We start from the raw sequence: 72089 nt of genomic DNA on the forward strand, positions 1-72089 counted from the left end.
CTTAGAATATCTGAATGGCTCTGAATGGCCAAGAAACCCTCTCTGGTCTTGGAAGCTGCCAAAAGCTGTTACTGGGCCTTGGAAGAGTCTTTAAAATTTTTCCAGGTACAGCTGAGAATAGGAAACTTTTCCAGGTCTAGCCCAACCAGCTCAGGTCGAGTCCTGAAAAACTGGTGGGTATTGGGGGAGCTCATCTTATGAAAGAGCAATTGGTGGCAAAGCTGGGTCTCCAGGACAGCTGTGTGTGTATATGTCCGCAGAGCATGCCTTGTAGTCATCTTTAGTAACTGAACACCATTTGTGAATGGATAAACTATATTCCTTGCTGTACAATAGTGAAAAATTCATATTAACAATGGTAATAATAAAAATATTGATGAATATTAACAGGAATGACGATCATCATGATACTAGTACCAATGGTTATAATACTGATAATAATACTAACCCTATGGACTTGGGACATACGAGTTTTCCCTAAGTGGATAATAGGCATAAATATTTGGTGGTGTAGGGTTATTTCAAGTCCCAGAAAGCAAGGATGAACATCTAGAACGAGAAGAAAAACAATCTGGAGGTTGGCAAGTGCACACCTGGGGACTCCTGTGTTAACTTCTGGTGTTTCAGCCTAAGAGGGAATGTTAATATAACCCTGGTCCTGTAACACCATGCTGACCAACACCTACCAGCTTTCAGGAGATAAGATAGCTGGCTGATGGAACAGGGATCCAGAGAAGTTACGTGTCCAGACCAGTACATGTTGCCCAGTGGCAGAGTTCATGACAAGCAATAAACCCCAGGATAATGTCATTCCCAGCCAGCTGACTGTCATCTGCTCTTTCATGGCCCCTCTCTACTGGTACCTCTAGGCACTGGCATGTCCTCCAGAGGCTGTAGGAGGGCATCATACTCAGTACTCACCCACCTGCAGGAGGCAAGAAAGATGGAAAGAGCTAAATACCATGGTTTCTGGATTCTTTTTGGTGGGCATGGCATATTTCGCATTTGCTTTACTAATGGTGGAACCCAGTCAATGGTTTGCAATACAGCTCTGGATGACTCTGGACACCTGTAGAGATTTTGACAATTTCCAGAAGGTCACAAGTTCTTGGAGGACTTTTTCATGAGTTCTTTGACTGAAAAGGTGGTTCAAAAAACTACTGTTCTGACTTAGAAAATGTTGCAGAGGCTGGGCGCGGTGGCTCATGCCTGTAATACCAGCACTTTGGGAGGCCGAGGCAGGCAGTTCTCGAGGTCAGGAGTTTGAGACCAGCCTGAAACCCCATCTCTACTAAAAATACAAAAATGAGGGGGGCGTGGTGGCATGCACCTGTAACCCAGCTACTCAGGAGGCTGAGGCGGGAGAATCACTTGAACCTGGGAGTCGGAGGTTGCAGTGAGCCAAGATTGTGCCACTGGACTCCAGCCTGGGCGACAGTGCGAGACTCTATCACAAGAAAAAAAAAAAAAGAAGAAGAAGAAGAAAAAGAAAATATTGCAGAGACTCTGGTGAACAGGTAGTCCCTCTCCTGCCACTCCAGGTAAAAGTTTCTTGGCCACAAACCTGATTTAGCAGTATCCCTTCATCTTAGGTGGGTAACAGAAAGCCATTCATGACCTATCCAAGCATGGAGGGGGAATTTGACTTAGAAAACTTTTAGGTGGACTAGTTGGTGAAAGAAAGTGCATTCTAGGGCTCACAGGCCTACACATAGAGTTGCTAGCACATAAAGCATATGTATGAATTCTTTCTGAGCCCATGGCAAGACCAGGGTGCACTTCATCCATCTACTATGCTGGTATGAATAGGTACTTGCCCGAAAAAGAAAAGAATAACTCAGGAAGCCCATTCTTCTACAGGACACCAGGTGGTACAGTAGGAGTCTTGGGGTTGCTGTGGTATGTATGTTTTAAGGTTGTCTTTTAATCATCTTCAGCAAATTCAACAGTCTTCAGAACATAAAAAAAAAAATTATTCAACATTGCATAATAACTACCACAAATCTATCCATGATAAAGAACTGTACCCACATAATAATAACATTAATAGCAATCACAATGGTGTGATATAAATGTCATTTTAAAGAAGAGAATAATAAAAGAGCAGATATTTAAGAGCATATTCCTGTAAGCCTGTGACATTGTTCCCATTTGAGCCCTCGTGTTATTGATTACAGGGAGAGGCTTGGGGCTGCATCTTGAAATATCTTCTGTGATGGCAAAGAAGAGTGGCAGTAGGGAGAATAATTCTGAGCCACACGAGGGCTTGGGCAAAAGTGGAGATGCCTGTGCCACGTGGAAATACATTACAAATGGACTATGGAAAAGGGTCTGGCCAGAGTCCTGCCTGACACAGGTCATACAAAAGCTTTCAGTAGTTCGCCCCAAGAAATGGCTGGTCCAGGCTGTAGATGAGAAGCACTGGGCAGACAGATCCACACCCGCTTCCTGAGTCTCAGAAGTCTGGTGTGCATCGAACATTAAGCCCCCAAGCCTACTGAGACTTCACCTCCTGGCTGGTCTTCTACCATCTGATTCTTGAGCCCCATCACGTAAGTGCCATCTCCATACTGGAATTGCTGACAATGTCTGATGGAGGGTTTCACCCTGGGTACTCAGTACCAGCAATGGATGAAATACCAGAAGGGAGGCTCCAGGGCTTCCATAGAAGACACATTCTAAAGTTGCTCGGGTGATCAAATGGTCATCTCATAGATTTTCAGCAGAACTGCAGCATTTTGTGAATACCTGAGTGAATGCAGAAAGTATCCAGACGCATGGGCATTCTAGGAAGCTCCCTGTGTAAATCAAATACAAGGAATATCTACTTCTGGGCTCAAAAGCTAACTTAGATTGCAGGGGCCTTTAAAAACAGTATGCTGAGAATAGATAGGGCTCAAGGACAGTATCTCCAATTGAACTTTTAATGAACTCCCGTAGGCGCCAAGAAGGCGGGCAGATAAGGAAGAGCATAGAAACAAGGAACTGAGTAGAAGGTTACATCTGGGAAAAGAAAGTTTGTTTTACATTGCATTCTTTCTGCTGACGTGGGGTTTATGGAGTATAAATAAAGTGAGGCGGAGGCTCTGAGCGCGGCCGCCATGTTCTCTGTGTGTCTTTGTCTTTTGTGTGTTCTTTCATTCTCCACCACCCCCGACACGGACCCCAACATTAGATAATAAAAAAAGTGAGATGCTGGCAGAAGGCAAATAACTCCACTTCAGTTCTTGAGAGAAAAATGGTTCTGTAACCTCTGAGTTTATTTAGAAAATGTTTGGAGCCTCAGGAAGACCAAGTATATCATTCCTGATGTTTCCAGGGCAGATTGGACTGCTTGGGCCTCTGGGACTATTCTAAGTCCTCTCAGATTTCCATGGGAAACCGTAACTCTACTCCTAGAGCTCACACCACCCCTGAGCAAGCTCATTGTTTTCTAAATATTCCAAGGAAGTCCATCCAGGGTATGCCTGTATTGGTGAGTTTCACCTTGGACTGGCAGGAGAACTCTGAGAATGATACATCCTGACTTCACTTGATAAAGGTAGGGGAGCCAAGAAGTCCAGATCTGGAGAGCACCTGAAACACCAGATGGCAGAAGGACAGTAAGGAGGTGAAGTCAGCTATGGAGGTGGAGCTTCATGTTTAATGCATGTAGGATTCTGAGTTCCAGGACTGATGGGCTGGTGGGGATGAGATACATGTCTTCTTTGCAGGGAGCCAGGCCAAACCAGCCATCTGGTTGCACTACTGAAAGCTTTTGTGTGCCCAGTGGTAGGTAAGACACAAGCCAAACTCTCTTCACCTCTGGCTGGTAGTCCTTGACTAGAGAGGTTTGCACACAAGTGGTCCTGTTAGCCCATGCTCTCCTGTGGCTTGCTTTCCTTTCACCTGTTTCTCATGTTTGCCGTCATGGAACACATTTCATAGTGAAATTCTTTGACTCTGACTCCAAATTACACAAGGAGGACCCAATTTGTCAACTTTTCATATATTTAGGAGAATCTCCACATTGATTTTTGTATCCTTATGTTCATATTGTCACCAGTATTAAAATTCTTACTATTTAGGTCATTGCGTTCACTATCATAATTATTAAATATTTTTCATTTATCATTTATTTTTATTGGTTAATTTTTTGTGGCAGCTGTTATATAACAATCACTAGAGTTTCTCTATTCATGAAAGATGTCCACGTTAATGGAGGTAACTAGGAGTGTTACTTTACAGGTATGTAAACACAGATAATCTTGGCTGAACTGTGGCTATATTGTATGGTGTCCCTTTGAAGGTGAAGCCTCTTGTGTTATTCTAAGTGACCTCTGGAGACAGAAACTGTCTCATAATTGCAGGGACGACTTGAGAAGGAATCCTGAGCCTATGCAGAAATGCAGAAGCACTTCCATGATCTAAGCAACCTATGTGAAGGCCTGAAAGCCAAAGCAAAGCTGTCCAACAAAAAGTTTTCCTAGTAACACTGGAGGTCCATCAGTCACTCCTCCTGGTCTGGAAATGCCAGAAATGTCCTCCGTGGTTCTTGTGAGGGTCCAGATCTTTTCAAAATCACCTCAGAAGCCATAGAACCACTCCATCCTACCTGAAATTGCAGAATGACTTTTCTTTTGACCAGAGTCTCAAAAATATATTCATTGATAGTTTTGGTTCCTGGGAGCCGCCATTGCTTGCAAAAGATGTGCCAGAGACTAGACATTTTCTGTTTCCTCACTTGTCCGGAAAAGACTGAAGTTTTTCTGGAACACAGAAATGGGAATCTGACCCTCTGAGCAGCCTCAGAATTTTCTAAGTCTTCCAAGCAGAGTGGAAGTTCTGGTGAGGACCTTTTGTACCCCCGATGGTCTGGAATCACATAGGATGATGCGTTCAAACAACTCTAGGTGGAGATATATTTTCTGAGATATTCCAAGGAGGAGGGACACAACTGGACCAGATGTTAAAAGGGCAGCTGAGCATTAAGTGCCTATGTAGTGTTTGCAGCTTAATGTCCCATGCAGAAGGAGACTCTGGGCTCTTGTGTTAGAATTCAATGTAATTCTGGGGTCCTGCTTTCCTTCCAGGAAATCCCACTTCCATCTGGATGTCTGGATGAACTACTAAAAGCCACTGAGTGTCCTGCAGTAGGTGAACTGTGGCCAGAGCCCAAGGATGAAGGGGGCTCCTTCTGTCTGTGACTGTGAAGAGGAAGCCTGAGGTATAGCAGACTCAGGCCCCAGAAGGATGGAAAAAATGAGGTGGGGAGTGAGGGGACCTCAGAGGAAGACTGAGGTCTGCAGAATCCCAGGGTCAAGGAGACAGTGCGGTGTCCTGGTGGTGTCCTTGATGTTCCAAGAGGGGTGATAATCCATCTCCTGAGTAAAAGCTTCATATGGGGTGAGGAGGGGAGAAGTAAACAGAGAGGAAGCAGGGAAGGCCAAGACAGCGACCAGCCTTAGAGCGATTTTAACCAGAAATGGACACAGACCCTGGACCCCATCGTGGGGTTGCAGGCCAAGGACCGTCTCTAGGCGATGCATAACTCCCTTGTGGGGTTAGTGGGAGTAGGCATTGTGACGTCTGCAGGGGTGTGGAAGGCTGGGCGACGGGAGCAGCTTACAGGGCTGGACCAGAAATACTGAACTTCTTTTCCATCAGTGAAATCCACTTCCGAGTCAGAAAAAACTGCAAGTTCTGGAGGGGCAGGGCCTAGGAGGAGGTCAGGGCCTGAGCCTTCCTGCTTTGACCCCCCCTACCCCCCGTGTTTCTGGGTCTGTCCTCACTTCCACCCAGCGGATCTTGAGTATCCTCCTTTGAGTCCCCACGAGTGTGTTGTGTGCAGTGGGGCCAGGCTTCTTCATCCACAGCACGTTAAATATTTCCAATACTTTCTGGCCAAAGTTTAGAGTTGTCAGACCACTGACTTTGAATGTTGACCTGGTTCCTTTTGAACAGAGTAAAATCTATTGAAGTTTAAGGTCACCTCTTTTCATGGATGGTGAAGAGGCAGGCTGTTCAGGCGCAACTGCCCTCAGGTCTGGAGGGCGGCGGAGGTCACTGTGGGTGGTGGGTGAAGCCGGAACCTCTGTGGCTCTAGACTTTCAAATATTTCATTTTTTCTTTTGTAGTTTGTGTTTGTTGCTTGCTTTTTTTTTACAATGGGAACTGGAATGTAAGATGCCAAACTAGCCTGTGGGGGACATGGATTTTCACAACAGTAACCACAGAGTGTAGTTTCCATTTCTATTCCCTGTTCATGTGGGAGGCAGAAAAGGAAATCAGGTGCTCAGTTCTAGGGACATCACAGGACTAGGACATGTACAGTGAGGGTGGAAGGCAGAGGCATTGCTTTAGGAGGATAAAATTACTGCATGCACACACATATGTATGTATATGGATGTATGTACACAAATATGCATATTTATAGATTCTGTTCTTCCTCTCTCTATATAATTTTCTTTATTTCACACTTGATATGATTTTTTTTATTATACTTTGTGTTCTAGGGTACATGTGCACAATGTATAGGTTTGTTACATATATATACATGTGCCATGTTGGTGTGCTGCACCCATTAACTCATCATTTACATTAGGTATATCTCCTAATGCTATCCCTCCCCCCTCCCCCCACCCTACATCAGGCCCCAGTGTGTGACGTTCCCCTTACTGTGTCCAAGTGATCTCATTGTTCAGTTACCACCTATGAGTGAGGACATGCGGTGTTTGGTTTTCTGTTCTTGCGATAGTTTGCTGAGAATGATGGTTTCCGGCTACATCCATGTCCCTACAAAGGATGCAAACTCATCCTTTTTTATGGCTGCATGGTATTCCATGGTGTATATGTGGCACGTTTTCTTAATCCAGTCTGTCATTATAGGCATTTGGGTTGGTTCCAAGTCTCTGCTATTGTGAATAGTGCTGAAGTAAACATACATGAGCATGTGTCTTTATAGCAGCATGATTTATAATCCTTTGGGGATATACCCAGTAATAGGATGGCTGGGTCAAATGGTATTTCAAGTTCTACATCCTTGAGGAATCGCCACACTGTCTTTCACAGTGGTTGAACTAGTTTACAGTCCCACCAACAGTGTAAAAGTGTTCCTATTTCTCCACATCCTCTCCAGCACCTGTTGTTTCCTGACTTTTTAATAATTGCCATTCTAACTGGTGTGAGATGGCATCTTATTGTGGTTTTGATTTGCATTTCTCTGATGGCTAGTGATGATGAGTATTTTTTCATGTGTCTGTTGGCTGCATAAATGTCTTCTTTTGAGAAGTGTCTGTTCTTATCCTTTGCCCACTTTTGGATGGGGTTGTTTGTTTTTTTCTTGTAAATTTGTTTGAGTTCTTTGTAGGTTCTGGATATTAGCCCTTTGTCAGATGAGTAGATTGCCACAATTTTCTCCCATTCTGTAGGTTGTCTGTTCACTCTGATGGTAGTTTCTTTTGCTGTGCAGAAGCTCTTTAGTTTAATTAGATCCCATTTGTCTATTTTGGCTTTTGTTGCCATTGCTTTTGGTGTTGTAGATATGAAGTCCTTGCCCATGCCTATGTCCTGAATGGTATTGCCTAGGTTTTCTTCTAGGGGTTTTATGGTTTTAGGTCTAATATTTAAGTCTCTAATCCCTCTTGAATTAATTTTTGTGTAAGGAGTAAGGAAGGGATCCAGTTTCAGCTTTTTATTTATGGCTAGCCAGTTTTCCCAGCAGCATTTATTAAATAGGGAATCCTTTCCCCATTTCTTATTTTTGTCAGGTTTGTCAAAGATCAGATGGTTGTAGAAGTGTGGTATTATTTCTGAGGGCTCTATTCTGTTCCATTGGTCTATAGCTCTGTTTTCATAGCAGTATCATGCTGTTTTGGTTACTGTAGCCTTGCTGTATAGTTTGAAGTCAGGTAGCGTGATGCCTCCAGCTTTGTTCTTTTGACTAGGATTGTCTTGACAATGCGGGCTCTTTTTTGGTTCCATATGAACTTTAAAGTAGTTTTTTTCCAATTCTGTAAAGGAAGTCATTGGTAGCTTAATGGGGATGGCATTGAATCTATAAATTACCTTGGACAGTATGACCATTTTCACGATATTGATTCTTCCTGTTCATGAGCATGGAATGTTCTTCCATTTGTTTGTGTCCTCCTTTATTTCATTGAGCAGTGGTTTGTAGTTCTCCCGAAGAGGTCCTTCACATCTGTTGTAAGTTGGATTCCTAGGTATTTTATTCTCTTTGAAGCAATTGTGAATGGGAGTTCATTCATGATTTGGCTCTCTGTTTGTCTGTTATTGGTGTATAAGAATGCTTGTGATTGTTGCACATTAATTTTGTATCCTGAGACTTTGCTAAAGTTGCTTATCAGTTTGAGGAGATTTTGGGCTGAGACGATGGGGTTTTCTAAATAGACAAGCATGTTATCTGCAAACAGGGACAATTTGACTTCTTCTTTTCCTAATGAAATACTCTTTATTTATTTCTCTTGCCTGATTGCCCTAGCCAGAACTTCCAACACTATGTTGAATAGGAGTGGTGTGAGAGGGCATCCCTGTCTTGTGCCAGTTTTTAAGGGGAATGCTTCCAGTTTTTGCCCATTCGGTATGATACTGGCTGTGGGTTTGTCATGAATAGCTCTTATTATTTTGAGATACGTTCCATCAATACTGAATTTATTGAGAGTTTTTAGCATGAAGGGTTGTTGAATTTTGTCAAAGGCCTTTTCTGCATCTATTGAGATAATCATGTGGTTTTTGTCTTTGGTTCTGTTTATATGTTGGATTACGTTTATTGATTTGAGTATGTTGAACCAGCCTTGCATCCCAGGGATGAAGCCCACTTGATCATGGTGGATAAGCTTTTTGATGTGCTTCTGGATTCGGTTAGCCAGTATTTTATTGAGGATTTTTCTGTCAATGTTCATCAGGGATATTGGTCTAAAATTCTCTTGTTTTGGTGTGTCTCTGCCAGGCTTTGGTATCAGGATGATACTGGCTTCATAAAATGAGTTAGAGAGGATTCCCTGTTTTTCTATTGATTGGAATCGTTTCAGAAGGAATAGTACCAGCTCCTCTTTGTACCTCTGGTAGAATTCAGCTGTGAATCTGTCTGGTCCTGGACTTCTTTTGGTTAGTAGGCTATTAATTATTACCTCAATTTCAGAGCCTGCTATTGGTCTCTTCAGGGATTCAACTTCTTCCTGGTTTAGTCTTGGGAGAGTGTATGTGTCCAGGAATGTATCCATTTCTTCTAAGTTTTCTAGTTTATTTGCGTAGAGGTTTTTATAGTATTCTCTGATGGTAGTTTGTATTTCTGTGGGGTCGGTGGTGATATCCCTTTATCATTTTTTATTGCATCTATTTGATTATTCTCTCTTTTCTTCTTTATTGCTCTTGCTAGTGGTCTATCAATTTTGTTGATCTTTTCAAAAAACTAGCTTCTGGATTCAATGATTTTTTGAAGGGTTTTTTGTGTCTCTGTCTCCTTCAGTTCTGCTCTGATCTTAGTTATTTCTTGCCTTCTGCTAGCTTTTGAATGTGTTTGCTCTTGCTTCTCTAGTTCTTTTAATTGTGATGTTAGGGTGTCAATTTTAGATCTTTCCTGCTTTCTCTTGTGAGAATTTAGTGCTATAAATTTCCCTCTACACACTGCTTTAAATGTGTCCCAGAGATTCTGGTATGTTGTATCTTTGTTCTCATTGGTTTCAAAGAACATCTTTATTTCTGCCTTCATTTTGTTATGTACCCAGTAGTCATTCAAGAGCAAGTTGTTCAGTTTCCATGTAGTTGAGTGGTTTTGATTGAGTTTCTTAATCCTGAGTTCTTGTTTGATTGCACTGTGGTCTGAGAGACAGTTTGTTATAATTTCTGTTCTTTTACACTTACTGAGGGGTGCTTTACTTCAAACTATGTGGTCAATTTTGGAATAAGTATGATGTGGTGCTGAGAAGAATGTGTATTCTGTTGATTTGGGGTGGAGAGTTCTGTAGAAGTCTATTAGGTCCGCTTGGTGCAGAGTTGAGTTCAATTCCTGGATATCCTTATTGACTTTCTGTCTCGTTGATCTGTCCAATGTTGACAGTGGGGGGTTAAATTCTCCCACTATTATTGTGTGGGAGTCTAACTCTGTTTGTAAGTCTCTAAGGCCTTGTTTTATGAATCTGGGTGCTCCTGTATTGGGTGCATATATATTTAGGGTAGTTAACTCTTCTTGTTGAATTGATCCCTTTATCATTATGTAATGACCTTGTTTGTCTCTTTTGATCTTTGTGGTTTAATGTCTGTGTTATCAGAGACTAGGATTGTAACCCCTGACATTTTTTTTGTTTTCCATTTGCTTGGTAGATCTTGTTCCATCCCTTTATTTTGAGCCTATGTGTGTCTCTGCACGTGAGATGAGTCTCCTGAATACAGCAAACTGATGGGTCTTGACTCTTTATTCAATTTGCCAGTCTGTGTCTTTTAATTGGAGCATTTAACCCATTTACATTTAAGGTTAATATTTTTATGTGTGAACTTGATCCTGTTGTTATGATGTTAGCTGGTTATTTTGCTCGTTAGTTGATGCAGTTTCTTCCTAGCATCGATGGTCTTTACATGTTGGCATGTTTTTGCAATGGTTAGTACTGTTTGTTCCTTTCCATGTTTAGTACTTCCTTCAGGAACTCTTGTAGGGCAGGCCTGGTGGTGACAGAATCTCTCAGCATTTGCTTGTCTATAGAAGATTTTATTTCTCCTTCACTTATGAAACTTAGTTGACTGGATATGAAATTCTGGTTTGAAAATTCTTTAAGAATGTTGACTATCGGCCCCCACTCTCTTCTGGCTTGTAGAGTTTCTGCCAAGATATCTGCTGTTAGTCTGATGGGCTTCCCTTTGTGGGTAATGTAACCTTTCTCTCTGACTGCCCGTAACATTTTTTCCTTCTTTTCAACTTTGGTGAATCTGACAATTATGTGTTTTGAAGTTGCTCTTCTTGAGGAGTATCTTTGTGGCGTCCTCTGTATTTCCCGAATTTGAATGTTGGCCTGCCTTGCTGGGTTAGGGAAGTTCTCCTGGATGATATCCTGCAGAGTATTTTCCAACTTGGTTCCATTCTCCCCATCACTTTCAGGTACACCAATCAGATGTAGATTTGGTCTTTTCACATAATCCCATATTTCTTGGAGGCTTTGTTCATTTCTTTTTACTCTTTCTTCTCTAAATTTCTCTTCTTGCTTCATTTGATTCATTTGATCTTCAATCTCTGATACTCTTTCTTCCAATTGATCAGGTCGGTTACTGAAGCTTGTGCATTTGTCATGTAGTTCTTGCGTCATGGTTTTCATCTCTATCAGGTCGTTTATGGACTTCTCTGCATTGGTTATTCTAGTTATCCATTCGTCAAATCTTTTTTCAAGGTTTTTAGTTTCTTTGTGCTGGGTTTGTAGTTCCTCCTTTAGCTCTGAGAAGTTTGATCAACTGAAGCCTTCCTCTCTCAACTTGTCAAAGTCATTCTCCATCCATCTTTGTTCTGTTGCTGGTGAGGAGCTGCGTTCCTTTGGAGGGGGAGAGGTGCTCTGATTTTTTGAATTTTGAGCTTTTCTGCACTGCTTTTTCCCCCTGTTTGTGGTTTTATCTACCTTTGGTCTTTGATGATGGTGATGTATGGGTGAGGTTTTGGTGTGGATGTCCTTTCTGCTTGTTAGTTTTCCTTCTAACAGTCGGGACCCTCAGCTTCAGGTCTGTTGGAGTTTGCTTGAGGTTCACTCCAGGTAGGCTCCTCCCAGTTAGGCTCTCCAGTTAGGCTACTCGGGGGTCAGGGACCCACTTGAGCAGGCAGTCTGTCAGTTCTCAGATCCCAACCTCCATGCTGGGAGAATCACTACTCTCTTCAAAGCTGTCACACAGGGACATTTACATCTGCAGAGGTTTCTGCTGCTTTTTGTTTAGCTATGCCCTGTCCCCAGAGGTGGAGTCTACAGAGGCAGGCAGGCCTCCTTGAGCGGCAGTGGGCTCCACCCAGTTCGAGCTTCCTGGCTGCTTTGTTTACCTACTTAAGCCTCAGCAATGGTGGGCACCCCTCCCCCAGCCTCACTGCCGCCTTGCAGTTAGATCTCAGACTGCTGTGCTAGCAATGAGAGAGGCTCTGTGGGCTTAGGACCCTCCGAGCCAGGTGTGGGATATAATCTCCTGGTGTGCTGTTTGCTAAGACCCTTGGTAAAGCACAGTATTGGATGGGAGTGACCCAATTTTCCAGTGTTCTGTGTCACAGTTTCCCTTCGCTAAGAAAAGGAATTCCCTTCCCCCTTGCACTTCCTAGGTGAGGCGATGACTTGCCCTGCTTCGGCTCTCACTCGTTGGGCTGCGCCCACTGTCCTGCACCAACTGTCCAACATGCCCCAGTGAGATGAACCTGGTACCTCAATTGGAAATGCAGAAATCACCCATCTTCGGTGTTGCTCACGCTGGCAGCTGGAGGCTGGAGCTGTTCCTATTTGGCCATTGTGGCACCAACCTCACTTGATATGATTTCTAAATTTAAATGCCTTTGAGACAAACATGAATTGTGAAGGGATTTAAAAATGTCAGTGAAAAATGGAATTAAAAATAAAAATATAAGTATCAACTTTATTTCTCAATATAATCTCTACTGAGGTCAAGACACTGCATTAAGGGATGATCCCAACCATTCAGTCCATTGCTAAAGAACTGAGGGTCATGGGAATTTAACCATGTCAATGCAATCTTCTACTATTAACTGAAGAAAAATGGGTGCCCTTTACAGTTATTTTAAGATTAGGAAAAATAAGGTCAGAAGAAACCAAATCAGGACTGTAATGTTGATGCCTAATAATTTCCCATGAAAACTCTTTCAAAATTAGCGGTGTTTGACGAGAGGAAGGAACAGAAGTGTTGTTGTGGTGCAGAGGGACTCTCTAGTGAAGCTTTACAGGGCACTTTTCTGCAAAAGTATTTGCTAATTTTCTCTAAGAACTCTCCTACTAAGCAAATATTATGGTGCTTTGATCCTACAGAATGTCAACAAGCAAAATGCCTTGAGCATCCCCAAAACCTCTATGGCTTTTGCTTTTGAGAAGTTTGCTTTTGCTTTGACTGGACCACTTCTACTTCTTGGTAGCCATTGTTTTAATTGTGCTTTGCCTTCAGGATCCTATTGATAAAGTCAGTTTCACTCCCTGTTATAATTCTTCAAAATAATGCTTCAGGATCTTGATTCTGCTTGTTCAAAATAGTCACTAATAGCTCTACTTTTGTCCATAGCTGATCTAGGCACAAGGGTATTTGGGACTCATCAAATGTAAAGTTTCTCAACTTTCACGTTATAGTCAGTATTGTGTAAGCTGAACCAATTGAGATGTCTGTGGTGTTGGCTATAATATCTCTCGTTAATTGTCAGTCCTCCTCAATTAGGGCATAGAAACAATTTTTTTTCTCTCAAAAATTGGAATGGATGCCCCTCCTCTGTGGGCTTCATCTTCAACATTGTCTTATCTCTTCTTAGAATCAGGTATCCCTTTGTAAACGACTGATCCTTCAGGTCATTTTTCCCATAGACTTTTCTTAAAGAATAATTTATTTCACCGTTTTTTGTACCCCAGCTTCACCATAAATTTGATGTTTGTTCTTGTTTCAGGTTTGGCAGAATTCAAGTTTGGCAGAATTCATGTGGTTCTTTTCAGACTGATGTTTTAAATCCTATTCACATATGTTAAAACACGGCCGGGCATGGTGGCTCACGCCTGTAATCCCTGCACTTTGGGAGGTTGGGCAACATGGCAAAACCCTGCCTCGACAGAAAATACAAAAATTAGCCTCTACAAAAAATACAAAAATTACCCAGACAAGGTCCCAGCTACTTGGAAGGCTGAGGCAGGAGAATCGCTTCAGCCTGGAAGCAGAGGTTACTTTGAGCCAAGATTGCTCCACTGCACTGCAACCTCGGTGAGAGGAGTGAAACCCTGTCTCAAAAATAAGAAAAAGTTAAAATAAACTAGTATATGTGTGTTTTGATGCAAAAGCTAAAAGTTCACGCATAGTTTTTTCATAATTGTTATTTTGCATGAACTTATTGAAGCCCCCTATTATTTGCCATAATTTTCTCATCTTATTAATTTCTATATACATACAGAATTTCCAATTTGTGTAAACCTTTCTTCCCAGTTACTGAACAATTATTTTAAATTGGAAAAATATGAGCTATTTTAATCTATATTTTTGTTTTCTACTTCTGAATATTTTAGAGAAAAAATGGATAATGAGACTTGTAAGATGGAGATGTTTGGAAGTTTCTATTACCAATGACAAATTAATTTTTAAATAATTTCAGGAAAATTTAGGTGAATGTCTGTACTTTCATATGAACATTCATAGTAAAACAGATTTTTTAATTTCTACCCTTGATAAACTTTAGTATAAAATATGTGAGTAAATGTGTACTTTTCCGTTCCTCATGAACATTCTCAAGTTTATGCTATCTGGATTTTCTCAGGATGAATTACAAGCTGTATATGCTGCTGAAGTGTCTCAAAGATTATGTCCCAAAGAGAGTGCCCTACTGTTTTTCCAATATTAATTTCTAAGTTTTACCAAGTTACAAGTTTTTTTTTTTCATAAAATATAAAACATAACTTTCCTGTGGTAAGGGGTACAAAGGAAGCTTGGATTTGTTCTGAGAAAGGGAGAGGGTACTTCTGCCCATTGCCATGCACATCTGATTTTAGAGCTGAATGCCTTTCTGAGCTTGGCTCACTCCTCTCAAACTTGCTGGTAAATAGACACAAATTAAAGAGAAATAATTGTACACCATTTGGGATCAACGAATCCAGATATCTGAACCATTGTTTATTATTTGCCCCTCCCACCCTCTCACCCTCCCAGATCTCTAGTGTCTATCATTCCACTTCTATGTCCAAGTGTACAATTATTTAACTCACACTTACAAATGAGAACTTCATGTGTTCATTTGTACAGATTCTCTTCCACCTAGCTACCTCTGAGACTGCAAGAACAATCACTCCTCCCCCTCCTCCTTCTCAGCCTACTCAAACAGAAGACCAGGAGCATTATCTATCTATCTATCTATCTATCTATCTATCTATCTATCTATCTATCTATGCACACACACACACGTACACATATATATACACACACAAATATATATACACACATATGTGTACATATACACACACACTCATAAAGAATTTGCATTTTAAAGAATGGCAGAACCATAGTTGTTCAAAAATCAACTATATAATTCTATATATGATAAATGTCTACTAGAAAATTCACGTTTAAAATTGCAAACACGACATAGAAAAAATAAAGTTTTAAAAAAAATTTTTTTATTTCATTTTAAGTTCCAGGATACATGTGCAGGACGTGCAGGTTTGCTACATAGGTAAGTGTGTGCGATGGTGGTTTGCTGTACCTATCAACCCGTAACCTAGGTATTCAGCCACACATGGATTAGCTATTTATTCTGACGCACTCCCTCCTCACTCACCCCCAGACAGGCTCCAGTGTATGTTGTTCCCCTCCCTCTGTCTATGTTTTCTCATTGTTCATCTGCCACTTATAAGTGAGAACATGTGTATTTGGTTTTCTGTTCCTGCATTAGTTTGCTGAGAATAATGGCTCCCAGCTTCATCCATGTCCTTGCAAAGGACATGATCTCATTCCTTTTTATGGCTGTATAGTATTCCATGGTGTATATGTATCACATTTTCTGTATCCAGTCTGTCACTGATGGGCATTTGGGTTGATTCCATGTCTTTGCTATTGTGAAGAGTGTGGCAATGAACATATGCATACAAGTATCTTTATAAAACAAGAATTTATATTCCTTTGGGTATATACCCAGTAATGGCATTGCTGGATCAAATGGTATTTCTGATTCTAGGTCTTTGAAAAATCACCACACTGTCTTCCACAGCGTTTGAATTTACATTCACTCCAACAGTGTAAAAGTGTTCCTGTTTCCCCACAGTCTCACCAGCATCTGTTGTTTCTTGACTTTTTAATAATCACCATTCTGACTGGCATGAGATGACATCTTACTGTGGTTTTGATTTGTATTTCTCTAATGATCAGTAACGTTGGGCTTTTTTTTTTTTCATATGTTTGTTGGCTGCATAAGTGTCTGTTCATATCCTTTGCCCACTTTTTAAAATATTTTTATTTTCACTTTTTAAGACAGAGTCTTGCTGTGTCACCCAGGGTGGAGTTCAGTGGCACAATCTCGGGTCACTGCAACCTCTACCTCCCAGATTCAGGTGGTTCTTCTGTCTCAGCCTCCTGAGTAGTTGGGATTACAGGCACCTGCCACCACATCTGGCTAATTTATTGTATTTTGAGTAGAGACTGAGTTTCACCAGGTTGGCCAGGCTGATCTTGAACTCCTGGCCTCAAGTTATCTGCCCACCTCACCTTCCCAGACTTCTGGGATTACAGGTATGAGCTACTGCACCCAGTTTTTGCCCAATTTTATATGGGGTTGGATTTTTATAGTTTTGGGTTTTACATTTAAATCTTTAATCCATTTTCAGTTCACTTTTGTATAAGGTATAAGGAAGGGGTCCAGTTTCAGTTTTCTGCATATGTCTAGATAGTTTTTCCAGCACCATTTATTATTAAATAGGGAATCCTTTCCCCATTGTTTGTTTTCATCCAAAATAAAATGATTGTAGATGTGCAGTCTTATTTCTGATATCTCTATTCCATTCCATTGGTCTATGTGTCTGTTTTGTACCACTACCATGCTGTTTGGGTTACTGTAGCCTTGTAATATGGTTTGAAGTCAGGTAACAGGATGCCTCCAGCTTTGTTATTTTTACTTAGGATTGTCCCGGGTATATGGACTCTTTTTTCGTTTCATATGAATTCTGAAGTAGTTTTTTCTAATTTTGTAAAGAATGTCCATGGTAGTTTATGGGAATAGCATTGAATCTATGAATTACTTTGGGAAGTATGGCCATTTTCATGATATTGATTCTTCTTACCCATGAGCATGGAATGTTTTTCCATCTGTTTGTGTCCTCTCTTATTTCCTTGAGTAGTGGTTTGTAGTTCTCCTTGAAGAGGTCCTTCACTTGCCTTGTTAGCTGTATTCCTAGGTAGGTATTTTATACTCTTTGTAGCAATTGTAAATGTGAATTAATTTGTGATTTGGCTCTCTTCTTGTCTATTGTTGGTGTATAAGAGTGCTTGAGACTTTTGCACACTGATTTTGTATCTTGAGACTTTGCTGAAGTTGCTTGTAGCTTAAGAATCTTTTGGGCTGAGGTGATGAGATCTTATAGATATAGGATCATGTCATCTGCAAGAAAAGAAAGTCCGACTTCCTCTTTTCCTGTTTGAATATGCTTTATTCTTTCTCTTGCCTGATTGCCTTGGCCAGAACTTCCAACACTATATTGAATAGGAGTGGTGAGAGGGCATCCTTGCCTTGTGCCAAATTTCAAATGGAATACTTCCAGCTTTTGCCTGTTCAATATGATAATGACTGTGGGTTTGTCATAAATGGCTCTTATTATTTTGAGGCAAGCTCCATCAATACCTACTTTCATGAGAGTTTTTAGCATAAAGGAATGTTGAATTTTATCAAAGACCTTTTCTGAGTCAACTGAAATAATCATGGGGTTTTTGTCTTTAGTTCTGTTTATGTGGTGAATTACATTTATTGATTTGCATATGTTGAACCAGCCTTGCACCCAAGGGATGAGGCCGATTTGATCTTGGTGGATAAGCTTTTTGATGTATTGCTGGATTTGGTTTGCCACTATTATATTGAGAATTTTGCAACAAAGTTTATCAGAAATATTAAGCTAAAGTGTAGTAAATACATTGAAAATAATAACAGACTGATTAAAAGACTAAATAATATGAATCCTAAGTGTTTTCACAACTGATTTATAGAGTAAAAGCATTGCCAAACTAAATGAGCTTGGCCAAAGACTGTACAGGGTCTGAGATGTTGTCTCAACTTCCATTACTCATTGTGAGGTGGACCTACAGTAACTATATTTGATGCAAAATTTCATGTTGATGGAAGCTGAGATGTCCTGCAGTCTCAGAGGGACAGTATTCTGGTGTGTCTCCCTTTGCCCTGTCAGGAATAAAGATCTAGACTCTACAGGTTTTGTCAAAATATACAATATGTAGGAAATGGGGCAGGGTTTAGGTTGTGAGGCAAAGCCTAGAGATATAAAGAAACAGCTTCTGACCCAGGGCTCATGAAGTCAGGTTAGTTTCAGAGATGATGGTGGAGTGAGCATAGTACAGTCTTTGGAACCATTCCTTCCCCTTATTCGTTCATAGGCCAGATGTGCTCAACTAGGGGGCATCTCAGGTCTGATGAACAGAGTCCTGGAGAGACAAAGGGGCAATCCTGAGGAAGAGGCTCAACAGGGAGGAAGGAGCCACCATTTTCTCTCCTGAGAAAAATCCTTCTCCCTAGGAAACCATAGGATTTTCTTTGGTCCCAGTGAGACTTTTTCTGAGTGAAGAGAGCAGAGAGAGCAAGGGACTGATGTGTTATCTGTTTCCACCTCCTGCAGTGATTCTGAAACCATGGGGGACAGAATTATCTTCAGAATCATGAGCAATCCAGATGCCATGGTTTCACACAAGACACTGGAAGTTCTTATCTCTGGGGGGTAGGCACTGGTCACTGATACTCTTTAAAGCTCATTCACTGATTACAAAGTGAGCCAAATTAATAATCTACTGCAAGTTTTACTAAACTCACTTTACTCGACACACAATTCACACACATTGTTAATATACACATTTTGATGCTTGGACAGGGTTGGACCCAAGATTCTGTACTTCTATGGAGCCCTGTGTTCTGCCCAGGTGTAATTTACTCTCAGGTAAGTAAACTGATCACATAACTAACAAGAGATTGATCTGTGATGATTAGAAATGAGAAGATCTGTTGGTTATGTTTTATTGGGATGGATTCTATTAACATTTAAATACAGTTTAAAAACACAGCTTTACAATGAAAAGTAAGAAGCAAATATAAAAAGTGAAGGGGCTATTCCCCAAAGTAGTTTCCACTGAAATACCACCAGAGAAAAACAACTCTCAGGACAGGGATACTGCTTCAAAGACACAGATTTCACAGCTGGATGGTTGATCTAGAATTTCCGAAAATTCCATCCTTTACTCATGAAATGCAGTTTATTTAAGAACTTTCTAATTTGACTGTAGTTTCATACTCACACACTTCAGTGTGTTGTGTATTATTCCATTGATGATAAGAATAACTTATTTGGAAATGAATTACATACTGGTGAGGAAATTTTCCCTTTAAATTAAACTTAAACTCACACCATAAAATTAGCAGCATCTGTTTGTCTGTTCCAAGAATTAAATAGGTTCTACCCAGAGCACCTGAGGTCAGTTGAAAACAAAAGCAAAAAAAGTTGGAATAAAAAGTAAGAACACCCTTCCAATGTTACAAATGCATCCCAGTCTCAATTATTCACATTCACGAGAATGATTCACCTATATCCCACTTTAGCAAAATTTCACCTACTCTCGACTACCAATTGACTAATCAAAACAAACCAAGACAGAATAATAAATTCAAATTCATCCAGTACACTGAGGGGAAAACCTACACCTCAAAATGTAGTATACAGATATTCACACAGGATGTCATCTACTGTGAAAACACGTGCACAGAGACAGTCCCTTCACATGATCAGAATACTCACAACTCCACAAGAATATATTAGATATAGGATCATCTTGAAATGCGGCCATCACTAACCAGTTGTCCCTTTTACATAGACAAAAACCTGAGGACCACATTATGTTATGTAGGAATGACTGTACACTTGTGTGCGTGTGTGTGTGTGTAGGGATCCGGGGAATCCAATAGACATTCCAGTGATAACCTTTTCATGTTCAGCCTCTTGATTCTATATCCGAGTGAAATGACTTGCCAGTGGGGAACAAGATAAGTCTTTGCAGGAAGTGCTCTGGTGGGAGCTAGATACCCAAATCATAAAGCATCGAGTGTTGGAAACATGCACTGAAGTTAGACGAAATACTCCACGCACAATTTAGACGGTGAAAGACTTTCGGGTAATCATGCAGTCACCGAGAGGCTGATTGATGACATTCCCCGAATTTATGATTGCAAGAAGAGACAAATATTCATGACATTCTATTTCCGGTGGTTGGGGACATACGATGGCAATTTAAGAAATCATGAAATCAAGAAACTTGAGTAATCGGAAGGTATGCCAACTAAAACCTTCGATTCCTTTAACAAAGGATGAAAACAAAAACCACATATCACACAGCATAGGAGATGACATTTTCATATGTATGTGATAATGGATCAACATTTGAGAGAGATGCAATAAAAAGTTGTAAATTTGACAAAAGCAAACAACCAGAATTAAACACTGGAAAAGCCTGGGTGACGGGAGTGGAGCGCCCTGTCTCAAGAAGAAAGAAACAGAGAGATTTAAAAGCAGGGAGTGAAACAGAGGTTTGTACACCATTGTTACTACTGGCCCGTGTTTCAGTAGGAAAAGGCGAAAAGAAGGCATTTATCTCATGGATTCTTGCATGGATTGCTCAGGATCTGGGATGTTGCCTCCGTTTCCAGTTAGGCATTGTGTGGTGGACTGGCAGTTCCCACATTTGGTGCAAAATTTAAAGCTGATGAACGTAGACATGCTCCCCAAACTAGGAGGGGCAGAATTTGGGTGTGTCTTCAGGTCCTTTGGCTTACCAGGAATGAAGATCCTGGCTCCAGGGATTTTGTCAAAATGTCTTAGAGAGTGAGAAACGGGGCAGAATTTAGGCCCGGCGCCAAGGCCTCGAGGTGTAAAGAAACATGCTGGCCTCAGGGCCCATGAAATCAGGATGATTTTAGGGAGGATGGTGGAATGAGAGGACTGTGACCTTTGGCCCCGTTTCTTTCCATTGTCTTTCATGGGGCAGGTGTGTTCAATCAGAAGGCTTCCCGTGCCCGATGAAAAGAGTCCTGGGGGAGGAAAGAAGCGCTGCTTAGAGAGTTGCTCCACAGGGAGAAAGGAGCCACCATTTTCAGGAGAATGATCCCCAGAAGCATGAGCAGTCCAGATGCCGTGGCTTCACACAAGACGCTGGAGGGTGTTACGTCTGAAGCCGGGACCTGGGCATCGGTGTTCTTTCATGCTCATAACTGATTTTCAGGTGAGCCCAATGGATCACCTGTCTGCCAGTCATGCTCATCACACTGTACTTTACACACACGTCACACAGAGACGTTGTTAATACGCACATTTGTGTGCTTGAGCAGGGTTGCACCCAAGATTCTGTGGTTGTACGGAGCCCTGAGTTATGCCCTGGACATCTTTACTCTCCGGTTGGTCAACTTGGATCACTGTACCGAACGAGAAATGGAGCCTGAAATCCAATCGGCGAATACACAAAAGGAAGGGGCCATTTCCCACAATCATTTCCACTGCAACACCACCTCGGATGAACAAGTCTCATTGCAGGTCAGGGACTATGCTTCAGAGATGCACCTTTCGCAGCTGGACGATTGACCCGGAATCTCCCAAATGCCATTTTGATGCACACCAAATGAGTTTTATTTCAGTGCTTACTGCTTTTATTTTAGTTGAATACACACACGCTCCTGTGTTTGATTTCCTTGATTATCAATACGATTTACTTCCAAATGACTCACATACCAGTGGGATGATTTTCTGCTTCAATTCATTGGAAATGGGCAGCATTCAATAGGCAAGTGTGTCTGTCTGTCTGTCTCCAGCATTCGGTGGGTTCCACCAAGGGCACAAGTCCTAGGGCGCCTGAGGTCCATTGAACAAGCAATGTAAAAACGGCGAGGCAGGTTCAAAAGAAGAACATCCTTCCTCTCTTCAAATGCGTCCCAGTTTCCACTACTCAAGGTAGCAAGAAGGATCCACAGAAGTCCCACGTTCGCCAAATTTCAACTTCTGGTGCTCACCAACAACTGACGAATGAAACACACCCCAAGAGAAAATAGTCAACCCCGTCCCCTGCAATAACCTCACGCGCAACCCTACACTGCAATATGTCCTATTCAGAAATTCACACTGAATATCATCTACCATGAACACAAACACACAGACACTGCCTCCACAGGTTCAGAAGACTGACGACTGCAAAACTCGATGTTTCCCATGTCTGGGCTCATCCTGAAACGCAGCCATCACTATCCAGTTGTCCCTCTTGTGTAGACAGAAACCTGGGCTCCTCATTACTTTATGTCGGATTGACTGTGTATGTGATGTGATGGTGTGTGTGTGTGTGCGCACGAACCCCCTCGTGGGTGTGTGTGTGTACGTGTATGTGTGTGTATGTCAGTGTGTGTGCGCATGCACTCCTGCGTTTGGGTGGAGACTTTTCCTGAGATCACTGGCACACAAACAGAGCCCTCTTGCTGTGTTTGTTCCTCCCTTTGGATCTCCTGGTCCTCCCTTGCAGAGAAGTGAGTGTGTCAGTGTTCATGGACTCCTGAGATGTCAGGTTCCTTGAAGAGAGGTTCAGCAGGGAGCTTTGCTGTTCAGGATGACAGTTGTTCATCCCACTCTTGTATTTTGATGGATGAATCACAAGCACGTTGGGAGGCAGGGTACATTCGACTTTTCTGACGTTGAAGTCAGGCTTGGTTTTGTTTTGGTCTTGGAGGAACTTCCAGTGGTCTAAGGTGCTTTCCTGAGTGGCTCTTTCCACCAAGTGCTCCTCCAAGTCAGGTACCTGGAGGCAGGGTTCTCTCTGGAGCTCTCCTTGCGTTGCTCGCCTGTCTTTGTTCAGCGCCAAGGGCTCCTGGTTCCCTGCCTATTGACACACTCTCACTGCATCTTTCCAGTTCACTCTTCTGGATGTAAAAGAGGACATAGCCCTGTTGACTCAGGACAGAAGCGATGCTACAGGCAGTGACCTCGGCGTCATCCATTTTATTCCACTGGCTTCCTGGAGCTTTGACATAAGAGAGGTGATGTCCGTTGTGACACCACCACCCAGCGTGGACCAGCACAGCATAGAGGACATAGACAAGAGGTCCTGTGTTCTGCTGAGACATGTATGGCTGCATGTCAAGGCACTCAGGGTATTGCACATTCTTGGCAAGTTTGTTGCCTGTGACATTGGAGAATCTCTTCAATAAAAGGATGAGGACCTTGGCAGAAGTGTGTAGAGTGAATGTCTTGGAGGCAGGCGCCTTCTGGAGACAAAGACCACAATGATAGGCATTCTCTCCATTGAGTTCTTCGGGCTTCACCACCTGTTCCAAAGCTTGCTTCACACCCTGAACTGCCTGGATATCCAGGGCGATGTCCAGGTAAGGGTCAAAGGTGTCCGAAACGCCCTGGCAGTGGAGACACTTGATTTGAGATCTCCAGCAGCCTCCAAATATCTGGTGGATGAGGGTGGTGTCCTCAGAGTCATGATCTACTTGCTTGTGCCTGGGAAGACATGCCTTTTTCATGGCATCCACAATGAACATCAGAAATTCATGGGCATCTTCCTGCTTGCCTCGATGGAAGCCAGTAGCCAATGCCTGTGAGGGCTGGATGATGTGGCCAGGACAGTGGAGGGCCCGTGTGATGTGAGCTTCCATCGTACACAGCATGCAGCACTTGTGACGATGACAAAGTTGAGAGTGCTCCTGGGACAGCATGTAGTTGGCAAGGGGTGGTGTGTATGTCAGGCACTGCAGGGAAGCATTCACGTAGCAAGTATTTCCCATATTCTGGAGCCCAGCCCCCACCGCAACAGGTCTCCTGCTACTGAGAGGAAGCTTCTTTCCGGGGGCAGGCTGTCTTGCCACAGGAGCCAAACCATCACAGAGGTTGACATGGGTCTCAGATGACAGTGGTGACTTCTCAGGTAGAGAAGTCCGCTGGATTTCAGCAAAAGCTGCATCTGGCCGAGAAGATGTGAGTTTTGAAAAGTGGTTGAACTGCCACTCACCTCCCAAGTGGAGTGAATCGGTATCCATGTCGCCAGGAGCAAGGATCACAAGCTTTTTCTGCTGGGACCGCACGTTGCAGAAAGACGCTATCTCTTCCGAAAGAGTCTTCAAATGACGCGCCATTTGACTGCATCAGCCCCTATATAACTAACCCCCGCCTACCGCGAACACCCCACCCACCCATCAGGTACGCGGTCCACCAATCCAATATCAGCACTCAGTTAAAGAATGAGTCATAGGGTGTGTCCCCTTTTATTCCCCAGGGAGTTCACTTAAAACTCCTGGGGAATCCATTAGTTTACTTAAAACAGTGCTAGGGAATAATTCTGTCCTCACGAAACAATGTGTGTGTTTGTGTGTATGTGTTTGCTTGCGTGAGCTTGTGGGAATGCGGAATTATGCCCATGTGAGTGTTTCTTTGTGTTTGTTTATATGTCTGGGTGTGTGTGTGTTTAAGCTGCAATGTGCTTCTAACTATGTGCTTTTGGCCGATACGATCATCCTTTCAGGCATTGAAGGACAGGAAGTCAGACCTGTACTTTCTGACTTGAGAATCATCAATGAAGTACAGTTAATAACACAGTGTATTTGTTTCCTTAATATCAAAGAAGAGATCTGTGCAGTCTAATAAGTATTCTAGCGATAACCTTTCCATGTTCAGCCTATTGATTCTGTGTTCGAGTGAAATGACTTACCAGTGGGAACCAAGATATGTCTTTGCAGGAAATGTTCTTGTGGAAGCTATATACCCAAATCATAAAGCATCAAGTGTTGGAAACATGCACTGAACTTAGACGAAATACTCAGTGCCCAAATTAGACTGTGAAAGACTTTCAGGAAATCATGCAATCACCGACATACCAATTGATGACATTCCCTGTATTTATGATTGCAAGTAAAGAGAAATACTCATGACATTCTATTTCCAGTGATTGAGGTCGTATGACCACAATTTAAGAAATCATGAAATCAGAAAACTTAACTAATCACAATCTAATCCAACTAAAACCTTTGGTTCATTTAAGAAAGGATGAATATAAAAATAACATATCACACAGCATGGGAGATAATATTTTAATACGTATGTGATAATGGATCAACATTTGAGAGAGATGAAATAAATAGTTGTAAATTTGAGAATAGCATATAACCAGAATTAAACACTGTAAATGCCTGGGTGATGGGAGTGAGTCCCTGTCTCAGGAAGAAACATAGAGATTTAAAAGCAGGGCGTCTAAAAGAGATTTGCATACCATTGTTAATACTGGCAGTTGTTTTAGTAAGAAAGGGAAAAATAAACCATTTGTCTTAGGGTTTCTTGTATGTATTTTTCATCGTCTGAGATGTTGCTTCCAATTCCAGTTAAGCATTGTGTGGTGGACTTGCAGTTACCACATTTGGTGGAAAATGTCATGCTGATGAAGGTAGACTTGTTTCCCAAACTAAGAGGGACAGAATTTGGGTGTTTCTTTGGGACTTTTGGCTTACTAGGAATAAAGATCCTGGCTCTAGGGATTTTCTTAAAATTTTTCAGATAATGAGAAAGAGAATAGAATTTAGGCCAGGCGCCAAGGCCTCGAGGTGTACAGAAGCATCCCTGGTCTCAGGGCCCATGAAATCAGGATGATTTTAGGGAGGATGGTGGAATGAGGAGAGTGTGACCTTTGGCCTCCTTTCTTTCCCTTTTCTTTTCATGGGTCAGGTGTGCTCTATCAGAAGGTTTCCCCTTTCTGTTGGACAGAGTCCTGGAAGAAGAAATGAGCGCTGCTGAGAAAGATGCTCCACAAGGAGGAAGGAGTCACTATTTTCAGGAGCATGATCCCCAGAAGCATGAGAAATCCAGATGCCGTGGCTTTACACAGAATGCTGGAGTTTCTTTCCTCTGGATCCGGGAACTTGGCATCGGTGTTCTGTAATGCCCATAGCTGATTTTGAGGTGAGTCCACTTGATAACCTGTCTGCGTGTCATGCTCATTACACCGCAATTCACACACACGTCACACCGAAACACTCTGAATGAGCATATTTATGTGCTTGAACACTGTTGCGCCCAAGATTCTGTGATTCTACAGAGTCCTGAGTTCTGTCCTGGACATCTCTACTCTTGGGTAGGTCAACTTTGATCACTATACCTAATTATAAATGTACCATTAAATCTAATCAGCAAATACACTAAAGGAAGGGGCCATTCTCCACAATTGTTTCACTCTGGTTGATCAACTTTAATAACTGTACCTAAGAAGAAATGGATCTGTGATGATTCCACATCAAAGAACCTGTTGATTTTTTGCCATTTGAATGAATTGTGTTAACATTTAAATAGAGTTTAAAACCCCAGATTTCCCATGAAATCTAATCAGCCATGAAATCTAATCAGCAGATACACAAAAGGAAGGGGCCATTCCCCAAAATCGTTTCCACTGAAACACCACCACCAATAAACAAGTCTCATTGCAGGAAAGGGATCCTGCTTCCAAGATCCAGTTTGCACAGTTGGACGATTGACCCAGAATCTCCCCTAATGCCATTTTTTTACACCCCAAGTGAGATTTATTTCTGGGTTTTTAAATTTTATTTCAGCTGAATACACACACTCCTGTGTTTCAATTTCTTTCAAACACCTTTTAATAATGAAGTACCTTGCTGCTTCACCCCTTATATAACTAATGCCCACCCACCGGTTCCACTACATTTACCCATCAATTACCCAATTTACCAATGAAATGTCAGCAGTCAATTAAGTTTTGTGTCTTAGGTTGTATCCTTTTGCATTCCTCAGGGAATTTAATGGACACAGCTTAAATTGTGATTATAGAACAGCTGAATCAGATTTACTAATCAGTGTTATGGGCAAATATGATAGGAGTGGAACTGGGTTAAGACAGTGGCTACACATTTGCCTTACTTCATGTAAAACAATGCCAGTTAACAATTGTGTACATATTAAACAGTTTGTGTCTGTGTGTGTATTTGTATCTTTGTGTCTGGATGTGAGTGTGTGTGTGTGTGTTGAGAAGTACTTCCAAGCGTGTGCATCTGGGAGATAAGATCATTCTTTCCGTGATAGAACAACAAGAAGTTGGGACTACACTTTCTGATTTGAGAATGTGCAGTGATGTTATGTAATTAACACAGCATATTCTGTCTTAATTAAAATGGAGAGATCAACGGAGTCAAATTGACATTCCAGAGATAACCTTCCCATTTTTGACCGATTGATTCTATATCATGTTGCAATGATCTGGCTGTGGGGACAAGACAAGTCTTTGCATGAAATGGTCTTGTGGAAGCAATATATGCAAATAATAAAACATCAAAAGGGACTATGCCTTCAATTTGTAGAAATATTCACTTAAGTTTGATGAAATTCTCAATGCCCAAAATAGACTGCAGAACACTTTCAAGAAAACATGCTATAACCCAGAGATTAATTGATGACATCCACCGAAGTTATGAGTGCAAGAAAAGAGAAATATTCATGGAATTTTATATCCAAGGGTTTCTTGTATATGACAGCATATTTTGAAAAGTCAAAATCAGAAAAACTTGACAAACAGGAAGATATCTAAGCTAAAACCTTTTGTTCATTAAAGGAGCGATGAGAGGCAGTTCCAAGATGGCCGAATAGGAACCGATCCAGCCTCCAGCTCCCAGCGTGAGCAACACAGGAGACAGGTGATTTCTGCATTTCCAACTGAGGTACCGGGTTCATCTCATTGGGGCTTGTTGGACAGTGTGGGCAGGACAGTGAATGCAGCACACAGAGCAACAACCGAAGCAGGGCGAGCCATCACCCCACCCAGGAAGTGCAAGGGGGAAGGGAATTCTCTTTCCTAGCCAAGGGAAACCGTGATACATAGCACCTGGAAAATTGGGTTACTCTCACCCTAACACTGTCCTTTATCAAGGGTCTCAGCTAACGTCACACTAGGAGATTATATCCCACATCTGGCTTGGAGAGTCCCACACCCACAGAGCCTCCCTCATTGCTAGCACAGTAGTCCAAGATCTAACTGCAAGGAGGCTGCAAGGCTGGGGGAGGGGCGCTCGCCATTGCTGAGGCTTGAGTAGGTAAACAAAGTGGTGGGGAAGCTCGAACTGGGTGGAGCCCACCACAGCTCAAAGAGGCCTGCCTGCCTCTGTAGACTCCACCTCTGGGGAGAGGGCATAGCCAAACAAAAGGCGGCAGAAACCTCTGCAGATTTAAATGTCCCTGTCTGACAGCTTTGAAGAGAGTAGTGGTTCTCCCAGCATGGAGTTTGAGATCTGAGAACAGACAGACTGCCTGCTCAAGTGGGTCCCTGACCCTGGAGTAGCCTAACTGGGAGACACCCCCACTAGGGTCAGATTGACACCTCACACCTCACACAACCGGGTACCCATCTGAGACGAAGCTTCCAGAGGATTAATCAGGCAGAAACATTTGCTGTTCAGCAATATTCACTCTTCTGCAGCCTCCGCTGCTGCCACCCAGGCAAACAGGGTCTGAAGTGGACCTTGAGCAAACTCCAACAGACCTGCAGTTGAGGGTCATGACTATTAGAAAGAAAGCTAACAAACAAACAGAAAGGACTTCCACACCAAAACCCCATCTGTACATCAACATCATCAAAGACCAAAGGTAGATAAAACCACAAAGATGGGGAAAAAGAAGTGCAGAAAAACTGAAAATTCTAAAAATCTGAGCACCACTCCCCCTCCAAAGGAATGCAGCTCCTCTCCAGCAATGGAACAAAGCTGAACAGACAATGACTTTGACGAGTTGAGAGAAGAAGGCTTCAGACGATCAAACTTCTCCGAGCTAAAGGAGGAAGTTCGAACCCATAGCAAAGAAGCTAAAAACCTTGAAAAAAGATTTCCTGAATGGCTAACTAGAATAACCAATGTAAAGAAGTCCTTAAATGACCTGAGAGAGCTGAAAACCATGACATGCGAACTACATGACAAATGTGCAAGCTTCAGTAACCGACTCGGTCAACTGGAAGAAAGGGCGTCAGTGATTGAAGACCAAATGAATAAAATGAAGTGAGAAGAGAAGTTTAGAGAAAAAAGAGTAAAAAGAAATGAACAAAGCCTCCAAGAAATATGGGAATATGGGAAAAGGCAAAATCTACGTCTGATTTGTGAACCTGAAAGTGAGGGGGAGAATGGAACCAAGTTGGAAAACATTCTGCAGGATATCATCCAGGAGAACTCTCCCAATCTAGCAAGGCAGGCTGACATTCAAATTCAGGAAATACAGAGAACGCCACAAATATACTCCTCTAGAAGAGCAACTCCAAGACACATAATTGTCAGATTCACCAAAGTTGAAATGAAGGAAAAAATGTTAAGGGCAGCCAGAAAGAAAGGTCGGGTTACCCACAAAGGGAAGCCCATTAGACTAACAGTGGATCTCTCGGCAGAAACTCTACAAGCCAGAAGGGAGGGGTGGGGCAATATTCAACATTCTTAAAGAAAAGAATTTTCAACCCAGAATTTCACATCCAACCAAATTAAGTTTCATAAGTGAGGGAGAAGTAAAATCCTTACAGACAAGCAAAGGCGGAGAGATTTTGTCACCACCAGGCCTGCCCTACAAGAGCTCCTGAAGGAAGCACTAAACATGGAAATGAACAACCAGTACCAGCCACTGCAAAAACATGCCAAAATGTAAAGGCCATCGATGCTAGGAAGAAACTGCATCATCTAATGAGCAAAATAACCAGCCAACATCATAATGACAGGATCAAGTTCACGTGTAACAATATTAACCTAAATGTAAATGGGCTAAATGTTCCAATTAAAAGACACAGACTGGCAAGTTGGATAAAGAGTCAGGAGCTCTTGTAGGGCAGGCCTGGTGGTGACAAGACCCATCAGTTTGCTGTATTCAGGAGACCCATCTCACGCGCAGAGACACACATAGGCTCAAAATAAAGGGATGGAGGAAGATCTACCAAGCAAATGGAAAACAAAAAATGGCAGGGGGTGCAATCCTAGTCGCTGATAAAACAGAGTTTAAACCAAGAAAGATCAAAAGAGACAAAGAAGGCCATTACACAATCGTAAAGGGATCAATTCAACAAGAAGAGCTAACTATCCTAAATATATATGCACCCAATTCAGGAGCACCCAGATTCATAAAGCAAGTCCTTAGAGACTTACAAAGAGACTTAGACTCCCACACAATGATAATGGGAGACTTTAATACCCCACTGTCAACATTAGACAGATCAACGAGACAGAAAGTTAAGGATATACAGAAATTGAACCCAACTCTGCACCAAGCAGACCTAATAGACATCTACAGAACTCTCCACTCCAAACCAACAGAATATACATTCTTCTCAACACCACATCGCACTTATTCCAAAATTGACCACATAGTTGGAAGTAAAGCACTCCTCAGGAAATATAAAAGAACAGAAACTGTAACAAACTGTCTCTCAGACCACAGTGCAATCAAACAAGAACTCAGGATTAAGAAACTCAATCAAAACTGCTCAACTAAATGGAAACTAAACAACCTGCTCCTGAATGACTACTGGTTACATAAAGAAATGAAGGCAGAAATAAAGATGTTCTTTGAAACCAATGAGAACAAAGATACATCATACCAGAATCTCTGGACACATTTAAAGCAGTGTGTAGAGCAAAATTTATACCAATAAATGCCCACAAGAGAAAGCAGGAAAGATCTAAAATTGACATCCTAATATCACAACTAAAAGAACTAGAGAAGCAAGAGCAAACACATTCAAAAGCTAGCAGAAGGTAAGAAATAACTAAGATCAGAGCAGAACTGAAGGAGACAGAGACACAAAAAACCCTCCAAAAATCAATGAATCCAGAAGCTGGTTTTTTGAAAAGATTAACAAAATTGATAGACAGCTAGCAAGACTAATAAAGAAGAAAAGAGAGAAGAATCAAATAGATGCAATAAAAAATGATAAAGGGGATATCACCACTGACCCCACAGAAATACAAAGTACCATCAGAGAATACTAAAAACACCTCTACATAAATAAGCTAGAAAACCTAGAGTAAATGGATAAATTCCTGGACACATACATTCTCCCAAGACTAAACCAGGAAGAAGTTGAATCCCTGAAGAGACCAATAACAGGCTCTGAAATTGAGGCAATAATTAATAGCCTACCAACCAAAAAAGTCCAGGACCAGAAAGATTCATAGCCGAATTCTACCAGAGGTAAAGGAGGAGCTGGTACCATTTCTTCTGAAAGTATTCTAATCAATAGAAAAAGAGGGAATCCTCCCTAACTCATTTTATAAGACCAACATCATCCTGATACCAAAGCCTGGCAGAGACACAACAAAAAAAGAGAGAATTTTAGACCAATATCCCTGATGAACATCCATGCAAAAATCCTCAATAAAATACTGGTAAACCAAATCCACAGCACTTCAAAAAGCTTATCCACCATGATCAAGTGGGCTTCATCCCTGGGATGCAAGACTGGTTGAACATACACAAATCAATAAATGTAATCCAGCATATAAACAGAACCAAAGACAAAAACCACATGATTATCTCAATAGATGCAGAAAAGGCCTTTGACAAAATTCAACAGCTCTTCATGCTAAAAACTTAATAAATCCAGAATTGATGGAACCTATCTCAAAATAATAAGAGCTATTTATGACAAACCCACAGCCTATATCATATTGAATAGGCAAAAACTGGAAGCATTCCCCTTGAAAGCTAGCACAAGACAGGGATGCCCTCTTTCACCACTCCTATTCAACATAGTGTTGAACTTCTGGCCAGGGCAACCAGGCAAGAGAAAGAAATAAAGGGTATTCAATTAGGAAAAGAGGAAGTCAAATTGTCCCTGTTTGCAGATGACATGATTGTATATTTAGAAAACCTCATCCTCTCAGCCCAAAATCTCCTTAAGCTGATAAGCAACTTCAGCAAAGTCTCAGGATACAAAATCAATTTGCAAAAATCACAAGCATTCTTATACACCAATGACAGACAAACAGAGAACCAAATCATAAGTGAACTCCCATTCACAATTGCTTCAAAGAGAATAAAATATGTAGGAATCCAACTTACAAGGGATGTGAAGGACCTCTTCAAGGAGAACTACAAACCACTGCTCAATGAAATAAAAGAGGACAGAAACAAATGGGAGAACATTCCATACATGCCATGCTCATGGATAGGAAGAATCAATATAGTGAAAGTGGCCATACTGTGCAAGGTAATTTATAGATTCAATGCCATCCCCATTAAGCTACCAGTGACTTTCTTCACAGAATTGGAAAAAACTACTTTAAAGTTCATATGGAACCAAAAAAGAGCCCGCATTGCCAAGACAATCCTAAGTCAAAAGAACAAAGCTGGAGTCATCACACTACCTGACTTCAAACTATACTACAAGGCTATGGTAACCAAAACAGCATGGTACTGGTACCAAAACAGAGCTATAGACCAACGGAACAGAACAGAGCCCTCAGAAATAATACCACACTTCTACAACTATCTGATCTTTGACAAACCTGACAAAAACAAGAAATGGGGAAAGGATTCCCTATTTAATAAATACTGCTGGGAAAACTGGCTAGTCATAAGTAGAAAGCTGAAACTGTATCCTTTCCTTACACCTTATACAAAAATTAATTCAAGATGGATTAGAGACTTAAATGTTAGACCTAAAACCATAAAAACCCTAGAAGAAAACCTAGGCGATACCATTCAGGACACAAGCGTGGGCAAGGACTTCATGTCTAAAATAACAAAAGCAATGGCAACAAAAGCCAAAATTGACAAATGGGGTCTAATTAAACTAAAGAGCTTCTGCACAGCAGAAGAAACTACCATCAGAATAAACAGGCAACCTACAGAATGGGAGAAAAATTTTACAATCTACTCATCTGACAAAGGGCTAATATCCGGAACCTACAAAGAACTCAAAGAAATTTACAAGAAAAAAACAAAAACAAAAACAATCCCATCAAAAAGTGGGCAAAGGATATGAAGAGACACTTCTCAAAAGAAGACATTTATGCAGTCAACAGACACACGAAAAAATGCTCATCATCACTAGCCATCAAAGAAATGCAAATCAAGACCACAATGAGATACCGTCTCACACCCTTTAGAATGGTGATCATTAAAAAGTCAGGAAACAACAGGTGCTGGAGAGGATGTGGAGAAATAGGAACACTTTTACACTGTTGGTGGAACTGTCAACTAGTTCAACCATTGTGGAAAACAGCATGGCAATTCCTTAAGGATCTAGAACTAGAAATACCATTTGACCCAGACATCCCATTACTGGCTATATCCCCAAAGGATTATAAATCATGCTGCTATAAAGACACATGCACACATATGTTTATTGCATCACTATTCACAACAGTAAAGACTTGGAACCAACCCAAATGTTCATCAATGATAGACTGGATTAAGAAAATGTGGGCACATATACACCATGGAATACTATGCAGCCATAAAAGAGGATGAGTTCATGTCCTTTGTAGGGACATGGATGCAGCTGAAAACCATCATTCTCAGCAAACTACTGCAAGAACAGAAAACCAAACACCACATGTTCTCACTCATGGATGGGAATTGAACAATGAGAACACCTGGACACAGGAAGGGGAATATCACACACCAGGGCCTGTTGTGGGGTGGGGGGAGGAGGGAAGGATAGCATTAGGAGATACACCTAATGTATATGACGAGTTAATGGGTGCAGCACACCAACATGGCACATGTATACATATGTAACAAACCTGCACTTTGTGCATATATTCCCTAGAATATAAACTATAATAAAATAAAATAATAAAATAAAAAAGGGACGATGAAAATAAATGAAATGTAACACACAGCATGTGAGATAATGTTTCAATACATATCTAAAAATGCCTTAAAATTCAATAGAAATTAAATAAAATCTTCTAAAACTTGACAAAAGGAAACAACAAAAATTACAGACTGGAAAAGCCTGGCTGACTGGAGTGATGTCCTGTCTCAAGAAAGAACAAACAAACACACAAACAAGCAAAGGATTCTGAAAGCAGAGACTCAAACAGATATTTGTACACCGTTCTTCCTTCTTCCTACTAGCACTCTTCATAGTAGGAAAAGGCAAAAACAACCCAAATGTGTCACGAATTGCTTCATCAGTTTTTTAGGATCTGAAATACTGCCTCAATTTTCAGTTACTCATTGTGGGGTGGACCTGCAGTTACCACATTTGGTCCAAAATTTTATGCTGATGAAGGTAGACCTGTCCTGCATTTTCAGAGGGACAGAATTCTGGTGTTTCTCCAGGTTCCTTGGCTTACCAGGAATGAAGATCTGGGAAGAATGTGTGTGTGTGTGTATGTATGTATGTATGTCCATAAGTATTTCCTGTTTTTAAATTTAAAAAATGCGGGATACATGTGCAGAACGTACAGGTTTGTTATGTAGGTATCCTTTGCCATGATGGTTTGTTGCACCTATCGACTCATCCTCTAAGTTCTCTTCCCTCATCCCCAGTCCTCAGCGGGCCGTGTTGTGTGTTGTTCCCCTCACTGTGTCCTTGTTTTCTCAATGTTCAACTTTCACTTATTAGTGAGAACATGCGGTGTTTGATTTTTTTGTTACTGTGTTAGTTTGCTCAGTATGATGGCTTCATCCATGTGCCTGCAAAAGACATGATCTCATTCCTTTTTATGACTGCATAGTATTTTATGGTGTATAGGTACCACGTTTTCTTTATCCAGTCTAGCACTGAAGCGCATTTGGGTTGGTTTCATGTCTTTGGTATTGTATATAGTGCTGCAATAAACTTACATGTGCATGTGTCTTTAGAGTGGAATGATTTATATTCCTTTGGGTATATAGCCACTAATGGGATTACTGGGTCAAATGGTGTTTCTGGTTCTAGATCCTTGAGGAATCACCATACTGTCTTCCACAACGGTTGAACTAATTTACAGTTTCCCCAACAGTGTAAAAGCGTTCCTCTTTCTTCTCAGCCTCACCAGCATCTATTGTTTCTTAACTTTTTAATAATCACCATTCTGATGGGTGTGAGATGGTATCTCATTGTAGTTTTGATTTTCACTTCTCTGATGATCAGTATTGTTGAGCTTTTAAAAATATATTTGTTGGTTAGATAAATGTCTTCTTTTGATAAGTTTCTGTTCATATCCTTTGCTCACTTTTGGTGGGGTTGTTTGTTTTTTTTTTTGCTTGTAAATATGTTTAAGTTCCTTGTCAATTTTTGTTATTAGACCTTTGTCAGATGGGTAGATTGCAATAACTTTCTCCCATCCTGTAGGTTGATTGCTCATGCTGATGATAGTTTCTTTGCTGTGCAGAAGGTCTTTAGTTTAATTAGATCCGATTTGTCAATTTTGGCTTTTGTTGCAATTGCTTTTGACATTTTTGTCATGAAATCTTTGTCCTTGCCTGTGTCCTGAATGATATTGCCTAGGTTTTCTTCTAGGGTTTTTATGGTTTTGGATTTTACATTTAAATCTTTAATCCAGCTTGAGTTAATTATTGTATAAGGTGTAAGGAAGGGGTCAAGTTTTGGTTTTCTGTATATGGCAAGCTAGTTTTCCCAACATCATTTACTGAATAGGAGATCCTTTCTCCCTTGCTTGTTTTTGTCAGGTTTGTCAAAGATCAGGTGGTCATAGATGTGTGGTGTTATTTCTGAGGTCTTTGCTCTGCTCCATTGGTCTATATGTCTGTTTTGGCAGCAGTAGCCTGCTGTTTTGGTACCATAGCCTTCTAGTACAGTTTGAAGTTAGCGTAATGCCTCCAGCTTTGTTATTTTTGTTTATGATTGTCTTGGCTATATGGGGTATTCTTTGATTCCATATGACATTTCAAATAGTTCTTTCTAATTCTGTGAAAAATGTCAACGGTATTTTGATGGGTATAGCATTGAATCTATAATGTTTGGGCAGTATGGCCATTTTCACAATATTGATTCTTCCTATTCATGAGGATGGAATGTTTTTCCATTCATCTGTATCCTCTCTTATCACCTTGAGCAGTGGTTTGCCGTTGTCCTTGAAGAGGTCCTTCACATCCGTTGTACTCCTAGTTGTATTCCTAGGTATTTTACTCTCTTTGTAGCAATTGTGAATGGGAGTTCATTCTTGATTTGGCTCTCTGCTTGACTATTGTTGGTGTAATGGAATGCTTGTGATTTTTGCACAATGATTTTGTATCTTGAGACCTTGGTGAAGTTGCTTATCAGTTCAAGAAGTTTTTCAGTTGAGATGATGGGGTTTTCTAAATAGGAAGTCATGTCATCTGCAAACAGAGACAAGTTGACTTTCTCTCTTCCTATTGGAATACCCTTTATTTCTTTCTATTGCCTGATTGCCCTGGCGAGAACTTCCAATACTATGTTGAATAGAAGTGGTTACAAAGGGCTTCCTTGTCTTGTACCGGTTTTCAAATGGAATGCTTCCAGCTTTTGCCTATTCTTTATGATATTGGCTGTATGAAATAGCTCTTATTATTTTAAGGTATGTTCCATCAATACGTAGTTTATTGAGAGTTTTTAACAGGAAGGGATGTTGAATTTTATCAGAGGCATTTTTGCGTGTATCAAAATAATTGTCTGGTGTTTGCCTTTGGTTCTGTTTATGTGATCAATTACATTTATTGATTTGTGTATGTTGAATCAGCCTTTCACCCCAAAGATGCAGCCCACTTGATCGTGGTGGATAAGGTTTTTGATGTGCTGCTGGATTCGGTTTGCCAGTATTTTATTGAGAATTTTTGCATTGATGTTCATCAGGGATAATGGCCTGAATTGAGCAGGTGTGTGTGTGTGTGTGTGCTTTTACCTCGGTTTGCCAGTAGGTTGATGTGTGTGTGTGATGTGTGTGTGTGTGTGTGTGTGTGTGTGTGTGAGAATGTGTGATAGAGAGCCAAATTAGGGCAGAGGAGGCTCCCCGGCCTGTCATGACATTGAATGTTCTGAATTCAAGATGCTCTAATGGACTGTGTCAGTTGGCCTTCAGCCAGGAGGTGGTGCTTGCAAAAGACCGCCAGCTGTGGTGGTAGTGGTGAGATTTGGACTTGCCTTATGTTACCCATGGGAGGTACTCTGGTGTCTCAGGGAACGGGTAGAGCCAAAGGGCTTCCAAAAGTTTCTTCTGTTATTTGTGTTAATCTACCAGGGTAGGTGGTTGAGCAAAACCAAGTGGGAACTAGGTCAGGTAAAGTGATGCTCTGGCTCTCTATGTGTGGGACAAGCAGTGGCTCCAGTGGGAATTGGAAGGCAGTTCTTAGGCCACTGGGGTAATTTTCCAGAGAGAAGTGAAGCTGCCTCTGCCTCTGTACAAGGAGAGTCCATATGAAGAATGGGGAGCAGCTAGGCAGTAAGCCCCATCCAGCTCCCACACCCTTGGCGAGGCAGGTCTCACACCCACAGTGTTCCACTGGGAGTAGTTAGCTAAGTTTCAAGAAGTCTAAACTCAGAGCTCAAAACTGACCCATACCATAAGCCTCTCCTATTGAGACAGTAACTGCAACCTTCAGGCCAAACCCCTCCTGATCCACCTGCAGAGCAGGGGCATCCAGCTCCCGTGCTTGCTGCTGCATCACACGTCCCACTCGCCTCTCAGTTCTGGCCTGGGGAGTTTGTCCCCACAGAAAATTATATCAAACATTTCAGTTGGGAGGTTCTCTCAACCTGTGACCACCATTTGAGTTAGCTGGCAGACTTCTGGGAGGTCCTCTCTGAGGTAGAATCAGAAATGGCTTCCCTCCATCCTGCCAGAAACTGGGAACGTGCTGGAGACTCAAAGCACATCCCAATGCCACTCCTCATATACTCATCACTCTTCACTGAATCAACTCCAGCCCTGAGTACGATTAAGGCCTTCCCCCATGGCCTAGATTGATAGGTTTCCCAATGGAAGTGTATATCTTACAGTCAGTTTATCCCCATCTCACACCCTGGAAACTCAAAATTTTCTGCCTAGCTTATGGTGTAAGCTGCATCCTGCTGCTTCTTTCAAATGGTCTGTGGCTTATTTCAATTTTCCTGTTAAGTTCCTGTGTTGCTTCTTGAAAGAAAGTTCAGTGTGAATCTCTACACACCATTTTGTCTTTCCAAGTGCAAGAGGCAGGCTAACAATGCCTTCAATCCACCATCTTGGAAAACAAAAGTAACAGTTTTCTCATTTTTAAAGGTTTTGTTAAGATCTGTTAATGACTCACAAAGAAATAGTATTGGGTATATTTGAAATTAGTATTTATTCATTTATGTTGATAAGTGAAAACACAAGATGGTTATCAAGATGGAAGTACTTAATATGTATATTTCAATATTCTTAGATGCAAATAAATTCACTTTTGATGTATTTTTATTTTACATCAGTTTCATTTCAACTTAGGTTTAAGGGGTTCTTGATAATCTGACATGATAAGTGGTGTTGGAATTGGCATTAAAATCCACCATGCTCTACAGCACTTCATCCTTCTTCGGCAGGCACCAATTTGATCTTCTACTACTTTGCAGACATCTCTTCTGCAAACACCAGACAAATTGAGACAATGACCTTCAGCAGCACCCAAACCACCTCTTACTGCAGGAAAGAAGATCCAGTGAGATAGTCCACAAATGGAATGGAAATCCATAAACACTCTTAAGTAACAGAATAAATTTAGTATGAGCATTTCTATGTGGGAGCTTTTGAAATGGTTGCTGCTCATATGTCAGTGACATATGCAGATTAAGAAAGGTAGTAGTTCCGATCCTGGTTTGGCACAACAGTCACGGTATTTTTGGTGGGGGAAAAGGGATGTGGGAGGGGATGGTACATCTTCATCTTTTCCTCTGGGTTTTCTCTCAGAAATGGCTGTTGCTTACTGCGGGGCAAAAATGCCAGTGTCTTCTGCCAGAGAGGGTTACTGAGGGCCATAGTGGTTCCACCTTGTGGCTGATACTGATAGTCCCTTTCTGCTTTTTTCGTTCCTAGCCAGAAAAGATGTTTCTGCTGTCTCAGGTATGCCGATTTCAGGAGTTGTTTTTTCTATATGGCTATTCGTTTTTGTTTTTTTTTTTTCTTTCACTCTCTCTCTCTCTCTTTTTTTTTTTTTTTTTTTTTTTTTTTTTTTTGGCTTCACTGTGTTGCTGTAGTTTCTTAAGTGGTCCCTTGAACCCTCCCAGCGCTATTTTGGTTTGTACATAGCTATCTATAAATTTTTTCTTGGGGGAAGTGTAGAGTTAAAGGCTGGTATGTCCTGCTTTTGCTCCCCCGAGTGATTGTATTCCCCCAAGCTAATATTTCAGGCTTTCAATTTATTCGTGCTTTCATCTGTTCAAACAAGTGGAAATTACTTTTTCTCTCCACATTTAGATTTGCTCTCTCTACTTTAATTGCTAATAGTGTCTTAGTCATAGGATAGATTAGTTAGAAAAAAGTATATTTTTGACATTATAAATGATCCTTTCAATTTGTGTCTAAAACTGGAAAATGTTAGAAAACTTGACATTTATTATTGTGTCCAGACCAGTATTTCCTCCAGATAACGTTTATTAAAACAAAGATAATTTAATGAAGATCTCTCTAATGGTAAAGCTGGTGGCTTTGTGCTATTATAATATCCTTAAAGTGACAGTCTGGTGGAAAGACCAACTAAAGCAAGGGTTAGGAGAAAAACAGTTATTACTTTCATTTTGGTCTCACTCTGCATTAAGAGTTTTCATTGTGTCAAAGATTTATTATTCATTAAGTAGCCTAATGTTCATTTAATAATAAATGGATCCTATTAAATATGATTTTTAAAATTATAATCACATTACTTTTATTCACATCTGTCTACTGATGCCATTCACAGATGAGAATGGTATAACATTATTTTATTTTTTTCATTTTGCCACATCTTTATTTACTTAGGTTTATGCTGTATCGAACAATGTATGTGTGGGAGTAATGGGTGATTCAGGAATGCATGAGGGGGAGGTTTAAGCTCTTTAACTTTGAACAATTAAAATTAGCAATATAATGTTGAAATACATGCATAACACTCAAGTGATACTTTCAAAATAGTGTATATTTCCTCTGTTTATTTGTAGCTTTTAAACCCAGCTAGAAGTATTCTATTTCTTTTAGGCACCATAAGTCTGAAAGTCTGTAGTGAAAGCTACGAGTAGTAAATGATGCTAATTCATGTACTCCCACCTGTGGAAGAATTGAATGTCTTAGATAAAAAAAAGATGGTGCAATTGGTGTACCAAGTATCTTAGAATGTAATTTGGTGGTGGTTTTTCTGTTTCTGTAGCAGAGTAACATATATACTATATCCAAGTCATCAAGTTATTTAAATATGCCTTTAAACAGGGAGAACTGAAAATAATACTGTGAATCCTGGTAAGCATTTAAAAATAATGAGGAGAATATTGCCTTTATGAAGTCAAAATTTATCTGAATACAACCCATATAGCAATTTCATAGCAAAACACTTCCTTTAATCCTATTTAAGTCAGAAGGAAAAGAATTCCCACTGTCAATGCTGTATTGATATAGTTCTAAAAGTTTTGAACAATGAAACATATTGTAAGAAGAGAAGTCAGAGGGGATTTGAGCCCATTGTTTTTCCTCTCCTTCTATACCTCCCAACATACCATTGGAATGTTGTAACATTTTGAAGAATCTATAGTAGTGTCGCAAATCATAGAATACTATGAATGCATCTGAATCTGAGATATCCCCAAAAGATACAAAATAGGTGTGACTAGAATGAAAGAAAGATTTAGGCTTTTGGCCATGACTGCAAGTGAGCTGCTCTCAAGTGACTGCTGCTATAGAACATATATATAGTAGAGGATCTCTTTGAAACATTTCTATCCCTGAAAATGGTTAGGCAAGTTCTTAAAATATCTCCTCTTTCAAACACAAAAATAGTCTGTGAACTGGAGCTTGAGCAGTGGGCACTTTGTATTGGATAACTGATGGAGGGGGGTGAGGGTTTCCCAGATCTTCTGGGAAGATCTGCTATGATCAGTAATGCTAATGATGGTACTACTGACTCTGGGGCCATCAGAAGTTCCAGTTTGTTCATGCTGAAACTTCTATATTGAGTTAAAGCATTGGGTCGGCTTCACAGAGGAAGTCTGGATAATAGCATTCTCATTTCAGACCATAAAATGATGTCAGGTTAAAGATGAACAAAGAGTTCAGTATTAAAAATGATCAGGTAAGCAAGACACCATGAATAAAAGTTAATGAAATGAATAGCATATCTAGACCCTTTAAAACTAGATGTATTGAAATCGTCAATGTGGAGAAATAATTAAGCAGGTATGTATCAATTGTTTAAAGAAACAATCTACTATTACAAAGATGTAAAAACAATAGTAAAACAATATAGATGATAGAAAAAACGGGCAGGTCTGGCTGGGCGTGGTGGCTCATGCCTGTAATCCCAGCATTTTGGGAGGCCAAGATGGGTGGATCACGAGGTCAGGAGTTCAAGATCAGCATGCCCAAGATGGTGAAACCTTGTCTCTACTAAAAAATAAATATATAAAAATTAGCCGAGCATGGTGGCAGGTGCCTGTAGTCCCAGCTACTCAGGAGGCTGAGATAGAAGAATCGCTTGAACCCGGGAGTTGGAGGTTGCAGTGAGCCAAGATCGCACCACTGCACTCCAGCCTGGGCAACAGAGCGAGACTCCACCTCCAAAAAAAAAAAAAAAAAAAAAAGGCAGGTCTGAAACAAAAAATAATTTAAAAATAAATGCAAGTTATTAATGATATATTAGACACAGGTAAGAGGATAACTAGTGAAGAAAAAAATGTTTAAATGATATACCCAGAATGTAGCATGGAAACACAAGGTGTAACATTTATTTAATTCAAATATGGGGGGAGAGAAGTGTAAAAGGATTCACCATTTCAAGAGATTCTCAAAAAGAAATTAAGAAAAGGTATAAATCCATTGATTCAAACAATATATTTCTAACAGATGATATAAAAATAAACTCACTTTAGTTAAATTATAAAACATTAAAACCAAACACCAGACCATACAAATATTGAAAAAAGGATAATTTATAATGAAATAATATTTATCTGATTATTATAGTAAAGCAAAAACTAAAAATGAGTAAACTAGTATCAACAAATGTCGAGAGCAAATAACTGTTAATATAGAATTGGGTACTCAGTAATGCCGTCTTTCCAGATCAAAAATCACAATATGAAATTGACAGAGAAAAATGAAAATTGTTCACTACCAAGAGATCCGCAGCAAATAAAATTTCAAAGGCTACATATCAGAAAGAAAGAATTTAACCCAAAAGCTGATATTAGAGTCAACTTGGAATTCCATAAATATCACTGAACTGATGATAATAGTAACACTTTCTGACACGTGGGGATTCTGAAAAGAAGCGAACTTTTACTTTTGTTTAGAATTTAGAAAGTTATAGAAAAATGCTCTTGCCCTGACAAAGAGAATAAGCTGGATAAACTATAGATCATAGATTTCATTTTAAAACACAGAACTGAGGTCTCAAAAAAAGCTAATTAACTTAAATTCAGAGTGATGAAGCCCTGCTGAAAAAAGAACGGATCCACAGATGCTTTGTGCCTAGCTGAGTTGCAGCAGCAGAAGCAGGAGGAAGCTGCCCTTGGTGGAGATAACAAGGAAACAAGTGAATCTCCAGCAAATGTTGAAAGGCTGAGTGTGGGCTTGTGATAGTTTAGCATCATCAGTAGGGGCCCAAACACACTCACTCTCACTCACTCTCCCTCACTAATGCTTTCTTTCTTTCTTTCTTTCTTTTTTCTTTCTTTCTTTCTTTCTTTCTTTCTTTCTTTCTTTCTTTCTTTCTTTCTTTCTTTCTTTCTTTCTTCTTTCTTTCTTTTCTTTCTTTCTCTTTCTTTCTTTCTTTCTTTCTCTCTCTCTCCTTCCTTCCTTCCTTCCTTCCTTCCTTCCTTCCTTCCTTCCTTCCTTCCTTCCTTCCTTCCTCCCTCCCTCCCTTCCTTCCTGTCTGTCTCTCTCTCTCTCTCTCTTTCTTTCTTTGGAGTCTCACTCTGTCGCCTAGGCTGGAGTGCAATGGCGCGATCTTGTCTCACTGCAACCTCTGCAAATATAATAATAAATGCTGCTGAAATTCAATCCTGTCAGATCTAACTGCCTGCATATAAATTTCCAGGTCCCACAAAGACATCTCATTGAGGTCACATTCTGTTGTATTCTTACTTTGTATCTTGAGATGCCTTGGTGGGACATGGAAATTTATATGTAGGCAGTTTGATCTGACAGGATTGAATTTCAGCAGCATCCATTATTATATACACTCACTAGATCAAAAAACATGGATGGAATCTTATCAACAGGAGCTACTGCTAAATGAGTCTCTTTTCTATTTTTCCCTATTATTATCCTAGTGAAGCTGTAAATATTAGGTTCTTGAACTCACAGGACTGATTCTAGGATCTTGTCTGTCCAGGGATATAGCCTTCTAATCTGCAGAACCTTGTAGTAATCAGCTACCAACTTACCTGAGGATAAAAGAATTGAAAAAAGAAGGAGAATAAGAAGAAGCAAATGGAGTCTCATGGCTGAAGGGCCAGCATCAATGTAGGTTGAGCCTGGAGTCTCTGGACATCGTGGGTCTGGGCCTTTTTATGATGCTGTCTGAGTCTGTGATTTGTTCTTGGTTAGTAGAGCCTAACGAAAAGAGAATAACTAAATCTCCCACAAGAAACTTCCAGGGACACACAAGTACATAAATGTGGTGATATCTCAATGGATGAGAAAGCAGGTGAATGCTGTTTATTTCCAAAAGACTCAGGATGTCTTATTGTCACCTGCTTTCTTTATTATTTTCAACATACACATGCAATAGTCATTGCTCTTACTTTAAGTATAAAGTATTGTTTGCCAGGCAATATAGTAGGAACTGAAGTAAAATTGTTATACAAAAACTGTACGTAATTAATGGATATAGTTTGGCAAATTTGCACATAGATATTACTCTTGTTACCACAACCAATATCCAGGTAATAATATATCCATCATCTCCAAGTGTTTCCTCCGTCCCTTTATTGTTGTTGTTGTTGTCAGAACCCCTAAGATCGACCCTTTTAACAAATTGTTAAATACAAAATACCTCAGTAATAACTATAGGTACTATGTTTTAGAGCCTATCTTTGTAATTGACTCATTTTGCATAGCTTTAACCCTTGAACAATAACTCCCCATATTGCTCTTTCCCACTCAATAAAATACCAAACTTTTTAAAAGCACATTCTATGTAATCCACTTTATGAAGCTTTTTCTAACATTCTTTTGTCTGCTCCCCCTCAGTAAAGGGAACAACTAATATAACAATTACCTATTTTGGATTTTTGTGTCTCTTACATATATTCCTGCATGAACCCATGTAACACTTTATCTCCCATTATCTTAATATGAAGTAAAATAAAACTTGAAATGATTTTAAAAATGAAATCACAGAAGGGCTTTGTAAAAGTATGATGTACCATTGCTTAGTTGTAAGAATTCAAGTGACATTAGGGGTTTTAAAACATCTTTTGTTTTGATTTGTTCTTTGCTTGTAAACCTTGTGTCTTGCATATTGTGGGCACAGTGTCTTTCCCAGCTATTTGCTTGGGGAAGATCAGTTAGAGTTACAATGAACATCAAAGGCTATCTTGTCTAGTGACTTACCTTCCAGATGAGGAAATGAGCTGAGGGAAAGGAAGAAATTTGCCCAAGATCACCCAGTGATCAAGTGAGGAAGGTGATAGGGACAGCACTAACGCTTGGTATTCTGAGCCTCATTCTAGTTTCCACTCTTGCCCCTTCTCTGTTTCCTCCTCTCTTCCCCAGCCTTCTAAAGAAAACTTTGCAGTTCTGCTGCAATGTCTACCTAAGGACATCCTGAGGAGACCCCACTTTTCATTAGACTGCTTTTTTAAGCACTGTCCTGCATTTTCTTCTTCAGTCTTGTTGTATCCCATTTTTGGCGATAAGTAATGCTTCTGCTGTGCTGTTCTATCCAATTAGTTTTTTACTATTTTCATTGAGTGAAAATTAAAACAACAAAAAACATGAGTTTATCTAAATTTGAAAGTTTTAAAACTTGATTAAAATTTCCTGGAGATATGGATGTAAGACATATATTTTAAAATATTTTTCATTTTCAAAATTAAAAATCAAACCTATATATTTAGCCAGGGTGACTACTTGATAACTACTAATCAGATAGGTCTTCAGTAATGCCACAAGGTTAATACACTTATAAATCAATTCCCTGGTGTTTTGTGCTACTGAGTTAATACAATTTGATACGGTATCACCTTTAACCAGGCTTTGAGGAGTCACACAAAGGAACAGCACAACAGAACCATAGGGTAGGATGTGTGAGAAAACCGAGATGTAAAACACAGCCTTGACTCTGACATTTACTCCACTGTTGGGAAAAGTACTTCAATTCCCAGGGCCTTAATATTTTCCTGTATAAAACAGGAAAAATAGAGCCATCTTTAACGTTTTGTCAAATCTTGTTGCTGATTGATTTTATAGTGTCTGCAGCTATCCTCTCTGCTAATCACAACAAGGTTAACTAACTGTTCTTTTGTTTAGGTAAAGATATTTCTGCATTTGTTTACAAATACTTATTCTTCCCTTCCCAAGAAAGGAAACATTTTAAAGATAATTTATAAGATGTTCAGAGTCTCTTACATATCAACCCTTCACAATGTGGTAGAGTAGCTTAACCCCGTCCCTAAGAGTATAGATTCAGATCAGCCTGTTTGTAATTAACCCCCAAACCTATGTGGAGTGTGGTATAGATAATATATTTCAAATACATGAAAAGGCGCATGTGCACACACACACACACACACGCACGCACGCACACACACAGACAGTATTACTAAGGCAGAGGTGCAGATGAAAATATTAGATAGACAGCTCAAAACTCTTAGTACTAAAATAATCCTAATAATAACTTTCCTTCCAAAGTCATCACCGACAATCAGATCTCTTAAAGGTTGGTGCCTTAGGTTTTTGAACTTTGTGTAACTTTTGGCTTTCTTATTTGGTTGTATGCTATTTATCTCATAGAAAGAATCTTCTTCTTCATCCTATGCCAGTGCTGTATTGTAGGGGCTTGTGAACGTTTTTCTGGTCTATAGCCATCCAGGTTACTGGCCTCTGGCTTCTTAGGAGCAAGGCCATCACATGCTTTTGTTCTTTGCTTGCTTCCTTGTAAGGGCCCGACATACTTAACAAATATTTGATCAACTGAACTCATTTTCCACCTCCGTTCTCTCCCACTTCAATCTCTCTCTTTTACTTCTTCCAGATTAGTTTTCCTACAGCAAAATGAGAATTGTCCAAAAACTTCCCTTCATCTTTACAACTTGAAGGATTCATTACCCTAAGCAGTCTTTCGAAACTGACTATCACAGACTAGATAAAAAGTCTGGGTTCACCAAAAATAGGCATGTGTGCCATTATATTTTCTGTTGAAAGCTTTGGAAAGTGTCTTTTAGCAAACAACATAAAGCATAGAATTTAACCGTTCCTGACAATGTAAAAGGATCATCCACATTCTCACATGTCCATGGCTACTTTCCCACTCCTTCCCCAACCTTGAAATCCTGAATTCAAAAGAAAACATAAGAAAATAGTATGCCTCATGTAAGGCAACAGGTTGCTTAATCTTTCTTGCCTATACACATTCAAGAGCTCCAGAAAAATTTCTGAGCTACTTAGGATGTCTGATCCTCTTCTTGGGTAAAAGCAGTAAGTCCTACATGTAGTCACCAAAATCATGTCTGTTCAAGGGGTCTTATACCTGTGATTCATGATTGCATGCCAAATGTAGAAGGATATGCTCTGTTGCAGGGCCATGTCTGGTCATTGTTTAAGTTCTACTTTGGAGGACTGGTTGCTGAGAAAGAAGAGGGAATGATAATATTAGAAATTGGAATAAAACTTAAGGGGAAAAATGAAGTACAAGGGACCAACAGTACTGAGGGGCAATAGGTTGAAGATTTCTTCGATTATTGTAATATTTTCAAGGAGACCCCCATGAATCCTTCCTGGCTGACCCCAACATAGCTTTGGCATAGCCCTTATGCCAAGTGTCTTAGGCTAACTAGCTTTTCCTAAAGAAAATAGAGGAGTTATGGAGAACAATATTTAGTAGAATAATGCCTGATTCTCTTGCTTTTGAGGTCTAGTAACTGCTAGTAAACTTGCCTAATTAATTCACATTAAGAGGTAGAGTAATGAGGGTTTCAAGTACTTGAACCACCACTGACTTCATTTCACGTGAGAGTTCTTATGGAGAGCTAATGAACTATGAGGCTACAGGTCTCTCGGCCAATAAGTCTTCTAGATTTCCTGTGACTCCGTTTTCTGGTCATAGGTGATTTTGCTTTTGCTTTGAGTATTATAGCACCATAAGGTGTCAGACACTCTGCTCTTACCAAGGCTTACACAAAGTTTATCTTGTTATTTGGTAGAGTTTTGCCCATTCAAAAAAAAAGAGAGAGAGAGAATGATAAAGAGGAGGACAGCAATCCTCACTGCTGAAGGAAGAAGAAAGCTTGCCTTTATTTCCAGTAGGCAGAAAAAACTTCCGTCTGTAGCTCTCTAGCACCAGTGGAATGTCTTTGTTTGGATAATAAATGTCCTTCCATACCTCATTAGGCATATTCACAGACAGAGATGTATTATGCACGCAAAATCACCTTCATGGGATGACTGAAAGTCCATGTTTTATTGGACACTAAGTTCATTAGAAAGATGTGGGTGCACAGTTTTGACCAGAAAACCTTGTTAAATGGGAACATAAGCTACAAATATTTTGGCAAAAGGTTAAGGTTTATGAACAACCAACCATTTATATTAAGTTACAATTAATTAGGCCATGTTGAGAAACCATTTGGTTTAGTTAATGATTAGACATTTTGTTAGTGAACACTTCCCAGACTTTACTAGCCCTGCTAATCCCTGCTTTGCTCCTGGTCTGAACCCCCACAGTGCCTTGTTTATGGTACAGTGCCTACTGCTTGTATGCTAGATTAGTGAATGTCTATTTGCCTCCTCTACTACTGTGTGAGCTTCTTGTTTGCCAGGACAGGGCTATATTCCTCAGAGCTGAGGAGAGAGTTGAATCATGTGGTCATTTATTCTCAAATCCTTTTCAACAAGTGAAGCGAAACAGGACAGTGAAAGGCCACTGCACATGGAAGCAGGAGGTCTGGATTTGAGTTCTGAATCTCTAGATCTGTTACTAACTGGAGGTGTGGATAAAGTCAGGAAAATTTTCTTCCTTAAGTCTTGATAGCACCTATGTAGGTCCAGATCTGTTGGGATTCTCAATAATTACTGTGCATAAAATCAACTGAAAGTTATTTTGCAGTGCAGATTCTTAGCCCCATTCTATGAAATGTTTACTGTTTTATGAATTGATAAATAATTTTTATTAGACAATGTAAATTTCCTTACTTGCACCAGCATACAAAAATATTGAATAATATTAGCAGCAGAATCTTTCAACAAAACAACTATGTATAGCTATTAAACCACTTTGTTTCACTGCTTTTAATTTTCTTTTATTTATCACCATTGTTTTATTTATAAACATTGTTTCTGCTCATAAGGAGTATGTATTCTCTACATGTTTATAAAATTAATGCCTGAATGAAGTTGCTTAAACAAGACAGAAGTTGATTTCTTTGTCACTTAAAATTAACCTGTAGTTACACCATTCAGGGCTAGTACAGATACTTTCTAATATCATTAGGGATGCAGGTCCCTTCCAGGTATCTGCTCTGCTATACTTTAGAAAATACCCTAGATTGGCTGCTAAATTCCCACCTATTATTTCTGAATTCTAGACAGCAGGAAGAAAAAAGGTGTGGGAGAAGGGCAAAGGAACATCTACCCTTCCTTTTTAAATTTTTTAACCAACCTCCCTTAAAAACACTTTGTTGAGATATGATTACATTCAAAAAGCTGTACCTATTTAATGTGTATATCTCAGTGAGTTTGAGGATAAGGATACATTGTGAAAGCATCACTACTATGAAGATTATAAACATAATCATCACCTCCTGAAGTTCTCCCTCCCATTCTAATTATTATTTCTATTAGTAAGAACAATTAACATAAAATTCACCCTCCTATTATATTTTAAGTATGCAATACAGCATTCATAACTATAAGCACTATGCTGTAGATTAGACCTCCTGAACTTATTTATGTTTGTATATCTAAAACTTTGTACTATAATCACACCTACTCATTTGCCTGCACCAGAGCTCCTGGCAACCTCCAGTCAACTCTCTGCTTCTGAGTTTATTTGAGATTTCAAATACAAGTGAAATCATACAATATTTGTCACTCTGTGTTTGGTTTATTTCACATGACTTCATGCCCTTCAGATCCACCGATGCTGTCACAAATGACAGGGTTTCATTATTATATAATACTGAATAATATTCCATTGGGCGTACATATATATATAAAACGTTAATTCATCCGTCCGTGAATGAATGATAACATGTGTGTCTTCTTCATATATCTTGATTATTGTGAACAGAGCTGAAAGGAACATATGAGTGCAGATATCTCTTTCACATAATGATTTCAATGACTTCATATATATATTATATGTTTTATATATATATATATATAAAATAAATGGGATTGCTGGAACAAAATGGTATTTTTATTGTTAATTTTTTGAGAAACCTCCATACTATTTTCCAAGATGGCCATACTAATTTACATTCCCACCACCAGTATACAAAGGCTCCCTTTTCTCCACATCCTTACCAACACTTGTTATCATCCATCTTTTTGATAATAGTTATTCTAACAGGTGTGAGGTGATATTTCATGGTAGTTTTCATTTGCATTCCCGTGATGACTAGAGAGGGTAAGAATTGTTTATATATATATATCGTCCATTTGTATCTCTTCTTTTGAGAAATTCCTACTCATATCTGTTAGTTCATTTTAGTTTTTTAATTTTAATTTTATACACAGAGGATACATGTGCAGGTTTGTTCCATGGATGTCTTGTGTGACGCTGAGGTTTAGAGTATGAATGATCTCATCACACACATAGTGAACATAATACCCAATAGACAGTTTTTAAGGCCTTGTACCCAACCCTCCCTCCTCCCTCTAAGAATCTCCGGTGTCTATTGTTTCCATATAAGTGAGAGCTAAGCAATGTATAACCCAATGTTTAGCTCTCACTTATAACGGTGAATATGTAGTATTTGGTTTTCTGTTCCTGCACACAATACCACACTGGGCTAATTTTTGTATTTTTGGTAAAGACGGAGTAGCTTCAGCATGTTGGCCAGTCTGGTCTCAAACTCCTGAGCTCATGTGATCCACCCACCTCACAAACTGCTGGCATAACAGGCATGAGCCACTGTACCTGGCTTTTCTGAATTTTTTTTAGCTTATATTAGGTTTGTCTGTTCTAGAATTTTGTGCACATTTATTTATATTATAGGACACTTTTTAGCTTAGCTTTCCCCACTCAGGGTGAGAAAGATTATATTGATCCAAGATGTTGATTAATAGAGTTGATCATCCCCCTTTATTGCCCAATATTACTCTATAATATGCGTATAATTTGTTTATCGATTTCCTCTCGGTAGACATTTGAGTTGTTCCCAGATTTTAGCTATTGTTAATAGAACTCAAGGACATTTTTTAAAATAAAAAAATTCAATCCAAAATGTCCTTTCCTTTTGACTCTCCAATATTGTGTCAGGGTTACATTTTTGTTGTCATGAAAATCCAATTACATTGAACAAGATGTGTTTCCAGAATCAAGATTCAGTATATGTGTGGTCTAGCTGTGTCCCAAGAATGTAGCCCTTATTAGTTTTATTAAGCATTTTCCTATATAAATTGAAATCAAGTAGAAGATGCATTTTTCCACAGTAGGAGACATAGAACAGTTTAGGACTTTGGAGAGATAGCAACTTGCTGCTTGCCTGTGCAACCCACCTCAAAAGATACAACTCCTCCAACTTTTGGTTTCTGGTGACTTGTCCAAACAATTAGATGTGAACTGACCTTATTCCTTACAATACTACAAGTCGGTCTTCTGCACCTGGCCAAATACAGTATAAAATTGATGGGCATACGTTTCTTTTGTTTTCATGCTTTCTATTTAAAGCTATTCTCTTTGGCTGGGCACTATGGCTCATGCTTATAATCCCAGCACTTTGGAAGGTCGAGGTGCAGGGATCACTTGAGACCAGGGGTTTGAGACCAGACTGGCCAACATAATGAAAGCCGTCTTTCTGAAAAATACAAAAGTTTTCTGGGCATGGTGGCACATGCCTGTAATCCCAGCTACTCAGGAGGCTGAGGCAGGAGAATCGCTTGAACCCAGGAGGCAGAGGTTGCAGTGAGCTGAGATTGCGCCTCTGCATTCCATCCTGGGTGATAGAATTAACCTTCATCTCAAAAAAACAAAAAGCTAATCTGTACTTTTCTTTTGGTGCATAACTATTGTGGGTATGTGAATGTGTATCTGTAGCACCTAGAATAGTGCCTAGCCCATCACTTGTGTTGAAAATTGAGAAAACCTTCTTAATATAACTTTTCCACACTCTAGTTCTGAATTTAAAGACAGAAAAAGATAGGTTAGCAAATATACGTATCAGTTATTTCTATTGACAGATCATTTGGAGAACACGTTTTTGGATGTGGGAGAATAAAGGTCCCTAACTCTCCACCCCAGAAATAATTTTGCTGATACAAAAATCAGTCAGACATGGTGGCACATGCTTACAATCCTAGCTACTTAGGAGGATGAGGTGGGAAAATCACTTGAACCCAGGAGGCAGAGATTGCAGTGAGCCAAGAGTGCCCCATTCCACTCCAGCCTAGGCAACAGAAAAAGACTCTGTCTGAAAGAAAAAAAAAAAAGTTGTTACTATATAGGAGACAATTTTATTGTCATCTCATTTAAAATTGAAGAGTACATTTGGGTCGAATTCTTATGCCTGCAGAGACATTTGCCTCTGGCTTAAAATCACTGGCTCCAGGAGGAAACTCCACCAGAGGGCATCGTAAGGATTTCATAGTGTCTAAGTCATCTTGGTAATTCTTCAAATAATTCCTGGCAATTCTGTTAGGTCTTGAACTTCACTTACTTCTTATATGTTTAATAAAAAGAAGTTCAAAACGTTGCCATGGCTGTTGAATTCCCACAGGCTTGTCTTCCCCTTAAAATTCATTACATGGTTTGTACTCTTTTGCGAATATAATACATAAGTTTGGAGGTGGATGCTTTCAGCCATTAAGTTCAAAAGTACTGCTACATGGGCCGGGCATAGTGGCTCATACCTCTAATCCTAACCCTTTGGGAGGCCAAGGGGTGCAGATCACAAGATCAGGAGATCGAGACCATCCTAGCCAACATGGTGAAACCACATCTCTACTAAAAATACAAAAATTAGCTGAGTGTGGTGGTGCGCAAGTAGTCCCAGCTACTTGGGAGGCCGAGGCAGGACGATTTCTTGAACCAAGGAGGCGGAGGTTGCAGTGAGCTGAGATCACACTATTGCACCCCAGCCTGGTTATAGATCAAAATTATGTCTAAAAAAAAAAAAATACTGCTACATGGACATCCATCATTCCGGCATCTCTGCCATAACAGCTGAGTATCGACAATGTCTCTTAGTTTCTTTAACTCCAAATTTGTGTTGTGTCCCTTGGTCTCCTGTCGTACCATAAAGTGTATTATTTACAAAAAGGACAATTTATCTATTGTTATTTCCTCTCAGTATGCTACATCCTTTTAGAATTTAAACATAGTGTCTCCCAACCTGAAATTTGATTTTTAAAAAACCAGAAAAATGTTTTTGGACATCTTTTATTTCCAGCTGTTTTCATCTTCGTCTCCTCTCCTGAAGTCAACTGAGGGTAAAGTTCATTCGTCAAAATTTCTCCTCAACTCACAACAACCTCATCCCACTCCAATATGATTTTTGTCCCCATGAATTGATGCACATAATTTTTGCTGGCAGTGGTAATGTCCTAATAAAAAAAATCATGAGATGGCATCAGACTTTACCTTATGTTCTAGCTCAGCAGAATTTGATCCCTGTCTGATAAGGAAACCATATTTTCCCTAGAAACTTTTCACTTTTGTCACAGGTTTGGTTCCCAGGGAGCTGGATATAGATGAAGTTTAGTGTGCAGGATGTTTATTAGGAAGTAATGTCAGGATCCACATCTGTGGAAAGGATTAGAGGGAAGCCTTCTGTGCAAAGGGACAAGTCTAATGGCAACGCAGCCTGACTTTGTCAACTGGCCGCACAGACAGAGCTGTTCAGCTAAGAAGGCCTCCCCTATTTGTCCCAATTGAACCAAATGGCAAAGTCTATGCATCCCTTGCCTCCATTAATAATTGTGTGCTTGCCACTTGTGGAGGGTGAGACTTTGAAGCAGGTGGCTTTCTGTGGCTGAAGAAAACCTTAAATGTGCTGGCAAAGTTTTCCAAAGAGACAGAGAATGGCATCTGCCATGTATGTTGCCCCTTTCCAAAGAGGAAGCAACAAGGATAAAGTCCTCCAATGGTGCTGTATGCAGATGGGTGGACAGTAATATCTGTCCCTCCTGTGACCTAAGAAGAACAAGTGGCAGACATGCAGCCAGGTAGTTAGAGGTGCCACAGTGTTAGGAGATAAACATCTGTCATAAGCAGTGCTTCTTTGAATCAGGTGTGACACAAGTCTTGCATCCCTTGCATGGACTCCTTCCCCGTTATCGTGCTGTCCTACCTCATGAAGGTGAGTGGGGGCTAGGTGGTGGGCAGTCCCAGGACGAGGTACACTTTGCCTGCAGTGTTCCCACATGCGTTCCAAGGTAGCCCAGGTGATCATCCATGAACTTTGTATTTTCCTTATGCTTCTTGTCTTTGCCTTTGAGGAACACGTTTCATTGGACTCTGAGTCCAAACAACTCATGTATCCCTATATCTTCACATTGTCCTTCACCTAAGGGAATCTCTAATCTCTAATGCCTTTGTTTTATTGTTACTATCAATATTATAATAATTAACATTGTCGTTATTAACTCCATTGTTGGTTTTCAGTTATTTTTATTTATGGAGTTAATATGAATTATTCTTTTGTGGCTACTTACACCAAGATGAAGATAATTTATTAGTTCAGGAAGAATCTGCATTCTGAAGGTGAATAGAAGTTCACACTACAGATGGGCAGACACATGCCCTCCCAATTCCTGATGGACCTCCTAGTGCCTCCTAGACCTAAGGGGTCTCCTGCAATGCTCCAAGAAGCCACCAAGGCAGGGATCTGCTTGTGCATGCCTGAGAGCATTCAGGATGAAGTGAGGCTCTGGAAAAATGCACGAGTTTCCACATAATCCCCAAAAACCTTACAGGTGAACTGGATGCCACAGAAACAGGAGTGGTCATTGACACAACAAAGTCACCAAAATTGTTTTGAAGTCAATTAGGAAACCCAGGAATCACTCTTGCTGCCATTAAGTGGAAGAACAGGAGCCTGTGAATGGCATCCTTGTCCTGCCTGAAACTACACAGATATTTCTATGTGGCCTCAGGTACCAGGAATCTCCGTGATTTTCAGAAAGGCAGGGACAGCTTATGCCAGCCCATCCCTCTGCAGAATGTGCCCCAGCGGATCAGAGGATGGAACCATCATGGACTGCACAAAGGCTCAAGGCCAGCTTCCCAGACCTGCCTGTGACTCTAGGTAAGTTCTGAGTCCACGTGGGTGCCAAGGAAAGGTTAACGATGACCTGGAAAGATGGGACAAGCAGACACCACCCCTAAACAATCTACAGGATTCTAACTTCAGCAGGAAGCCAAAGACCAGCTCATACCACACTAGTGCACCTTGAAAACCCCTGAATGCAATGCCGCTCTGCAGAGAATTCAACAAAGAAGTTTTTGCATTCTAGGCTGCATTTTACAGTGCTTCTGGACACGTGATCAGAAATTGAACATTGGTATATCTAACTGACATTTTTCACAAAATAGTTTTTTTAAATGAGGTAATATAGACAAAATATAATATAACCATATGTATTATATGCCAAAATATGCTTCACTGGCATCAAGTAGACTCACTTTGAAATACAATCTAGGACAACCTCCATTTTCAGAGTATTTTCTTTTCGAAAGTGAAACTCTCCCACCAAAAACCAACAACATCACAGGCTTTTGCCTCCAACAAACCGACAAAAAACCAATACATTTATTCTACCACTGTGAAATGGACTGCGGTGCAACACATACGTGTGAAACCCCACATGTGGCATCGCCGTGAGCCAAATGGGGACTCGTGGTGTAAGCAACACTCCTCACGTGTTAGTGTGCGTGAGATTCACTTGGCGGAATTTGACTAGGTGCGTGTTGGTAGAGTGGGGCTGAGGTTCTCTTGCCCCTGTGGATGCTTAAGAAGTCACAGGTCCTGCGAAGACCTGCGGTCCCCTCAATCAACTCTGTTTCGGAGACAAAATGACTTGGATTGCTGACAAGTCAAGAAATTTTCAAGCCCTTGGAAAATCAGTTACACACAAACACGGAATGAAAGTCAAAAGAGAGTACGTCATCTTTTTGAGAATTTTATTCACTTCAAAACAAATTAAACACACCTATTTCCAATGGCATTCCAGAGCCCAATTTTCGAGGCTGAGGAAACACCCCAAGAACGCTTTGTGCAGAACGCTTCACAGCGTCCAAAACACTGCTGTCAGGGCGGGGCACAGCTGAGGGCCTGCATCTCTCAGGGTTCCCTAACTGTTCCCTGATTCAGTCATCTAGAGAGCAAATGCACAGTCATTCCCCAGTTTCCTACTGACATCACAGCGGAAGTCTGACTCCCACGCGTCACCGTCACCCAGTTTCTGAGGCAACGAATCATTGGCACAGATGCTTCTGGTGGCGGGTTTCCGGAGCGCCCTGCGAACTACAATGTCCCTCACCAGAATTCGATGAGGCAGAGTCTCTGCATGTGGTCCCTGCCTGGCCTGGGCTCCAACATCCCCAGAAGCACCACAGCTGGGGAGTTTGGGAGTCACCACACACAGTCTGCTCTCTGCTCTGTGCTCCTTAGTCCCACAGACCCCTCCAAATCACGGGAGCTGGATGCAATGGAGCCCTGGCCACCTGTAGTCTCACTCCAGGTCAGAATCGCTGTCCTCTGAGGAGGAGGAAACCTGAAGGTCCTCATAGAGGACACTCACGGGGACAGGAACACAGGGAGCCTCAGACTTCTCTGAGACATGACGGCTGTGAGCGGGGAAGGCTCCCGGCTTCTCAGGAGAGGGAAACAAGGGAGCTGTCAGGAGGCTGGAGCTCCACCATCCGTTTTCCAGTCTCCGGAAGAGCATTCTGAGAGGCTGGGCCCCATCGTGGCTGGCCGCTGGGTGATGGGACATGGTGCAGGCCTGGGCAGTAGGCAGGCAAGGTCTGCTGTGCGGAGGCTGCCGGTCGCTGCTGGGCACCTGGGCGGGTGTCCTCCTGCTCATCTGGGGCGACGGACTTGGTCTGAGTTCGGTTGCAGCTGGCGGAGGTTGGAGAGTCTCCGGGGCCCCCAGCTCACCTCCCTGGATGGCATTTTCGGGCATCTGGAAGGGACCCATTCTCGGTTTCTTGGGGAAGTTCAGGCAAGCCTGAGTCGGAGCCTGGGCAGGTCTCTTGGCTCCTGGCCTGAAACTGAGATTGGAGCCGAGGCCCAAGCTGTGTGTGTCGGCTGGTGGGCAGGGCTGTGAGGTCACCGCAGGACGTTTGTCTTGTGCCTGGGGGCTGATGACCCGGATCAGGCCGTGGGGCTTGGAGGCAGCCTGGGGAACTTCTCGACGGCCACCCTGAGGCCTGCTGTGTGTCGGCTTCCTCACGACGAGAGGCTCCGGGCCCTGCTGCCTGACTCCAGGCTGAGGGATGTCGGCCACAGCCCCTGTCTGTCGTTCATTTGGTCGGAGACTTGACGAGGAGCTCAGACTGGCTTTTCTGAGAGGAGACAGTGAAGCCAAGATGGATACCGTGTCAGACATTTTCGTAGCTGAGCCATCAGTGAGGGCACGGTCCACGCGTGGCCTCTTATTAGTTGCTTGGACCGGCACTGGCCTGCTTGCAACCTGAAAGAAAGGAGACCACACACGTTAGAAGTTCCTCGGCATCGAGCCAACATGGAAATCAACCACATCCAAAGACAAGGTGTACACAGCAGCAAATTCTTAATAAGGTAAGGACAGGCGGTCCTTGGAAGTAGGGACAGATCCTCAAGGTGAGTGCTGATCGGGGCAAGACCCATGAAAAATGCACTCTCGAGCTATGATCTGAGAATACCATTTTTCTAAAGACTGTGTCTTCGGCATTCACTGGATCAAAGCGCCTCCACTCAGCCTTCCATGAAGTGGGACGGACTAATGCCCTTCTGAAGGCAGGTCGGTGGCTCAAGGGTTCCCAGGACGTCTTTTCTGAAAACATGCATGTTCCTGGGGTGAGCCGCCTCCATGTTTGGGGCCCCTGAGGGACTAATTTCCTCAGGCCGCTAGGAAGACGTTGTTGGCAGGCTTGCCATCATTGCACAGAGAGAAAGCAACAGGAAATACGGCATCTTCAGATGCCTTCATCTGGAATCAAATGGACCTGGAAGGATCATGGAGTCCCTGACCCCAAGAAGGCAGGAAGAAGGGTTCCCCGATCCCCTCACACACACGGGAACCTGAAAGGAAATCAACCAGGGTGACCTAGAGGAGAAAAAGACCAGGGGCCCAGGGTGACACTCACCCTCAGATAATCACAAGATTCCATGGATTCTTTTCGATTTGGCGGCAGCTTCTCCGGAGGTGTCCCGGAAAAGATCTGGAGGAGAGCCTTCCTCTGCAGGTCTTGTTGCCTGCAGAAGAGAAAAAGTTCAGGCCCTGCCCCCTGGTTCTCCCCAGGAGACAGGGAGAACCCTGTCTGGGGCCCAGTCCCGTTCTGTGTTTTGTGATACATAAATGGAACTTTTGCGCCCTTTCCGCCTCTGCACCTTCCCTCATGTGCCAACCTTCCCATCCTGCTGGTGGCCCTCTAGGCTTCCCAAGTAAGTACTGTCATTTGGATTCCGTTGCTTTTCCCCCTGTCATGGGGAACCCGCACGAAGCGCCCCCGCCTCTCCACCGTCCCTGAATCTCCCAGAGCCAAAGGAGCTCCCGGATGGGGAACCCGGGAGGACACGGAGCTCTGGTCTGTTTCTCTGCAGCGTTCCTTCCCTGTCCCAGAGACGGAAAGGCACACGGTGTGCGGGTGCAGAGACACTGTGTCCTTAGGTGGCAGTACCCTAAGGGTGGTGAAAACCCCTCTCACTGCTCACCTTGGTCTCGCTTCCTTCTCTCCCTTTTCCTTGTTCAAGGGCCCAGGGTTCCTTCGAACCTGGGGCTTCCATGGTTTCCGGTTTTCCTTCCCTTCCTTTCTCCCAAAGGTCTGGGGAACCAGGGCTCCGTTCCAGCACTTCATGGGGCACCTGGTACTTCTGGCCGTGTGGCCAAAGGCCCCGCAGTTTTTGCACTTGACCTGTGGGTGGAAAGGAAGTGATGCCAGTGAATGAGCTGAAGCCACAGGCAGTGATCCAATGTCAACATTGAGACGGATTGTGAATTCAGAACTGAGTGAGGATTCCAAAGCGTGGACACCGGCATGGGGGCCCTTAAGTGGCGGGAGGGTTCGGTTACGATGTTCCCTCCCAAAGCCCATGTGACGGAGGAACTCTCAAAGGAAGGACTCAGGGTTCTAGCGGGGACGATCATGAACCCGATGTCCACAACACAGCCCAACCTGGCTACACAGGATTCTGAGTGGAAAGGGAGGTTGCTCCCAAGAGTCTCTCCAGGGACCTGTCGGGCCGGGGAGGAGGTCCCAAGCCAGGCCCACCTTGGATGGGAAAAGCAACCCGGGTGGTGCTGGCAGAACTCTTTGGAATCCAACCCAGTCTCTGAGGACCGTGTGACACTCGCCCCCTCCTCCCCCCTCGATACCCAAAAGATTCCAAGGCTAGACATACCCTGGGATCTTCTTCATCGGGTGGGGGAGCCCTTGGCCCAACTGGGGCCCTCTGCTGCTTCTGGAGGGTCTGGGCTCTCACGAGTCTGTTTGCCCCACTTTTGGGGTCACGACGTGCCATCTTCTTCGTCTCCTGGGCGTTTTATGGCCGCCTTTTTCAGGGGTTGATGGCTGGGTCACCTGAATCACACACAAACACACACAAAGCGATGGTTAGGCACATTGGATATTCACACACCCACAAGAAACCCTCAGCTAATTCCATGACGGTGTGGTCATGAGGAGACCTCACCACCCGTCGGTCAAATCTGTGGATCACAATGTGGTGTGTGCATCCTCAGATATTGTGTGTTCCTCTGCCGTGACTACCTGGTCCAAGAGTAAACTTTGCCTGCCACATGGCCCACGGCCTAGGTATGTGGAGTTGGAGTTGAGATTTCAATCCCAACCAAACAACTGATTCTGGAGACTGGACTTAGGTCTATCACCATTCACTCCAGTAGAAGACACAATGATTCTCTCTCCCCTGAGGGACAAAAGAATAGAAGCTACAGGGCATGGCCGATGTCACCCCTTGGCAGGTCTGCTTGAAGGCAGGGATAAGGGATGCTTCCTATCAGAACTCAAATCACTACTCTTGCCGTTTCATTAGGTAACTTCCAAACACAAATTCATCGAGAGAAGTTATCTCCCTCTCTACCACACTAGCAGGTGATGGTCTTTCCTGCTCTGTCTTTTTGGCTTTAGCTCCAGCCCCTCTTTATTTATTTTTCTGGTATTTTACACACGCCATACGAATTCATCTAAACAAACGCTGAACAAGTGGCATATGAATTTCTTACATGGCTAAAGGGCAAACCACCCCTTTTCCAAAGTTCTTTTTCCATTTACCCACCAATTCAGCATGCTGGAATAAATTTCTTTTTGCATTTCCATCTGGCTCTTATCCCAGGCACGGAGATGGAAATGTTTTCTCGCTTTCTGTTCCAAGAATTACGGGTAAGGAGAACACATCCTACCGCATCAGCGAGCCCCATTGTGATCTGTTTCTTTCACTCTCCTTTGTCTCTTTTCCCCCAACCCCTCAGGGATTGCGTGAAACAACCAGTCGTTCAGGGAAACTAACCTGAAATTACAGGTCTACTTTCTTTCCTCGGCTGGCGCTCAGATGGACAGGTGAGCTGGCGCTCAGATGGGCAGGTGCTGGAGCAGCCCTGCTGGAAGCGGTGCAGCCTTCAGGAAGCCGGAGGAACGGGCAGAGAGGGACCTTTGCTTTCCAGGTTGCCTTTTATACTGCTTCTGGACCCCTGACGCGAAACGGACCCTAACCTAATCAACTTAATCCAATTACATGACCTGGAAAGGTCTATTTGCCCAGCCCACTCTAAGATGATGTTCACTATGGACAGACATTCTAATACCTACCTGTACAGCTGCAAGCTTTGAAGAATAGATGTTTCCCGTCAGGTATGTAGCCCTGGTGCAAGTACCCCTGTCTGGTTTTACATCTTTTTTTTTTTTTTTTTAAACAAGGTGCTAAAATAGACACAGTGTAATTGGACCATATTTACTCTATTTCAACGTAGGCCACAGTGTCATCAAGAAAGTACACCTTGACATGCAATCTCGGTCGTTATCCATCTTCAGAGCTTCTCCTTCTTCCCCACAGTAAGTGCGTCAGCAGAAAACCCTGACCACACCCTCACGTGTTTTCTCCTCCAGGAGGCCCTTGGAAACCACCGTGAATTGGACTGTACTGGGAAACCCAGATGAAGAAAGTCAACACCGCTTTGTCCTTCGGTGCCTGGCTCCTTTTTCAGCTCGTCCTGCGGCTCCAGGCATTATGCCTGAAGAGTCTCCAGGACACCGGTGCGGCTCTATTTCCTTGGGTCCCGTTGCCATTTCTCTGGATTTGCGAAGATCCAGCGGACTTTCTGTGGAACTCTCTTGTCGGGGAACTTGGGTGCCACGTCCCCTCATTCTGCCCGTCGTCATCTGCACCTGCACGAGTTAGGGTCCAAGTTCCCTGGACGGGAAGAGACAGGCAGGAGTCGGAATGGTGAACCAGCACACTGGGGGCATTTTCTCACTTGGTCCAAGTGACCCCATGGTCTTCTAGAGCTTTGGAACCAGTCGCGTCCCACTTGACACTACACCCGACTCTCAGTTGCTGAATGTTGTTGGCCCTCTGGCGATCTCCTGTTGGATGAGTTGCACCTGCTGAAACTCGATTTCTCCTGGATTTGCGCTTCATTAATTATTCATGATTCAGGTGGGAACGTCTGCTTATATCCCCCTGTGGCTGTTCTCTGAGCTTTCCGGTCACATCGTTTCCTGCCATGCTCTTTGGTTCATTTTGGTCATGTTCCTTCTGCTGTCAGAGGAGCAGAGAGTTGATCTTGTTGATTCTGGATACTGATAGTTTCTAGGTGATCTGGATAACCAGGGTACGACCCTCAACGGCGGCGGAAAGGGAGCAGCCATTTGGCGTTGCTCAGAAAATCCCACTCAGTTCCCAGGCCTCCTAGATGTGGAATCCTGGTCAGAGTTGTTCCCAGGTCAGAGAACGGAGATAGCCTGTGCATGGTGGGATATCTTTACCTAGAGCTTTCAGTGAGTCTCGACCTCAGCTACTCTTAGGATCGGGGGAGAAGCATGGAAAGGCCCTGTGCTCAGGCATCTGGAAAGAAGACGGGATGAATATTCTACCTCTGAAGTACGTCCCAAATCTGGGAGTTTACTTCCCAGATTAATAGTGTCATCGATAATTATTAAAATTGGTCATTAGTGTTTAATAATTAATCATATTATTACTCCTAATACCGCAGGGTGTGTACACCTACCTGTGATGTCATTCCTAATATCCAGGGAGGGAGAGCATGGTTTTAGTTTTAATATCGCAATAAGCGCACACTCACCCTGTGACACAAATCCTAATATCCAGTGTGGTAGAGTATGACATGACTCCCAACATAGCAATGAATAGACAGCCACCCGGTGATATGGCTCCTTATATTCACGGAAGATGAGTATGATATTAGTCCCAATATCGCAGGGAGAGTACAGGTCTTCTGTGTTATGATTTCTAATATCCAGAGGAGGAGAGGATGATAATAATCCCAGTGTCGTAGGCTGTGTTCACCGGCCCTGTGACATTGTTATTAATATCTTCGAAGGGAGAGGATATTACTCCCAATGTGGCAGGGGGTGTACATCCACCCTGTGATATTCTTTATATTCCAAGGCCGAGAGGTTGATATTACTCCTAGTATCACAGACACTGTACACCCCCGTGTTTTTAATCCCTGCGATATTCGGAGTAGTATCATCCTCTCTTGGGTGGAAATTGGGAACAGTATCACCGGGGGCGTGTACACACCCTGCGATATTGAAAGTAATATCATCCTCTTCCCTCCTGGATCATGGAAACAACATCACTGTGGGGGTGTACACTTTCTGCGATATTGGGAGTAACATTATCTTCTGTGCCTTGGATTATTAAGGATGATATCACGGGGACATGTGTACATCTTCTGCAATATTGGGAATAATATTATCCTCTCTCCCCCTGCATATTAGGAAAGATATCACAGAGTGGGTGTTCACCTCCTTCGATATGGGGATTAAAACCATCTTCTCCTGTTCCGGATATCAGGAGGAATATCACACGGGGATGTACAGTGTCTGTGATACTGGGAGTAATATCAACCTCTCGGCCTAGGAATATTAAGAAGAGTATCACAGGGTGGATGTATACCCCCTGTCATATTGGAAGTAACATTAGCCTCTCCCCCCCATGGATATTAGGAACAATATCCCAGACTGGGTGTATGCCTCCTGCTCTACGGGGAGTAATATCATCCTCTCCCTTCTATGATATAAATAACAATATCACAGGGCAGGTGAACACAGCCTGCGATACTGGAATTATTATCATCCTCTCCCCCTCTGGATACTAGGAACCACATCACAGATGAGTTGTACCCTCCCTGCGATATTGGGAGAGATATTATACGCTTCTTCCGTGAATACTAGGAGCAATATCACTGGGCGGCTGTCCATTCATTGCTATGTTGGAAGTCAAGTCATACTCTACCCCCTAGATATTAGCATCACTGCACAGGGTGAGTGCACACCTACTGCGATATTAAAACTAAAATCATGCTCTCCGTCCCTGGATATTAGGAACAACATCACAGGTAGGTGTACACCCCCTGTGGTATTAGGAGTAATAATATGATTAATTATTAAACATCTTTGGTCGATTTTAATAATTATCAATGACACAATTAATAGGATACCATTATTAGCTATGGATAATTATTTTAAATATATGATTATGTACTCTTGAAAATAATTAGTAATATTAATGTCATTTAACAATATTATTAGTTCTTAATATTAATAATTATTTTATTACCAACATCACTTAGTATTGATTTAAGTAACATTAATTGCTGATATCATTATTTTATTAATAGTGATATTATGATTAATTGTTATACTAATCATTAACATTTTTTACCAGTATTAATTTATACTATCTTTATTGTGATTATTAATATTGATGATTGCTATCAATTTTTATTGTATTTATTAATATTAATAATTAACAGACTTGTTCCTGATATCCGACGGGGAGAGGATGATATTACTCCCAATATCGAAGAAAGTGTACATCCCTCTGTGATATTATTTCTAATAGTCAGGGGGTAGAGGATGACATTATTGAAACTATCGCAGTGGGTGTCCATCCCTTCGGTCATTTTGTTCCTTATATCCTGAGTGGGACAGGTTGATATGACTCCCAATATCACAAGAAGTGTACTACCGCCTGTAATATAGTTCCTAACATCTAGGTGGGAAGAGGATGATATTACTGCCCATATCGCACGAGTTGTAAAACCCCTTCAATATTTTGCCTACGATCCTGAGGGGAGAGGATGATATTACTCCCAATATCGAAGAAGATGTATAACCCCCTGTGACGCTATGTTCAATATCCACTTTGGGAGATGATGACATTACACCCAATATCGCAGGGGATGTACATCCACCTTGGGATATTGTTCCTTATATCGAGAGGGGGAGAAGATGTTATTACTCCCAATAACGCAGGGGCTGTGGCTGTACACCCCTCCTGTGTAATTGTTTTTAATATCCTAGGCAAGAGAAGATGACACTACACCCAATATCGCAGGGGGTGTACATTCACCCGGTGATATTGTTCTTAATGTACTCCACCTCTGTCCGCCAGGGATATCGTTTCTAATATCCAGGGGAAGAGAGGATAACATTATGCCCAATATCGCAGGGGAGTGTACACACCCTCTTAGATGTTGTTCCTAGTATCCAAAGATAGAGACGATGATGTTACTGGCCATATCGCAGCGGGTGTACAACCTTCTGTGATACTGTTTTTGACGTTCAGTGGGGGAGAGGATAACATTAATCCCAATATCACAGAAGGCGTACAGACCCCTGTGATGTAGTTCCTAATGTACAGGGGAAAGAGAAGAATATTGCTCTCAATATCGCAGGGGGTGTAACCACCCTGTCCCCTGTATATTGCTCCTAATACGCAGCGGCATGGAGGCTGATAGTACTCCCAATATCCCAGAAGGTGTACACACGCCTGTGATGTAGTTCCTAATATCTAGCGGGAAAGAGGCTGATTTTACTTTCGATATTGCAGTGGGTGTACACCGCCCCCAACCCCAGGGTATCATTCCTAATATCCAGGCGGGAAGAAGATGACATGGCTGACAATATCGAAGGGGGTGGACACCTCTTCAGTGATATGGTTCCTCTTATCCAGGGGGTGAGAGGATGATATTACTCCCAATAAAGTAGGAACCGTACAGCCACCCTAGGATTTTTTCCTTAATAACCACAGGGGATTGGTGACATTACTACCAATATTGCAAGGGGTGTACACCCCTCCTGTGATATTGTTTCTCATATCCAGGAAAGGAGAAGATGGTATTAGTACCAATATTGAAGGGATGGACAGCCCCCATGGGATATTGTTCTAAAGATACATGTGGAAAGAGGATGAGATTCCATCCAATATAACAAGGGGTGTACACCCCACCTGTGATATGAGTCATAAAACCTAGAAGAAGAGAGAATGACATTGCTTCCAAAAACACAGGGATTGTACACCCACCGTGATATTGTTCTTGTCATCTAAAGGAAGAGATGATGATACTACTCCCACTACTGGAGAAGGTACACACCCCCCTGTGATATTGTTCCTGTAACTTGTGGGGGAAAGCATGATATTACTTCCAATATGACAGTGGCTTGGCACCCAGCCTGTGATATTGCTCCTAATTTCCAGTAGGTAAAGTATGATGTTCCTGCCAAGAGAGTAGTGGGTGTACAGCCACCCTGTGATATTTCTCCGAATATTCAGGGAAACACGGGATGAAATTAACCCAAATGTCCCAAAAAGTGTACACCCATTGTGTGATATGGTTCCTAATATCCGGAGCTGCAGAGGATGGTATTCGTTCTCCGATCGCAGGCTGTTTACACACAACATGGGAAATTGCTCCTAATATCCTGAACAAAAGACACTGCTAATAATAGACACACATTGCAGGGGGGAGTAATTGGCTATTACGATCCACATCGCAGGGCGTGAGACACTCCCCGCGATATGGGGAGTAATAACAACCCCCTCTCCCCCCTGGCTATTATGATCCACATCGCAGGGCACTTCAGGACATCAGTTCTGTCCCAACCTTGACTGAGACAGTGGGTGTCATGGGACTACCTCAGGGTGGGTGGCAGTTCAGCTCAAAGGTTTCCCTGCTGCCAAAGACCAACTGTTCCTGCTAGTTTGAATCTGGCCACAGGGTCTCTGTTGGTGAGACAGATGACCATGAGTCAGATACCCTGAAATCTAGCACGACAGAGCTCAACGCCCCATGACAGGCACCATAGCACGCAAACTTTGCAGACATACTAGCGAAGGCCACAGCAGGCGCTGAGTGAGGAACAAGCTGACCAAGATCCTGAGGTTCTGCCACACAGCCCTTAAACCAGGGACTGGAAACTGTTTCCCTAAAGAGCCAGGAGTCAGTATTTTCAGCTTTGCCAACTGATCTTTGCCTCAAGGATGCAACTCTGCCATGGCTGCACGTGCACGACAGCAGCCTTCTGCAGGTGGCCTGTGAAGAGATGGACATGACTGCACCCCCCATCAAACTTTACTTATGGACATAGAAGCTTCTCAGTGTCATGAAGTGTTAGTTTTTTATTTGTTCAACCTTTTGGAAATGTAAAATCCATTCTTGATTCACGGGCCACAAGAGCAGGCAGGGACAGGCTGTCCCTGGCTGACCTCTGGAATGAACTTAGAGAAGGAAATGACCGACTGGGCCAGCGCAGCCTCCTCACAGCGGATTCACTGCAGGAGGGTCCTTCTTAGCAACCACTTCTCATCCTTCGTCTTGGCTTCAAGTGCAGTTCAGGTGGAGAAAGAAAGAACAGAACTGGCCTCGGCAACAAGAAGGAAGGAGATGCAGGATCGAGCAGCCATGTGGATCCATCACACTCAACATTCACACCAAGTGAAGCACAGGAAGCACCAGCCCGGGGGGTCGAAGTGGAGGCTCTCTGGGGTGCGGAACCTCTGGGTGGGCAAGATTCTCTACCTAAAACTCATATAGAAGATCTACACAGCAGTAGTTACAGAAAACACACACTAAGAAAAAGGCCAAAATAAAAATAGGACACCAAGTTTGGCCAACCGGGTCTCACAAGCCAGTAGGTAAAAAAGCCCGGGAGGGCCCACCAGAGGAGCTGGGGGTGGGTTCCTGCCTGCAGGGGGCCTGGGACACCCCATTCCCACAGATGAGGACCCAAGTTTTAGGGAGGAAGCTGTCAGAGTCACCCAGTGAGCTGTTCAGAGCTGGAGCCACAGAGCAGGTGAGGAGTCCTGGCCATGTCCCCGTGTGCGCTGAGAAGCTGGGGTGGGGGCACACCCCCAGGGGCAGATGCAAACAGTGGACCTCGGGCCCTCCTCCTGCCCAGAGGATGCTCAGCTCCCAAGGGACTACCAAGACCTGGAACCCAGGGACACACCACCTGACCATCATGCCCAGGCCTCCTGGATCAGGCAATGTCCAGTACAGGCAGGCAGTCTGGGCTTGGGGCCAGGACAGGGGTGGATGGTCCTGCTAGGCAGGCCTCCTTCTCCCTACCAGCTGGGCTGGTTGCACTGTAGTTTTGGTTCTGGCAACATATTGCTGCCCACTTTGGCCACACCAGTCCCCGGTTCCCTGGCTAGGCCCAGTGCTGTCCAACCTACCTACACAGGCCCCACACACCCAGTGCCCACTAGGCTCTGTCAGCCAGGAGGACCCATTCTCATCCCCTGAAGTTTCCATGGGAGCCTGCGTCCCACAGGGACCCACAGCTCAGGGCCAACCTCCATGTGGGCCTCTTGGTCATGGTGGTAGGGGCGGGGGGGAGTTGACCTCCAGCCCTCCCATCCTGGCCACTGTATTTTGTGGGGATCATTCAGTCCTGGGAGCTTCCTGGGGATGCCAGAAGGAAGAGAACAGGGTGGTCATGGCAGCCTCAGCCCCAGGCTCTGGGCCGGAATTTGATAACGACCAATTGAGAGCAACCACTGAATTCGATCCTCTTACAGTTCCACGAGAAGTTGGTGAAGAACTGAATGTAGACCATTCTATGGTCATCTGGCATTTGAAGCCAATTGGAAAGCTGAAAAATATTGATAAGTGGGTGCCTCATGAGCTGACCAAATATTTTAAAAATCATCCTTTTGAAGTGTCATCTTCTCTTATTCTATGAAACAGCAATGAACCATTTCTTGATCAGATTGTGACATGCCACAAAAAGTGGATTTCATACAACAGCCAGCTCACTGGTTGGACTGAGAAGAAGTTCCAAACCACTTCCCAAAGTCAAACTTGTACCAAAAAAAGGTCATTGTCACTGTTTGGTGGTCAGCTGCCGGTCTTCTGATCCACTGCACTTTTTGAATCCTAGTGAAATCATTACATCTGAGAAGTATGCCACGCCATTCGATGAGATGCACGGAACACTGCAGCACCTGGAGCTGGCACTGGTCAACAGGAAGGGCCCAGTTCTCCACAACGCCTGACCACATGTCATACAACCAGGGATTCAAAAGTTGAATAAACTGGGCTATGAAGTTTTGCCATATCTGCCATATTCATCTGACCTCTCGCCAAGCAACTACCACTTCTTTAAGCATCTTGACAACTTTTTGCAGGGAAAACACTTACACATCCAGCAGGATGCGGAAAATGCTTTCCAAGAGTTCATCGAACCCTGAAAGCATGGAATAAACAAGTTTATTTCTCATTGGCAAAAATGTGTTCAATGTAATGGTTTCTTTTTTTTTTTTTTTTTTTTTTTTTTTTTTAAGACAGTCTCACTGTCACCTAGGCCAGAGTGCAAAGGTGCAATCTCGGCTCACTGTAACCTCTGCCTCCTGGGTTCAAGAGATTCTCCTGCCTCAGCCTCTTGAGTAGCTGGGATTACAGGCACTTGCCACCACACCCGGCTACTTTTTATATTTTTAGTAGAGATGGTATTTCACCATGTTGGTCAGGCTGGTCTCAAACTCCTGACATCCTGATTCACCTGCCACAGCCTCCCAAAGTGCTGGGATTACAGGCGTAAGCCACTGTGCCCAGTCCATTGTAATGGATTCTATTTTGATTAATAAAGATGTGTTGTAGCCTAGTTATAAAAATTTAAAATTCATGGTCCAAAACCACAGTTACTTTGACACCAACCTAATAATAGAAGAACTAAAAGAGGCCTTTACATTAGAGAGCCCATGGATGATAAAATAATAAAGAATATTACAATCTCCATAAGTCACAAACTTGGTAACTTAGACCAACTGGATGAATTAAAAGACACAATCTATTAACACTAAAACATAGGAGAAATAGGTAATCTGAATATATTGATATCTATTTTAAAAATGGAATCAATACCTAATAACCTTACAGAAAACCTATATATTCCAAAAATCTGACATTCTGTCATGTTATTCTAACTGGTGGGATTCGGGGATTTCCATTTTGATAAGAACACAGGTGAGTCGCACGCACTTACTTTTACTGCTCATTGGTCAGGAAACCTATGTCCTCTATAGGATACTGCAGAGCGATGCGTTTTGGAGAATTTAGGCAAGATAATATGATTTTCAGAGTTAAAGGAAGACAACCTGTTTTATGTACAGTAATTCCTCATAATATCACAGGGGATACCATATTTAAACTTTGGGGTATCCCCAGGTATAATTCTTATTTGAGCCACTTGTGAATTTCAGACACGGAGGCTTCCCAAATTTGGTGGCTTTCAACAGATGTGGAAGTTAATTCACAACCTACTTTGTGGAGGCATAAAATTCAGTGAGCACTCAACCTTTTACTTTAAATATTATTTTTGTAAACTTTTCATTTCCAATTAGGTGAAATTTTAAACCTGTTTCAGTTCTTATCCACCCTTTTTTTTTTTTTTTTTTTCCTGAGACAGGGTCTTGCCCTGTCACCCAGGCTGGAGTGCAGTGGCATGGTCTTGACTCACTTAAATCTCCACCTCCCAGGTTCAAGCAATTCTCCTGCCTCAGCCTCCCAAGTAGCTGGGATTACAGGTGCCCACCACCACGCCCGGCTAATTTTTGTATTTTTAGTAGAGATGTGGCTTCCCCATGTTGGTCAGGATGGTCTTGAACCCCTGACCTTGTGATCTGCCCACCTCGGCCTCCCAGAGTGATCGGATTACAGGTCTGAGCCACTGGGCCTGGCCTCTCCACTCTTTTTAAACGGAGGGGAGTAAGGGTTGCTTTAAGTTAGGAGGGACTCCCGTGTACCCAACCCATTTGTATAAATTTCTTCCTTCAGAGTTCTTCAAATCAGCATCACCATTGTTAAAGGCCTCCCACATGGTAATAATTGTGCTACAGGGTTTTTCGAACATGAAGTTTATGTTTGGCTGAATGAACCTTCTTCCTGTGGCACAAGGGGGGCATAGGTGTTTTCACCAATTATGAAGCGGGTTCACTGTGCAATGGCTACCAACTTTTCTGAGTACAATGAGACCAAACACATTCATACATAAATTCCATGAAGTGAATTTATTACTTACAAATAGCAAACAAAAGACAACAGAAGCCTAGGATTCAATATGAACCGCTACCACAAGATCAGGAAGGCTACCCAGAGCAGATGGATGGAGTTTTGACTGTAAACGCTTCACTTGCACTACAACTGAGGGACCCCAGAAAGCAGCCCACCTTGGGTTTTCTCCCACGATGTGGTTGCTGGACACAAGCGTTAAAGGCCATTCTGTTTCGAGCAGGGACTCTAACAGAGCCTGAGCTGTTCTGACTAATGTCACCTGATTATCAGGATATTTTCTTCCCAGCATATCATACAGTTATCTTGAGAATTACCAGTAAGAAAGGGAGGAAAATGGCCCTGCACCCTTAAAACTGAAGGATCAGGATATTTGTTGTGACAGAGGCACAGACAGTAGCGACAGAGTGTTTTTGTGAGCCATCTACTAGTTCTCTTGACCAGAGCATGGCAGCTGATCTCTTTTCTCTTTCCTTTCAATGGAAACTGTTTCAGAATATTTTGAATATTTTGAGTTTCTACATCTACAGAGTTGAGGCACATGATCGCTGGCAGTGTACACTCTCTGCATGGTTACAAGAAAGAGTTCAGGAGCCCATCAACCCACATTGCAGGAGACCACCTAATCCTCCAGAGAGTGCCACTCCATCTTCCTGGGGTTAGCTCCACATTCAGTAAGGCCATTATGTCTAAGGCCATCAAGACTTGCAGTCCGAAGATGAGACTTTTGACATGCTGATAAGCAGCAGTGATAAGAAAAGCCCACACACTGGCTAGGAATTTTTCAATGCAAGCAGCTGAGACGCTTCTTCATATTCTTCGGTAGGGGCTAATATCAAACTCTTTCTTCCCATTTTCTTTACTCATCAGTGCCTGAACCATGAGGCACCATAGATGTACACCTCATCAGGAGGGTGTAGGGGACAGTGGCAAGGGAAACAGTAGCACAAGAAACAAACAAGGCCACTACTTCTGCCTACATAATAACTATTGTCTTGGAGTGTACAATAATTAATAATGTTCAATGGCTGCCCTCAGCATACAGAGATGCTGACCAGAGTAGATGCAGGGACTACAGAGATACAGCCTGATTCTTTCTAATTAGGACTTAAGTGTCGGCTTATGTGCCGCACTTCTGTGCATTCATAAGCCAGGGCCTCCAAACTGCCTGCTAAGCACAGGCCAAATGTCATGCTGGGGTGCAATTAAACATTCATGTCTAGGAGATGAGAGCATTTTAGTGTGGTAGAAGATGACAACACCTGAAGACCACAAAACACTGTGCAGAACAAAGGGAAGGCCCATCGTCAGCTCAGGGTTCTGACTCAGGTGACTGCTGATGTGTTACGGAACCATCAGCCGACAGCAGGTAGGTCAAGTTGAGCAGGTGTCCTGCATGAGGGCTGGTCCATTCCATTTGTGTTGTCAATTGTTTCAATAGCGTCTCATGCACCCCACTGGTGAGGAAGGAATTCGCACCCTACGTTTACGGGCACCGTTAAACACCGTTAAACATAACATCTATTACTAAACAGATAAACCAAACATCAGTTATTAATTACATATAGCAGAAAGGTGTAAGTTCCCACAGGCCCAAACAGGGATTAACTTGGGAGCAGAGAGTGGTATAGCATTAAAAAAGTAAGGATGTTCTTTTTTTTTTTTTTGAGACAGAATCTCGCTCTGTCACCCTTGCTGGAGCACAGTGGTGTGATCTCGGCTCACTGCAAGCTCTGTCCCCCGGGTTCATGTCCTTCTCCTGCCTCGGCCTCGCTAGAAGCTGGGACTACAGGCGCCCACCACCACGCACGGCTAATTTTTTGTATTTTTAGTAGAGACGGGGTTTCACCGTGTTAGCCAGGATGGTCTCGATCTCCTGACCTCGTGATTCACCCGCCTCGGCCTCCCTAAGTGCTGGGATTACTGGCGTGAGCCACCGCGCCAG

At 42.1% G+C, this 72089-nt stretch overlaps 1 long non-coding RNA gene across 4 annotated transcripts; it reads left to right on the top strand.

Moving 5' to 3' along the window:
• The first annotated feature begins 5586 nt into the window (after positions 1 to 5586).
• Positions 5587 to 60273, top strand: LOC139357950 (uncharacterized). Of its 4 annotated transcripts, XR_011612036.1 has the most exons (7): positions 5587 to 5707; positions 13613 to 13920; positions 15336 to 15376; positions 18783 to 18848; positions 25650 to 25883; positions 27541 to 27622; positions 38327 to 39025. It is a non-coding gene; the product is annotated as an uncharacterized lncRNA (long non-coding RNA). The 4 variants fall into 4 exon arrangements; XR_011612037.1 differs by lacking the exons at positions 13613 to 13920; positions 15336 to 15376; positions 38327 to 39025 and adding an exon at positions 60077 to 60273 and having other exon boundaries at positions 27541 to 27646; XR_011612038.1 differs by lacking the exons at positions 13613 to 13920; positions 15336 to 15376 and having other exon boundaries at positions 38422 to 39022.
• Positions 60274 to 72089: the final 11816 nt, after the last annotated feature.

This window comes from Macaca nemestrina, chromosome 13 (assembly GCF_043159975.1).
Source record: "Macaca nemestrina isolate mMacNem1 chromosome 13, mMacNem.hap1, whole genome shotgun sequence".
Classification (NCBI taxonomy): domain Eukaryota; kingdom Metazoa; phylum Chordata; class Mammalia; order Primates; family Cercopithecidae; genus Macaca; species Macaca nemestrina.